The following is a 63,238-nucleotide window of genomic DNA, read 5'->3' on the forward strand; positions in this document are numbered from 1 at the left end:
ACCAGTCCGAGAGAAGCACGAAGGGAAAGCAAAAGTAGAAGAAGTGGATGCCATGGGAGTGAAGCGTGTCAGGCACGAAGAAGCCTCTCAAAAAGAAGAGAAAATGAAAGGAAAAGGCGAGTTTAACAAGTAGGCATCTAAGCCTTGACGTAAGATCGACATCGTGGATTTTTCACTATGTGAGTATGCTAAACCATATGACTTACTTCAGGATGTATTGAAGCAGGGCCCAAAGATAACTTGGCCCCAATTACTCCATCTTGCACCAAAGATGAGGAGGCAATGGACGAAGATGGTAAGTACAAGAAGATCAAGACCAAGGATAGCTCGGGCTATTTCTGGGAGGGACCTTGACGACATCCTACCAACCATGGATGCCCACATCAAGGGGCAACGTATCTCAAATGTCTACATAGATGAGGGCCCACCGCCTTGCTTTGTCTTCCATGATTAAAACCCCTAATCTAAAGCAGCCAGCACTTATAAAAAGGCACTGAGAGGTCACTATCAAGGGGGGTGCAATTTCATCAGAGGTTAGCACTTGGTTGTATTTTGGTGGGAGGGATTGGCAACATTTTCATCATGAGAGAGGGGACTTAGTGTAGGGACTTTCTTCGGGAACTTGCACTATGTAAAGAAGCTATGTCTACATCTCGAATCCAATGACCGACACACACACACACACACACACACACACACACACTCTCATGTTAGCAAGGTCTCAGTGTCTGTGATTCATCTCTAGAGAACGCACTAGTAAGCTCACTATCTCTCCCTCTATCTCTCTATCACCATGATTGCCACCTCGTCGGAAATAAGGTTGCTATAAATATTGCAAGAAAATAGTTTTTCCTTCACACCCCGAGGGTTTTCATCACTTGTCGTACTCTCTCTCTCTCTCTCTCTCTCTCTCTCTCTCTCTCTCTCTCTCTCGGTGTGTAAAGTCGATGATATTTTCAATCACCGTTGTCTGCGTCTTAGCCGCTCAAAGCTAGGTGGTGCCCCCTGTTCGCTTCACCGTGGTTGGCTTGCGGCGTGTATCCGCTCCTGGCGTTTTTGAGGTCGTCGGGGTCCGTATCGCGCTTTGCGCCCGTCAACGCACTGCACGCAGGCGTGTGTGTGTGTATCTTTGTGTGCACACACCGCACCTGCATGGGTGCGCGTGTGTGTGTTTGTTTGTGTGTTCACACACACGCGCGCTTTTTTGCAACGTGTGTGTGTGCGTGGACACATACACGTGGCAGTCCACCTGACCACGCAGGCCGCTGTGTGGCCACGTGGACTTGCCATGTGTACCTTTGGTGGCCGACGATACACGTGGCGTGCCATGTGGCCACGCGCACGGGTATGCAGGCAGTGCGCAGACCAAGTGGCCTGCCATGTGTACTGCCGCTGGTCAACAATACACGTGGCATGCCACGTGGTGCCTAATAGCCACGTGTATTGTCGACCAATAGCAGTACACGTGGCAGGCGTCATGGCCTGCGCGCTGCCTGCATCGCAGTACACGTGGCTACGTGGCACGTCACATGTATCGTCGGCTAAGGACTGTACACATGGCAAGTCCACGTGGACACGCGGTAGCCTGCGTGGCCCTACGTGTCCACGTGGACTGCTACACATGCGAGTGTATATGTGTAGCCGGCCGCCGCTGGCCACGCGTTGGCCAGGGGCGGACACACGCCCTCGCGTGGGGGTGTGTGGCCACCCATGGCCAACGCGCTGGCCAGGGGCGCGTGGCCGTCCATGCTGGCCATGGCCGCCCATGGCCAACGCCCGACCCCCTGCCTCCGCCTCCCCTGAATTAGTGCCCCTGTCCGCCCATCGCCAACGCGCAGGCCATGGGCGCTTGGCCCCGCGCTTGGTCGCCCATGGCCAATGCCCTGTCCCGCCCGCCTCCGCCCCCCTGCCCCGGTAGCGCCCCTGCCCGCCCCGCAGTACCGTCCCTATCCCCGTCTCCGCCTCCGCCCCAAGTAGCGGCCCTGCCAGCAAACCCCACCCCGCCCCGCCCCCCCTTACCCCACCTCCGCCCCCGGTAGCGGTAACGCACATGTCCCCCTCCCCTTCCTCGTCGCCCGCATGGCGGGGGAGGGGGGCGGGGTGTACTATCTCCTAAACGTCCCCGTTACCCGACTCCTCAACCCTTCGACTTCGACTTACAGCTTCTTGCCCCCCTCTTGTTAGCACACCCGATTGCTTATACATCTCACTTACACATAAACATTGAAAAAAAACTTAAAATAATTAAATTCACGTGATCACACAGTCACACAGTCACAAACAAATCTTTTGTAACAAATATTTTGTATTTTTTACATTAATTTTTTAAAATAATAAAATAATATTAAATTTAAATTTATAATGGCTATATTATTAGACGTGAGTATATAAACAATTTGTTAGTTTATACAATGTGATCTTGTACTTAATTATTTGCTTAGCATATTATTATGGCTTGCTCTTTATTTTTCCTAGGTAAAGAGTTTTCTTATCCTTTTTACAATGGTAAATTTATAATATCTGAATCATTTCTTTTAGAATTAATTTCTCCAATGCAATTTACAACTTTACATGCAGTCATCGAAGTGGTGATATTGAAATGAATTTACCTCTTGAGAGGACACTCAACAATTTGTGTGAATTCATCTATGTACTGGATGAATAGCTTTCACGTAAATACAAAGTCAACGTATCCCATCAAACATAATATGCAGGCTCACCTAGCATGACTCCATTGCCAGTGTGGATAGTTTGTCAAAGGTGCAATTCGGTCAAAAGGAGTTAATAGATCTATGTACCCCCCCTCGAGATTTGCTCTCAAATAGCCTCAAAAGGAGTACAAGACAAAAACTCTTACATGCTAAAAAGAAGGGCACATTGACAAAGCTTTCAATGCAAATATAACAAGTGGAACAAATTACATAGATTCCAAAGTCTTACAATGGTGATCTTGTTCTAGAATTTCCACCTACCATGGGAAAGTTGCACCATATGGATGCAATGGAGCATAAGTATGATCCTCATTTGTGGTCGAAGCCACAAACGTCCAATATTGTTTTTCCAAGTGTAGTGCGTCTTAGTCATTGCATAGGATCTCTCAAGTGCATGAATGAACAATGTGCCCGCTTGGTTAATTACCATATTCCCAATACAAGTCATTTCAACGGGTACATACAAAAGGCAACTACACCCGGACAATATTGTAAGATCCGAGATAAGAGCCTTACATGCCACTTTTGTAAGACAATTGCTTTATGTTTTGCAACATATGATTGTGTAGTATACTATGTCATGTCATCCGATGAAACTGCCACTAGAGTCATGATTCATCGTGGCACACATCGACATGATGTGCGCATCGGCACATCCAAAACACTAATGGACAACACCAAGGTGATGGTGCAAAGGATTTTGACTATTGATCCACACGCAGAAGCAAGGAAGGTTCAAATGTGTTTGGCAAAAGAAATTATGAGTACAACACTTCTTTGCAACAACACCATCGAAGGAATTTTAGGCGAGCAACAGCTATTTGCAGTTGCTGAGGAGTTGGGGCCATTCGTGCAAGATAATTGGTATGAGCATTTCCTAGATTCTTATTTCGATGCAAAACTCTATGGTAAATTATCTTTTATCTAAACAGTTTTAACATTGTTAGGTTTCGAAGGTCGGTATCTATTTTACGTAGAGGGGTTGACAAAGAATTTTTTGGCATTGATGCACTCCTAAAGCTGAAGCGAGACTGCACATATGACTTTTTCCATGGAAGTCGGTTTCCTGGTCAAGGTACGGAGGGGGAGAAATGTTATGTCTTCAAAATGTCCACAATTGGTCCAGCATCCGGTGTAGACCTGGTGAACCGAATGAGACAAGATCGGGATGGCGATCTTCGACGTGCGTGGATCCAATTTGATCACACCATACGTGTTAATGAATGGGTGACTATGGCCTATCATGTATATAATCCAAGGTACATGGCGCACCTTAACAGCTTTGTGGCTTGCCTTTGACTCTCTCTAAAACAATTTGTTTGCAGCATGCAGGACCTTTTGACTATTGCAACTTGTGAAATGAATCAGGAAGACATGGAAACACAATGTTTGTTTTGGGAGTGCCTCAATGATGTAATGATATCGTGTGGGTGTGACAAAGCTAATTTCTTTGGCTTCATGGCAGATGAAGCTCAAGCAAATTGGAATGTAGTTCGAATTGTTTTCAATGGTGGTGACAAGACCAATACAATGAGCGGTCGAGAGTGTTCTTGTCTTTTCCATTGAAAGCAAATCTTGAATCAACACACAATGAAGTATGTGGTGCAAGCTTCTCAACACACACACAAAGAAATGTGTGAGAAGTGGAGGCAAGCACCAACAAAAGAGGCTGCAGCATCAGCAGCAGCAGAGGCTCGTCTGATACGCCAATGGTGGCGTAACGATCATTGCATAGACCGTAACATTCCATACATGGATTCATGGCTTAGTTGGTGGGAAATTCGAATTGCACATTGGGGTGGCATTATGACATGCGTAAAAAGTAGCTCTGATGGACCAAACACTCTACGCACTAACCTTGTGGAGAGCAAGCACGGCAGCTGGCTAGCAGGGGAGGGTTTTCATAAATGCATTTCATTATATGATGCATGTACATCCGACCTTGCAAATTCCATCTTACAGAGCACAAAGGCCATTTCATACAACCATGGAAAACACATTGGGAAGGGTCCATCAATACAAAAGCTTGTGGAACGCCATGAAAAATGTCCCAGCCAAGTGCTAAGAGCAGTGAAGGCAGCTACTGAGGGCACTCCAATGTATAAACAACCAACTCCATTGACAGGAGATAAGGAGACATCGAGGCAAAAACGCAAGCCAAATGAGGTTATCAACGTGGAAGATGATGCATCGCATAGGCCTGAGTACAACTCGGTCACCAAAGATCGCAAGAAGTGTGGAAGACCACGTAAGATCAACTTTGCAGAAGAAGGGATATCACAAACCCCAAAACAAAGTATAGGTTCTGGTGGGCATGCAGTATGTAGTTGAGTGCAAGGTCAATGAGGCAATGTGGGCCATACACCGAACTCCACAAGGTAGTAGGGTCACATGTAGCTGCACGCCAAGAGGAGGACGCATGTGTGGATGCAATATTGCAGGTTCTAGCCTTGGTATACCGGCCCCATATTTTGAAGGATATCAAAAACATCCAAATGGTGTGGTGCGTCAATGGTTTTGGTTTTGTCCGGATCATGTCTTGCATTGCCATATAGTAGACCAGAACATTGAGTCGCAGCCTCAGCATCCACCACACACTTGGCCCGTGCATGTGGGCACCAACCTAAGGTGCAAATATTGCATAAAGGGGGGTATCAAGTGGAGCTCATCAAAGAAGGAATATCTAATGTAACACCGGTTGCTCCTGCAGAAAATATGACCAACTCTCCTTTCAAGTCAAAAGATACATCCACTGTTGAAGGAAGTGCAAGAGCCACAATGCGAGATGGTGTGCGTGTACAGTATCGGACTTCCATTTCTGAGGATGTTGCTCGCAAGATCAGTTTAGCACTAGCCCTGAGAGCGAAGGTCATAGAAGACATATGTGCAACAGATGGTGTTAATGAGGTCTTCAAAGTAGAGACCAAAAGTGAAGATGGTCATGTCGGGATGTACAAAGTGTGTATTTGCAACCAGCCATTGTGCACATGTCCATAATTCATGGAATGGGTATCAAAGCAAAAACCATATCTTGCATGTAAACATTTGTATTTTATTTATCTATGTGTGCTAGGGTTAAGCCAAAATGAGAACATGTTTATCCATCAACCAATCCTGGAAGCTGCTGATATCTTCAAGGCACTGAGCCGAATCCGGACCTATCCAAGCATGGATGCATAGCATTTGTCAATTCTCACTTTTTCTTAGTATGCTTCACAAAATGGACAATTGTACTAGTTTCTAATTTTATCTTATGATGGCCACATTTTGGTACATTCATTTGCAGTTTATTTTCAAATTTTGGGAAATGGTTGTTTATTTGTCAAATCATGAATAAAGTAATATAATATTTGCACAATGTCTATAAATTACCATTGCTTGAATCTATTTTTGTGAAAGCTTCCAGTAGCTTCCTTTGCCTCCTCTATTACTTTTCACGATGACCGACTATCTTGAGAATAAAACCAAGTCTATGTGGGATGCCATGGAAGCCATTCCCAACGGAGAGGCGTTGTATGGAGCCGATTGGTTTAGGGAGGCTCCAAAGGCAACAATCAATGTGTATCGCCTCTATCAATGCCGCAAGGAACTCAATATGCGGAGCTTACTCAGCTTGAACGAGAAGGGACAATTTGCTTTCCCTTGCTGGAAGAAGATTGTGCTCATCACAAAGGTGGATGAGGAGGAAATGATGCAGCAGCTAGGGAACGTGGTGGATCTTCTTTTGCCACTCGAAGGTAGCACATCTACTCCTAAAACCGGGCCTTCCAGAAGATGAACACTTCTTGCCTATGTAATGCAAGTGCAATAAAATGTAACGTCCTATTATTAATGGGTGTTCTTGTTTTAAGTACCCTTGTCTCTATTGTTTTTTAAACAATTTGTTTAGCTCGCATACGTTTGTCTATGTCTCAACCTCCCTAATAACTCTCTCTCTCTCTCTCTCTCTCTCTCTCTCTCTCTCTCTCTCTCTCTCTCTCTCTCTCTCTCTCTCTCAGAGATAGAGATATGAAAAAGACGAAAGAGTCGATAAGGAGGAAGAGAGAATCTTTTTAGGAATCTGCTCACCTGATTCCTAAAAAGCACTCACCAAAAATTGCTCGCCTGGAAATATCCCCCATAATCGATTGAGATTCTAGTTTTAGCATCTTGTATTGATAAACAATAAGTCTACTTATGAAAAGCTACAATGTTTCTTATCTTTAAAGAAATTTAATCTCACGGGGTGTTTTGGGAATTTTGGAAATTGAAGGGCATTTTGGGTATTTATGACAAAATATTGGGGGTGTTTTGGGAATTTTTGAAATTTGAGGGGTGTTTTGGGAATTTCCACAAATTAGAAGGGTATTTTGGTAATTTTCCCTTCTTTTAATGAGAACTAAGTCAAAGAGAGTGTTTTGTATGTTAGAGAGAGAGGAGAGAGATGGGAAAAAGACATTTTAAAATTCAATCACCCACCTCACTTTTGCGTTAAAATAGCCTATTTTCAAATACAAAATATACAAATGGTATTATTAAAAATCTGAGCATAGGCCTTTTTGCCCTCTCTTTTAGGCTTGGTCAAACTTGACTTAAGCTTTAAGAATTTCCTTAAACTACCAAATAAAGAGGCCCTCCAATACCCCATTCACTTCCTAATGATGCAAACAGATCCACCCATGTCACAGAAGTGGTCACTAGCGTAGAAGCCATCTATCCGAGATAGATTCACTCCTCCTACTCTACAATCAGAGCGAGAGGAAGAAAAACTGTCTAGGGGCCTCACAAAGCGTAAATGCTGCCAAACATCAGAAACCCTCAAAGTCATTCATAGATAATCCCAAGCTTCCAACTCAGCCCCGTGTACAGTAGCATGGCTACCTCCAATCCTTTCAGAGATGTCCTCCAGCATGTTGAAGTCTCCCCCAACACACCACTACTCTCCATGTGGCAGAGACTCTACAATATGATAAGACCAAAACTTTGCTCATGCACTTGACACATTGGATGCATATGTGTTTACGAGACCCATGAGGAAACATTGAACCTACATAGTAATCCATTGAGCCCTGCCTGATACAATAATACCTCTACCCACAATGGTCTACTTCCATGATTCCACAATAGTCATACATACCCCTCCCTAGATACCACTAGATCCAAATGCAGCTGACCAAAATGTCTCATGGCGACCGTGCAAAATTTGACCACATTATCTAATGCGACTCTCACAAAGATGATGCTCCTGAAGCATAAGGATATCAATCCCACCACCCACAAGGCATTGCTGAAGCTCCTTGCATAATAGACCCTTGCTAAAATTGGGCTCCTCCTAATCCCTGCACGTTCCATGAGACAATCCTCATGGAGTCAGTGAGAGAAAACCAATTTTGCAACATCAGCTAACCTCGCTATCTTTGAGGCCATCTTGGATGGTGAGTAATCCTCATATGAGCGACCCCGAGATAGGCGTGACTATAAAGACTATATAACCTAGGCCTAAGAAGGGCATGCCATCTGTCAGGCTAGGTCTCCTTTGTCCAAGAATCCTCATGTATATATACATAGCATGGTGGGCTCTACATGTCAGCAAAAAAGTGTACCACAATGTGTCTACATCTTGTTGTGTCCGGAGGTGTCACAGAGAACTTAGCCCCAACGACCAAGTCTTTAACCCCCAAGTATCCCATGTGGTGATAGAACTCAAGAGCTTGAGCCTGAAGCCAGTCCATCACGGAGCCCAGATTCCACTCACATTGGTCTCTGCCACACAGGGGGAAAGAGATACCAACCGTTGTGTCCAGGGTCTCTATCCCTCTTGATGCAAGAAATAGTACATGGACTCTGAAGCAAGCCGCCTCAAAGTCTAGTGAAGTGTCTCCAAGGAAATGTGTGAAGTTGTAGGCGGACAAGTCCCACCAGCAATGAATGTCAAAGCTCGTCATTCCTCGAGGGGCTGCAGAAATGGCAGACGTTTGCACCAGAAGAGGGGTCCATAAGAAGGTTTTCTCCTCTCTTGCCAGTTGGCTCGTGGCAAAATCGCTACCAAGAGAACTCCTAGCAGACGATGAAGGTTTTTCCCTTAAGTTGACTGAGGGGCAGGAGAGCAGGAGAGTACATGAGGAAGTAGGGGGGCTAGTGGTTGGAATGGCGAGGGGGGGGGTGTTGCGGGGCGGTTGGTGGCACAGGGGGAGGAGGGGCTATAGATGGTGCAGCTGAGGTGGAGGATGGAGTTGTGGCCTCATCCTGCTATAAGGGGTCGAAGAAATTCCTTATGGAAACCCACTTACGCTGGCCTGGTGTAGGATGACCACCAGGGGGGATGAACTAGCGTGGTGGTTCTTGGCGGCAAACGACCACGGACCGGTTCCCGTCCCTCCTTTGCGTAGAACCCCATATTAGTGAATTTGAAAATTTTTCAATTCCCACTTTCAACAAGAGCTTAATATTTGACCACATGATCAAATCTTACCCAAAGTTTTGAGAGCATGGCTTGGAAGGTCTTTTTAAGTACTACATTGTGGAAGGCTTTTATCTTAAAAAATAGTTTGAGATTTGTCCATATGACCAAATCTTCAAGACATTGGTGATTCCCAAATTGGCTTGAAAGTCTCAAACTCTCTAATATGGTGTTCCGGGCACCATGCTCGGAGGAGGAACGTGCATGAGCTCCTTGTGTCTTTGTCTGTTGTGTCTAGACAGCCCTAGGAAGCTCGGTTTGGGTCTGTGCCAAAGGTTGAGGCCACATCTGTGGATAGGCCTTTGCTATATTTCGTGACAAATAAAGCACTCATTTTGAAGACCTGAGCACTCCACATTCTAGTAGAGCCAACCACCACTCACCCGAGGTAGTAGAACGACATGCGAGAGGGTGTGGGTGTCACGAACCAAAACGCATACTGTAGGTATGCCAATTGCCTTGGAAACTACAAAAGATGCCGTGCGAGGTGTCTCCAAAACAATCCTAATATTTGAATCAATCCTAGAAAGGAGCAGGAGGTACTCTCTCCTCAGGCCTGGGAAGTAGACTGAGATGGGAAAGTCTGCCTTCTCAACTAGAACATTGGTAGCTAGATCAAATCCATGGTGCCACTGTCGAAAGTAATCTCTAATTGCTCGGATGGCCAAGGGGCTCATCACAGTGACCTTGGATGCCATCTTAAAAGACTCAAACTCGATTTGATAGTAGCCGTGCCCGAGAAGCTAAACATCGATGATCTTGCCCACCTCTGCTAAAAGGCAGACCTGGAGGAGATCTCGCACCTCCCCTTTGCTAGATATGGTGCCAATAATCTTACAGATAATAGAGGTGTCCTCGTGAAGGTTCACCACCTCTGCCTCTAACATCGCTTGCTCTGTCCGCAAAAGAGGAAGTCAGATGGTGGGTCCACATGGTCGGCTAAGGGGGCTTCCATCAAGTCCCTTTGTGGTGGAGCAGAGCCCTCCATCAGTGTCTACTGTTAAGACAACAAAGACAAATGGAGCAAGGCAAAGAAAAGATGATGAAGATGAAGCCATAGCCGAAGCCGAAAACACTACCCATAGCAAAGAGAGAAGGGGGGGGGGGGGGGGGGGGGGGAGCAGCTTAGGGATGTAATGGTCAACAAGGCTTGCTGGTAATGGGCAGTGCAGGCTGGTGGGCAAGGGCATCAGGGACGCAATGCAAGAGGCAGCAGGGAGGGAAAGGAATGCATGGCGAGCTGACTGGCGGTCGGGTAGGGAGTAGCAATGGTGAGTAGGTAAGCAATAGTGACCCTTAATGACTCTAGGGGTTTGTACTCTGAAAAATCTTCTTAGAGGTGATATGAGTGGAAAAATGACCTCCTGAAGTCCCACTGTGAGCTTCTACAATTAATTGCATTCTTCCTTGCATAGACACACACCTTCAAAGGACCCCATCAATGCCTAATCTGTACAAGGCTTCTCCTGTGATGGTGAACTTCAAACTCTTGAGTATTAATGTCTTCTTATTCACTTGGGACCAGTCCTCTAGAAATCTCTTAAACTGAAGGAAATCATAAATGTTATGCCACTTTGGATCTGATCTTTTTGCTATTGTATTTTGAAATAGCTCAACATCTACTAGATCATCTTGCATCGATGTTTTTGAGATACATTCTAATGATTCTTAATAGAAAATCAACAGTGTAGTGAGTCTTGCCTAGCTTGTGGGAAACCTTTAATTTAAACTCCATCAAGAATATCATCCATCTGATCAGTCTACCTTGAATAATCACTTTGTTCGTTAGAAATAGAAGAGCTTTATGATCAACATAAAAGTGGAACAATTTTCCCAGTAAATAATGTATGAATGTTTTTGCACTGAAAACCTTTCCAGGTGCTTATCGCTCTGTTGTAGAGTATCCTTGTTCATTTGAACAAAGCTAGTGAGTGGCAAAGTAGATTGGGTGGTCCATCTTCCCAGCAAGCTAGGCCAATATAACTCTCATCGCCATTCCAGATGCATCTAGATGTACATGAAAAATGACATCCCATTTGGGTTGATGCGAAGGATTGGCTTCATGCTAATTGCCTCCTTCAAGCACTAGAAACTTGCGCCACATTCCTAGGTCTAGATGAACTTCTTCCCTTTTGGGTTAGTTCATACAGTGCAAGGACCTTCGTTTGCAAACATATGAATGAATTGACAATAAAAGTTGACATACCCCAGGAATGAAGTAAGTTCAGAGACATTTGTCAGTGCTCTAGCTTGTTGAACACACTTAATTTTATCTTCAACCATTTCAATACCATTTCTAGAAACAACGTGTCCTAGAAGTTGGCCTTTCCATACCATGAAAATTGACTTGAATGGGTTCAAACAATTTGTTTTTCCTTGAATCTCTCTCAAACACCATTTTGAGAAATAGAAGATGCATTCTTCCAGATGAAAAGATTGTAAAATCATCCACAAAGATAGCTAGGAACTTGTGTAAAACTCATTGAAATTCTCTATCATACACTGTTGAGAAGTAGCTAGTGCATTGTAGAGTCCAAATGGAATTACTAGGTACATGAATTCTCCCCATTCAGTGATGAAGGTTTTCTCACTTGATCTTCTAGTGCGATTTTGAGTTGATTATAGCCACTATAGCTATCCATGAAGCTACACATTTTGTGGCCTCCTATCTCATCTAAGAGCATGTTTGTGAATGGTAGTGGGAATCAAGGTTGCATTTATTCCATCAAATAATGCAATTTATACCGAATAAATCGTCATTATTCGCATATTCTAGTATAATACATGGTATTTTTGAATAATTTCTATTCTTTCAATCGATATCGTATCGATCAATAGTCTTTTGATCGAAACAATAGCGATCGACACTATATCGTTCGATACCGATATCGATCAAAAGACTATCGATCGATACGGTAGTCCATTAAAAAAAAACGTCATTCTTTGATACGTTTTTTATCAAGATCTCTCTCTCTCTTTCTCTCTCTCTCTCTCTCTCTCTCTCTCTCTCTCTCTCTCTCTCTCTCTCTCTTGCAGCCATTTTTTGAGCAGGTCAACTTCGCAGATTGGTGAGCATCTTTTCTTTTCACGTTCGTTTTTTTATTGAAAATAATTTAAATTGTATTTTCACGTGATTATATAATTCCATGTGTCTCTGATATGCCTTGGGGCCTTCTTAGTCACATAACATTTTAAAATTTGGGGTATAGAAATTACTATGGGTGGTCTGATTTTATATCTTACTAGCTCTCATAGTAACCTAGAATTTTTTTAGAAAACATTGACTCTTGTTTTGATTTCCTTTGCAGCACTCTTACTTGAGTCAATGTTCTAGGACTTTAGATAACACCATACATTGTTTTGATATGCTTGTTGGCACTCATACTTAGGAGACCATTAGACACTTTTACTTTGTACGATGCTTCAGGTAAAATAAGCTCCAATGAAATGCGAGCTTACAAAAAATCATACTTCTTCCTGTATCTGAGCCTCGGTTCTTACAATGGAAGAAATTACTCCTAGACACGATCTGTGCGAATAAATTTTTTATCTAGTGAATGATTAAGCTCTACACTTTTCAATATACGTATTCATGGACCACATGATTCATAGATCTACATTGTCGATCTATATAATGAGAAAAGTGTAATCTTTAAACTACTCCTCGCATCATGATCTTCGATTCTTACAATGGGAGGAGTTTCTCGCAGACAAAATTTGTGGAAAAAAACCATTATTTGATGAGCTATTAATTTTTAAAGTGTGATCGTTCTCGGCGTCTGGATCGAACGTTTATCCTTTGCTCTTACAACGGGAATAAAACCCCTACATCTGGTGCTTAGGATTTGCGTAGATCCTTAGAATGAGACGGATATTACGTGAAACCACGTTTTACGTTGTTCTTTGTCATTTATAAAATAATGTGTATTTCTAATACTTTGTCACATTCCTATTGATAGCATCTCATACATGCGAGGTTTTTGATTCGAAAAATCATAACATATTTTTTTATGATATGAAAAAATCATAATTAGCATCATGCATAATTGTGTGGACGTTCTTGTGTATGTTAATCATAACTTACATTCATGTGGACCTGTGGTTTAGGGTTTAGGGTGATTGCTTCATGGTTGTGTTGCAAAAAATTACTAGAATGTGTTGCATTGCATGTCACTTATCTATTGATAAGGAGTTATGGTTTTTTGTTTCTTAGTTTTAGCTTCTACTCCCATCATGGGTACTATAGGCAAGATAACGAATGTTGAGCGCAAATATGTCGAAGAATTTGTATACACTCATCTTTATGGATTACAAAGTGCTCGCCTCCAAGAAGTCTTGCAAGAGTCTTCGTACAAATGATTTTTGGATGAGTTATGTAGTGCTACATAGGCAGCATTAGTTGAAAAATTTTGTAGTGCTTCAGGTGGGATTGAAGTCCTTACAAGTGGTCAATTGGACCACGATGTGAGTCGAATCATAGGGCAAGTTTTCAGAGTTGCAGAAACCCTTGACAAGCAAATTAAAGGGAAGACCACATGAAGGAAGTAGAGGGCCTTTATAGAAGCATGAAGCAACAGGGAAAGAGACCGCGGATAGAAGAGCCCAAGGATGTACCCAAAGTGCCTGCCGCTTTGGAAGTACCAATCTCTAGCAATGTCCCAATGCCACCCAACATGGGAAGTTTAAACCCATGCAACCTCGTCATCATGCACATGGCTTGCATTGAATTTCCATAAATTGCAAGCATTGGAGAAGGTAGATACGGCATGGTCACGAAGGTGAAAGTCAATCATGAGACCGTCACAGATGAATTTTATGCCGGCAAGCTAGTCAAGGGTGATGGCCAGAAGAGTGCCAATGACATAGTGCTTGCATGAGGCCACAATTATGAATATCACTCATAGTGGAATCATTCCTACTCTTGGATTGGTAAGTCACGCCACACGAGCTCCCACCCTCATTTTCAAGATGTGAAATGCTGGAAACCTCGAGCAATGGCTAGAGAGACTCCAAAAGGAAGGGAAGAATGTGTCCATGAGCAAGGGTTTCAAAGACGTCGAGGGTACTATTGAAGCCATCAAGCAGAATATATGGCCTATCATTAATGGATTGCTCCGAACCTTCATCTTTTTGCATGCGAATAACATCACTCACAATGATGTTCATGGAAGTAATAGCTTGCTGCATTTTGGTATCACTAGAGTTCATGTGGGCGTATGTGATTGGGGTAGTGCAACCTTGTTCCCCACAAAGAACACATTTCCGAAGTTGCAAGATCTTCTCCCATCGACAAGGGAAACCTGGAGCAAGCAATATTGGTGGGTGGCTCCCGAATGTATATCCAGAAATCCTCCACTCTACACGCGCATCCAAGATATCTACTCGCTTTGTAAATTCATTCAAGAACTCCTTAAATATCTACCTAAGGATGATGACACTAATTATAACGCTTAATTCCTCAGACGCTTTTAGGAAGTCCTGCGCACTTGTGTATCTCCCAATCCCACCCCACATGATCTCCTCAGCATGTTACAAGGCATTAAGTGTGTTGGTCGCACGCTCCCAGATAGTGTAGGCTTGAGGCCATCCAATGATTGAAATTATACCTTGTAATTTGAGAATGTGTCTATACTTTGCAATGAAACAATTTTGTCTTGTCTCATGTCCATTGTCTTGAAATTTCATGCTATTTTATTACGTTGGTGTTGTCAAAGTGATGAGAGAGATGTAAAATTTAAAATTGTGGATGTTGAACATTGATTATACCATCAATTGTAGATTTTTAATCAATGTGTACACTACAAGAGGTACTTCATATTAGCGATGCTCGCAGTGCGACGCTCAAAAGTGAAAACCCACGACGTCACTATGAGTGTCGCTAAGTTACAAGTAAACTAGCGACGCCCATAGCAACGCCTATAACGACGCCGACGACAGCGGTAAAAAAATAACCGAGAGCGTCCGAAAACTTAGATCTCAGATCTGAGTTTTTGGCACTCAAGCAAGCAAAAGTAACCCGCACTCTCCCTCTCTCTCTCTCTTTCTTCTCCACACACACACACACACACACACACACACACACACACACACACATACACACGAGGAGAGGAAGGAGAGCCAGGTATGATCCTTCCCTCTCCTCTCTCTCATGTTCCGTTCCCCTCTTTCTCTCTCTCTCTCTCTCTCTCTCACACACACACACACACACACACACACACACACACACAAATGTGTGTGTGTGTGTGTATGTGTGTGTGTGTGTGTGTGTGTGTGAGAGAGAGAGAGAGAGAGAGAGAGCACATGCTTAAACAAAAAAAACACACACACACACACACATGCATAAACAAAGAATGCATACACACACACATTGAGAGAGGAAAATAGAGAGAGAGAGAGAGAGAGAGAGAGAGAGAGAGAGAGAGAGAGAGAGAAGAAGAAGAAGAAGAAGAGAGTTATAACGTCATAGGAAACTATCCCAAGATACCTTAAAGATCTAGTCGACGAGGAGTTGAACTCAAGACTTGTTATTCAAGAGGGAAATGGCATAACCAATCTACCACACTTGGGTGATAGAAAGGTTATACCAATTTCCTCTTTTTATTGGCGCACACACACACCCACACACACACACCCGAGAAGAAGAGAGTTTTAACGTCGTAGGAAACTATCCCAAGAGACCTTAAAGATCTAGCTGACGAGAAGTTGAACTCAAGACCTGTTATTCAAGAGGGAAATGGCATAACCAATCTACCACACTTGGGTGATAGAAAGGTTATACCATTTTCCTCTTTTTATTGGCACACACACACACCCACACACACACACACACACACACACACACACACTCGAGAAGAAGAAACTTTTAACGTCGTAGGAAACTATCCCAAGAGACCTTAAAGATCTAGTCAACGAGGAGTTGAACTCAAGACCTGTTATTCAAGAGGGAAATGGCATAACCAATCTACCACACTTGGGTGATAGAAAGGTTATACCATTTTTTCTCCTTTTATCGTTTAAGATTATGTTAGATTTAGATTTACGTTATATTAAATTTAGGTTTATTTATGTTAGATTAAATTAGATTTATGTTTATTTTGAGTTAGATTTACGTTACATTAGTTTAGGTTTATTTACGCGCATTAGATTTAGATTTATGTTAGATTAGATTAAATTTAGGTTTATTTTGAGTTTAAGATTAAATTAGATCTAGATTTATGTTCAATGGACCATGCGGACCAACAATTCCACGACAGTCTAGCGGTGGTGGTTGTTGTGGCGAGGAGCACATCGTTCTTGGAGCTCATGTGTTGCAGAGCCCCTAGGACACACCAAGGAGTGTCCCTGCTTGTGAGACTGCTCACACTACACCGGAGATCAGATGCACAGAGGCGAGACCTGACTAGCTTGAAAGAGAGGAGTGGGCATGGATCGACGGGGTGGAGAGGTGAGATTATTAAACTCTTGCATTGAAGTATTTGTATATGTGAGGCCCATTCACATCTACGCAGCTAGTAGCCCCATTGGTATGTCTTTTACCCTTCAATGGAGCGAATCACCACATGTTCAATTAGGTTAGGTTTAAGATTAGATTTTGGATTGAGTTTTTATATTAGAGTTTACCTTCGAGATTACTGTAAAAAAATTAGAGTTAGACGAACGGTGAAAAGATCTACCGTGAAAAGATGTTAAGATGCTGTGAAATGCTACAACTAGAGAAGACGCATAGGGGTTTTGTCCACTACATGCACTATCATGTAGACGTGGGTGTGTAGATTTCTTGTACCCACAAATATAGGCATTGACCAATAAAGACGAGATTATAACTCGGTGGTTCTGATCTCCGTGCACCTCTAGACCGAGGTGTGCGGGGATTGGACATGACTAGAGAATGTGAGATAGTTTACAGTGTGAACAAAGAGAGAGAGAGAGAGAGAGAGAGAGAGAGAGAGAGAGAGAGAGAGAGAGAGAGAGAGAGAGAGATAAGACGAAGAATGCCAATAGAAGATTAAATTTTTTGTCCAGGTTATAACGTTTTTACCCTCATTATGAGTAGTGACGAGGATGTGGGGCCGTCCAACCGAAACACCTATCTCTCAACGAGGATCTTATGTCCTTGTAATCAATGCAAGCATGGTGTGCGACGGAGAAGACACGTTTCTTTGCGGCACGTTCGCAAATTTGGCGAGTTCGATCCATCTATTATAGATCGAGTTGTTGCTGATTATAACTCGTCGGACTCTTACGCTAGCCAACAGGTAGTAATCTTGCAACCCAATAGACGTGTTCGCTGGCGCTTTGGTCAAGCAACATATGTTGACGGGAGAACCCCGAACCCCGAACCCCGACGGCCTCTAAAACACCGGGGACCGAATGGCGCGCCTCGAGCCTGTCATGGTAAAGCAAACAGGGGGCACCACCTAGCTTCAGCGGCTAGGACACAAACAACACACCACCATAACAAAGTTTTCATCCAAGAGAGATGGATGCTTGGGAGTAATGATGAAAAGGAAAGGGAATGAGATCAAGTGAGAGAGAGAGAGAGAGTGTGAGGAAGGGGGTATAGCGGCTTAGTACTTAGGCATCACAAAAGGATGGCGAATCCGCACACCCTTCACATATACACAAGCTCACTTCAAAACACAAGACTAGGTGGCGATTCCGCACACCTCACATGGGCAAAACATTGCAAGAAAATATACTCACAAAACCTCAAGCTTTATTTAGAGAATTAGGCGATGAAATGGGGAGCATAGGGTAGGGGAATGAGAAGGGAGAGAGTGGTAGAGCACATGGCGGATAGGTGGGAGTTGATGGAGAAGACTCCCATGAGGATTATGGCCATCATCCTTCATTTAGTTGCCCTTCATCTTCCATAGCCAAGGGTGTAGAGGTCATACTCAAGACAAGCATGGTGATTGCGGTGATGGTGATGGTGTTGGTATGTGTGTGTGCACTAGGCACACACAGCGCATAGTGTGTTCTTTGGTGATGTTGTGTGTCTTTAGTGTGATGGTGACCCCTCTTTATATAGGGGAGGAGGGGGGAGAAATTCTAGAATTTAGAAATGAAGAAATCATTATCTACATAGGCCATGTGACTGTGGGCCCCACTTGTCTAGCTGTGTGTATATGTGCCAGAACAGCAGTCTCATGAGAGAGAGACTAAGAGAGAGAGATGGGTTGATGAAAAAAAGTGAGAGGTGACATGGAGAATAAAGTAATTACAAGAGGGGAGAGAGGGGAGTGTGTTCAGAGGTGAATCTGTGTGCACATGTGTGTGAACACAAGAAAAATCAGGTAACCACCGGGTGGGGATGGGTCTGTGGGCACCTTTTTCAGTGAAACTGAGTGTGTGTGAGTGTGGGGGAGGTTATTTAGCTACAAGACAAGAGACATGGCGCCCTTTAGAGAGAGAGGGGGGTATTTGGGTCATGGGATATGATAGGAGAGAGAAAGAGGGGGTGGGGTATACTATTTTGGAAGATAGGGTAAGTTGCATGTGAGTTAGGGTGCATTATTGGTGAGTTATAATGCATTATTGGTGAGAGGTGGGGTAGCTTGAGGGGAGAGAGAAAGGAGAAAGGACAAGGGGAAGAGAGAGGGGGTTGACCTTTTGAGTGGAGGAGAGGAAAAGGGACACCCGGCGGGGCAACAATGAAGAAAAAGGAGGCAAGGTGGGGATGGGCTATCCCGTAGGCATGAGGTGGCCTATTTTACCTTTCTTATATATTTACATAATCATACTTTATTTTTTTTCTTACTTTTTCCAATGCCTTTTATCACTCCCTCCCTAAGAGGGGGTTTTAATGGGGTGGGGACGAGAGAAGATGGGTATGGGAGCTTCGCTTGTGAAAAGCCCCCATCATTAGCCCTCCCCTTTTGGCTAGAGGCATTCATGTCTCTAGCTCATCTGTTTGATCATTATCGTCGGAGGTGGCGGCTGATGGTGTGTCCTCATCTGGAATGTCAATTGGTGGAGCCTGGTCAAATCGAAGAAAATAAGGTTTAAGTCGCCAACCATTTACCCTGGTTTTATGAAGTTTTCCATCAGCCTCCATAAGCTGGTAGCTTCCATTGGCATACTTTTTCCTAACGATGAAAGGACCTTCCCATCGGAGTAGGAGTTTCTTATCCTTGCGCGTGTCGAAGCGATTGTCGTAGTGGAGCACCAACATTCCTTTCTTCAATTGTTTTTTCCGGAGATGCTCGTTAAAGCTAAGCCGTCTATGCTCTGCTTGTGCTGCATAATAATTTATTGCTTCTTCTCTGTCCAGCTGCAGTCTTTCCAAGTTGATGATGTGATCTCTCAAATGCATGTTGGGCTGTTGAAGCTGGCTTGCCATTACTCTGAGACTTTGTAGTTGCACTTCAATGGGCAAGATTGCTTCCTTACCAAATACTAGATGATACGGTGTGAATCCCAAGGATGTACGAAATGAAGTTCTGTAGGCCCATAAAGCTGGTAGTAGATACTTATCCCAGTCTCCAGGATGATTGTTTACCTGCTTGGTAATAATTTTAGAAACCATTCCATTTACCTTTTCAACTAGGCCATTACATTGAGGGTAATATGGTGAAGAGTGCCTCCTTGTAATGCCCAGTTTCTGCATTAATTCTCCTACCAAGTCTGCTCTGAAACCTGGCCCTCTATCAAAGATGATCTCTAAAGGCGTGCCAAACCTACAGCATATGTGCTCGTAGATAAATTTAGCTACCTCTACCGCTGTGATTCTAGTGGTGGCTCTAGCCTCTGCCCATCTAGTCATGTAGTCGACCCCCATGATAATGTAGAATTTTCCTGAGTTGGCCCTAGGTAATGGCCCAATGGCATCGATACCCCATTTTTTCAAATGGGCCATATGAGAGAATAGGTGTCTGTGGTTCAGGCATAAGTGACCTAGTGCCAGCCTTTTGACACAACCTTACACGTTTTGCACCAGTGGTGTACATCACGGTTGAGGCTAGGCCATATGAAGCCTGCCTACAAGATTTTCCTACTTGTTATGTCTAGGGTAAAGTGACCACCACAAACCCCGTCGTGACAGCTAGCAATTACTCCCGTGATTTCCTGAGAGAGAGGGACCTTCCTGAGTATTTGGTCCTTACTCTTATAGTACAAACCGTCATTGATGAGTCGATACCTTGTGGCCTTCCGCGTCAGCCATTGCTTCTGTCCCTTTGTTAAATCTGATGGGCATTCCCCTGTTTCCAAAAAATGCATGATGTCAGGCAAGGCATCACTTCCTTGAAATAGAGGGAGCTTTAGTTTTATTGCTCCAACCACCACTTCCTGTAGTCTTTCACTTGCTAGGGCATCTGCTTCTTGGTTTTGAGCCCTTGGGATATGGTGTATTTGAACTTGTTCAAACTTACCCAACAAGGTTTTTACACCACTTAAGTGAGTCCTTAAACTAGGATTCTTGCATGTCCATGCTCCATTTACTTGCCTTACCAAAAGTAGAGCATCCCCAAATACATTAAGGCGTTGTACACCTTGTGAGACGCACCATTGTAGACCCTTGGTTAGTGCTACATACTCAGCTTCATTGTTAGAATGTGAATCTAACAATTGGCCCAACAAAAATACCTTTGTCCCTTTGTCATCAAAGACCACTATGCCTGCAGCTGCTTTGTCGGACGCTCGCTTGTAGGCTCCATCAAAGTAGAGAGAGTATGCTCCTTCTACCATCGGTGGTACTGGAGGTAATCGGACTTCTCCTTCCTTAGATTGCTTCTCCTTCCTTTCAAAGACTTGGTAGGTCATGAGTCCCCCCAAACTTGCCCTTGTCGTGCTTTCTACCTGTACCGTGTAGTCAAACTCTTGCATACGAACTAGCCATTTAGTAATTCTAGCAGACACATCCATGTGTTGTACAACATAGGGAAATATTTCATCCGTGGTTAGAATCACAAATTTCTTAGGCAGCAAATATGACCTAAACTTTGTAGTTGCAAATCTAAGAGCTAGGACTAAGTGTTCCACATGGGTGAAACCTTTCTCTCCTGCTGTCATCATTCGACTAGAGAAGTAGATTGGCCTCATGAAAGATGTCGTAGTATCCTTTTGGAGTAGCACAGCCCCCAATGAGTCATCACCAACACTTGAGGTGACATAGAATTTTTCATCCCACTTAGGTGGTGAGATAGTTGGCAGAGTGGCTAAGACCTCCTTTACCTTGTTGTAGTGATGTTCGCTTTCCTCGTCCCAAGTGAAAGTTGATCTTTGAGTGAGTTGTTGCAGTGGTAGAACAAGTTGTGATAGTAGATGTATGAATCTACTTAAGTACCTCACCTTCTGTAGAAAAGAGACCAGTTGATGTGCGGTCGTTGGTGAAGGTAGGACTATGAGTGCGGACACCTTACTTGGGTCGGCGTTGATACCTTTTGCTGAAATTTCATGGCCTAGTAGAATGACTTTACTCTCCCCAATGTGATATTTATCCACATTTAATTGCCCGCCTAGGCTCTGCAACCTGGCCAAACCTTCAGTTACCTTTTCTAAATGTGAAATACGGGAGCTATATATACAAAAATCATCAATGAACACTCTTATGGATGTTCCAAAGAACGGTTGAAAAACATATGTGACATATCTTTGGAATGTGGCAGGTGCATTTGTGAGACCAAATGGCATAACCCTGTATGCAAAACAACCCCATGGAGTGATAAAAGTGGTTTTTAGCTGATCTTCCAAGGCTATGCGTATTTGAAAGTATCCAGAATAACCATCACAGACGGTATAGCATTCAAAACCCGCTACTTCATTCAGAATTTCATCCAAGAAAGGGAGAGGAAAGTGGTCTCTCTTTGTAGCTGCATTTAGTGGTTTGTAGTCAACACAGACCCTCCACTTACCATTCTTTTTAGGCGTCACCACTACGGGTGACACCCATTCTGAGTTTTCTACAGGATAGATGAATCCCGCCTCCAGCAGTTTCCTTACCTCGACCAAGAGTGCCTTTTCTTGTATGACCCCCAGTCGTCGTAGCTTTTGCACAACTGGTTTTACCCCTTCCTTCAGCTTAATATGATGTTCCACCACTGTAATGCCTGTGATTCTTTCATAGTTGTCAATGAACAAGTTAGGAAATCCCATCAACATTTGCAAAAAACTATCTTTCTCCTCAAGTGTTAATTCCGTAGACAACATACCCTTCAACCTACTTCCTCTTAGGCCAGGTGATTTGCTCTCCTCTTCATTGGGTTGCCCTTTTGGTGATGGATCACCAGTTGTGCTTACCCTTTGTGGATCCTTCATAATGATACCCATCACATCAATGGAACTGTCACTTTCGTCGGTGGATGTGGTCTCCTCCTCTGAACTGAAAGATTCGTTAGTGGTTTCATCTGCCGATGTTTCCAGATTCATTTGCTTCTGCTTGCCAATCCTCATGTCGTAGTAGATTGTCTCCCCTTTCTTATCGGTCATGCGTAGAAGGCCAGTACCCCAGTCCTGTTTTGCCTTCATGGCCATCAACCATGGCCTTCCCAAAATTAGTGGATAGCCCTCCCCCTTAGTAGGCATTACAAAAACATCTACCTCTACCCCAGTGTTGAAAGCTTTGATTTTCACGGCACTTACCACACCCACACACTTTACTTTTGCGTTGTTTGCCATCTTTGCCTTGCATGGAGAAGGCCTGTCAACCTCGAGCCCTAATCGAAGCATCATAGCTTCGCTCATTACACAGATTTGTGCACCTCCATCAATGTAGGTGTTTCCAACCCTCTTTCCTTTTATGTTTACGTCGACAATTGGAAGGATGTCATCCATGTTGCATCCCGAAATTGCTCCGGCTACCTTTGTTTTGGAGCGTCTTGTACTTACCATTTTAGACCATTGTCGCCTTACTTTAGGTACAAGATGTAGCAGTTGTGGCCATGTAATCTTCGGTCCTTGCTCTGCCACATCCAATGTTAGATCATAGGGCTTAGAACTTTCCCCTAGCTGGAATTAGTCGGTGATGCCCAATTTCCGTCGTGGCCTGGATGGCCTCTTGCTAGTTTCTCCTCTCATGCTTCTCTCATCATCTGATTGTGTAGCCTTCTCCCTCCTAGCTCTTTTCACAGTCATGGCCTCAAGTGGTTCTAAAAAGGTTACCTTCTCCTTACCCTTGTCCCTCTCCTTTGCTCTGGGTGGATCCACTACTATGACTTTTCCTTTCTCTTCTAGCCTTATGATGTTTACAGGGCGATCAGGTGGTGGGGCTGGTGGAAGAGGTGGAATGGATGCTTGTAGTGGTGTCTGGGGTGGACGTAGAATTTGTGTTGGTGGGGTTGGTGCTCGGGGTGGGGGTGTTCTTTCTCTAGGGGGTGACAATTGGTTCCTCCTACCTCCTCTATTCTAGTTTTGTCGTGGTTTGGGACAGTAGTACATACCGTGACCGTCTTCTCCGCAGTTGTAGCAATGATACTCCCTGTTTTGTCGTCGTGCTCTTCCAGGGTCTTGATCTCTTTCTTGACTCCTCCCTTGTTGTATTAAGTGGACATACAAATTCTGCAGTTGGTCAGTAATATGGGCCAACATATCTTGTTGGTCGACATCTCTTACCCCAAGAGCCGGTGGTGGTGGTGGAATGGTGGTTGTCGTAGTTGCTGGTCGACATGATGTTGTTGTTTCTGTTGACTCGGTTTCTTTGGCTTTCATTCGCAGCTTCTTGTCCTTAAGGCGAGCAATCTCAACGGCTAACTCGTACGTAGCCGGGAATCTACCTTTCACCTTCTCCTTGAGAAGCGGCCATAAGCCATGCGTGAACCGATCTTTTTTTAGGAAATCGGGTGCAGCTTCCCCCCTTGCGAGTGACTCAACCCACCGTTCCCACAAATCCACAAATTTGGACTCATAGGTGGCATATTCTAAAAGACCCTCCTGCTTCAAGTCTCTCAACTTGTCCCACAACTTTTCTGAAGTGGTACCTCCCCCAAAGCGCCTCTTAAAAGCGGTTTTTAAGGGTTCCCAGTCATCCTTGGTTGCTTGTGGAAGTGCATTGTACCATGATCTAGCTTCTAGCTTCATGAGATGCTTAAAGATTCTAACCCGGGATTCATCCGTATCTTTGTTGCTCACTACACATGCTACTTCAAAGTCATCTAGGAAGTCTGTTACCAAATCCTCCCCCTTCTTTCCTTTAAATGTTGGAAATGCTACACTTGCCATGATTACTGAGAGAGAGCTAGAAAGACACACTGCTTAACTTGCAAAAGTTTTTTTCTTCTTTACAAGGAGGCGTGTATACCCTCTTATACTAGGACATAGATTAAAACTTCAAACGGTACATTGCCTTGTACCAAAGGTAAGACAAATGGCTGATCTGATGCCAGAACCTCAAAAAACCGCTCCCCACCCAGCATGGTGTCAATGACGTGCTAGTAGTGAGCCTTCAAGTCCAGTATTACCTTGATTGAGCGTACACGTGTTGGTATGTGTGATCTGTCTTGAGGTAGGTTGCACTGATTCATGTGAAGCTTAGAGGTGCTTAGTCACTGTCCACGCTTGTGGGAGAGGGTGGTGTTCTTTCCTGAAACAAACTCAGTAGATCCCTAGTTTCTCTAGTGAGAGTGTGAGCCAATGCTTCCGTTATTTGTGCTGCAGCATCAGGTGCGACTTGAAAACTGACTGTGATAATTACCTCGGTGACTTGAGTTACCCGATTCTCAAAGTAGAATAGTGTTGATTCTCTATTGTGTAGAGCTCCTTCCATTTTGTTGTTGTGGGTTGGTTGTAGGTTGCGGACATGGTTTCGACCTTCTCCTTCTTCTTCTTGGCACTTGGCCTATGTATATCCACTGGGTTTGGCGTGTTGGTTGACTCTCCCACTGCAAATCGATTACCGTTACGCCTGGCACTCGAGCTTCGATGGAGATGCGGAGTTCGTCTAGTTGTGCTTGGAGCTCTTCTTCTTCTGTCGTCCAATTAGCAAATCCTGCTAGCCATTCATCCATTCACAATATTTTAAGGGTTTCAGTCTTGTAAACTAAAGGGTTTCATGGAAAGATCCTCAGTGGGGGCACCAAATGACGGGAGCAAAGCGAACCCCGAACCCCGACGGCCTCTAAAACACCGGGGACCGAATGGCGCGTCTCGAGCCTGTCATGGTAAAGCAAACAGGGGGCACCACCTAGCTTCAGCGGCTAGGACGCAAACAACACACCACCATAACAAAGTTTTCATCCAAGAGAGATGGATGCTTGGGAGTAATGATGAAAAGGAAAGGGAATGAGATCAAGTGAGAGAGAGAGAGAGAGTGTGAGGGAGGGGGTATAGCGGCTTAGTACTTAGGCATCACAAAAGGATGGCGAATCCGCACACCCTTCACATATACACAAGCTCACTTCAAAACACAAGACTAGGTGGCGATTCCGCACACCTCACATGGGCAAAACATTGCAAGAAAATATACTCACAAAACCTCAAGCTTTATTTAGAGAATTAGGCGATGAAATGGGGAGCATAGGGTAGGGGAATGAGAAGGGAGAGAGTGGTAGAGCACATGGCGGATAGGTGGGAGTTGATGGCGAAGACTCGCACGAGGATTATGGCCATCATCCTTCATTTAGTTGCCCTTCATCTTCCATAGCCAAGGGTGTAGAGGTCATACTCAAGACAAGCATGGTGATTGCGGTGATGGTGATGGTGTGGGTGTGTGTGTGTGCACTAGGCACACACAGCGCATAGTGTGTTCTTTGGTGATGTTGTGTGTCTTTAGTGTGATGGTGACCCCTCTTTATATAGGGGAGGAGGGGGGAGAAATTCTAGGATTTAGAAATGAAGAAATCATTATCTACATAGGCCATCTGACTGTGGGCCCCACTTGTTTGGCTGTGTGTATATGTGCCAGAACAGCAGTCTCATGAGAGAGAGACTAAGAGAGAGAAATGGGTTGATGAAAAAAAGTGAGAGGTGACATGGAGAATAAAGTAATTACAAGAGGGGAGAGAGGGGAGTGTGTTCAGAGGTGAATTTGTGTGCACATGTGTGTGAACACAAGAAAAATCAGGTAACCACCGGGTGGGGATGGGTCTGTGGGCACCTTTTTCAGTGAAACTGAGTGTGTGTGAGTGTGGGGGAGGTTATTTAGCTACAAGACAAGAGACATGGCGCCCTTTAGAGAGAGAGGGGGGTATTTGGGTCATGGGATATGATAGGAGAGAGAAAGAGGGGGTGGGGTATACTATTTTGGAAGATAGGGTAAGTTGCATGTGAGTTAGGGTGCATTATTGGTGAGTTATAATGCATTATTGGTGAGAGGTGGGGTAGCTTGAGGGGAGAGAGAAAGGAGAAAAGACAAGGGGAAGAGAGAGGGGGTTGACCTTTTGAGTGGAGGAGAGGAAAAGTGACACCCGGCGGGGCAACAGTGAAGAAAAAGGAGGCAAGGTGGGGATGGGCTATCCCGCAGGCATGAGGTGGCCTATTTTACCTTTCTTATATATTTACATAATCATACTTTATTTTTTTCTTACTTTTTCCAATGCCTTTTATCACTCCCTCCCTAAGAGGGGGTTTTCATGGGGTGGGGACGAGAGAAGATGGGTATGGGAGCTTGGCTTGTGAAAAGCCCCCATCAATGTGAGGCCACAATATGTAGCCTCTGACAGCTCGGGGGATGATCATGCAGACCACATCCCCAACACGGCAATGTTTGAGCCCGAGATCGATGAAATGATCGAGATGATCATGGATTCAGAAAGGCTTATCTATTATGATATGAAAAGTGAAGCCGATACGCCATTGTATGATGGAGCACGTGTGTTTAGATTGAAGGCGCTCTAGTGGTGGTGGCAGCGGTTGTTGTGGGGATGCTGCTGCCGATGCTTCGACACCACCTTGTGTTCGATGAAGCTGCCTTTACCCTCCCCTTCTTTTCCCGCTCTGACACCAACCACGACATCGCCATTTACACCAGGTTTTGTGTGGCTGACGGCCGTTCCTAGCGGCTACAAACCACTAGCTACTCCTCCAGGAATCACTTCAGTCGACACTCCTCGCTTCGGGGCCCAGACTCCAGTGGAGACACCTGACGTCCGTACCCCTGTCACACACCGCTAGAGACCCCTGTCGGGACACCCAGGTTCACGCGTCACCGGCGAGAGGGCTTGCCTAACTCCGTCGACTTTAACGGTGGCATCATCTCGGATGATGAAGGCAAGAAGGTGATCTCGCGCATGCGCAGTCTTTGCTCTCAGGTATTTAGACACTACATGTTAAACACCTGGAGTGAAGTACCAAGTGATTTAAAAGATAGAAGCATCAACATGATTCATGACGAGTTTCCTGTTCCAACAGGGGTTGACCGCTTCAATGAAGACGTGATGAAGGTTCGAATGCACGAATTCTACAAGTACAAGCGTTGCAAAGTGCAAAAAGCAATTAAGAATGGGTGGAATAGACCAGATTGGCTGGCCAAAGAAGATTGGAAGAATGCGAAAAAAGCAGCGCGCGAGAATCCCAACAAGTGGAAGCAACAAAAGGAGGCAGCCAGAGCGCGAGTAGAGGTAGGGAGCTCGCACTACTTGGGGAGCGGCGGGTGGGCATCATTTGAGGCCAATTTTGTAAGTGTTTTCACATTGCTCTTTAGGTTTGATAGTTTAGGGTTTAGGGGTTTTTAAATTCTAACATAATGGATTCTTTGTATGTTTTGACAGTGGTCGATGTGACAGGACGTGACCCCACACCATACGAACACGAGTACGCAGGCAGGAAGGACTTAAACGCCCTGATGGACATTCTGAGTTCTCACGGAGGCATGGTTAGTATTAGGGTTTACTCTTTTCTATTTGTTGTATTGTTTTATAAACATCGCTATATGTTTATACTTATTGAAAGCTGTCTCATAGTTTTTTTGCAGAATCTGATAGATACGTCGCTTGGACGTCTGATTAGACGGTGTCAGTTTAGCCGTAGCTAGATAGAATTAGTTTCCTTTTGTCATAGAATATGTATCATGAGATGACATTTATACGTCTTTTTGAAAACCATGTATATTGTTTCAATAATGACAATGGGGTTGTAACTATTACATTTGCAAAGTTTAACAATTAAGTGATTTTGCCTATGATGTGTACAATTGTCATTGATTTACTTTCATCAATTTACTTTTGTCAGTTTTGTATCTTTATTCCGCAAACAATATTATGGATGATGGAGTTAATGGTTATATTGTCTTGTGGGTGACTATTTTGGGTCTATATCTAAGCTTGCACTTTCTTTCAAAAGTGAATCAATTAATGAAACATTCAATATGGTTGATGGTTCATGCCCTGCCACCAAATTTTTTTCCTCTCGAGCGTCGCTATATAAGGTTCTACAGCGTCGCTATAAACGTTGCTATAGGTGGCCTGTAGAGACGTCGCTATGATCGTCGCTATAGGCGTCACTATATAGCGATGACTATAGCGATGCATAGAGCGACGATTATAGCGACGTTCCTGTATCGACGCTCTTAGCGATGATCTTAGCGACGCTGGGGAGTATAAAAACCCAATGTATTTTCATCGCTAACAGTGTCAAGAGTGCACACAACCTCTTGTAGTGGTATCTATCGTTTCAATCTTTTATTATCGTGTGATTTGACAGGAAATGGAAGCCCCATACGCTCCTCCCAATGTCGATGGTACATGAGCTCGGCCTCTCTGCATTCTTTGTCGAGGCCACGGAGCCCGAGGGTTTGGAGGATGAACCAATGAAATTGGAGGATGTACGCAAGTGTTGTCCCTCCTTTTTTGTGAAAGATGTACTGTTAAGGAGGTCAGGTGGTGCCAAGGCAACGACGCCATTAAAAATCTCAGATTTGCAAAGGGCTCACGAGTGTGTTGCTTCTATGCTTCATCCAAAAGAAGCACAGTCTACCTAATAATAATCAAGTTGCCATGTAATTCATCTAGCAAGTCTTCGTTCAAGATATAAGAAAGAAGCACGTCCTTTGGATAGACCGTCCTTTCAACGTTGGTGTCAGACTTGGAAGAGCTAAAGAAAGGGCACAAGCACATCGTGGGGAGGTAGATCCACCTACACGAAAGAGGCCAGTGGTGCTCCTACCAGAAGAGCATGAACAAATTGTTAATATCGTGTCTCAGGGGCTACACTAGCCGCCAAGGAGAGAGCCTTCTCTCGCTACAAGAGAAGTTGGTAGCCAAAGAAGTAGAAGTAGTGGTTTTATCCAAAAAACTTGCCAGATACGAAGCGCGATATGGTCCTCTCTCTCCCTTGACTGAGAAGGCAGGACTAAGTCATGAGACAGATATTCAAGAAATGGTGGATATTCTTGAGGAACCATTGAATGCAGATCTTGAAGAAGCAGTGGATGTCACAGTAAGACATTGTAGACTATAGTTGAAAATTTTAATGGCAAATTATCTCATCCTTTTTTGAAATGGCATTGTATTCTCTCTATGTTTATGGCAATGAATTCTTTTTGGAGCTGCTAATTGATGACTTCGTTGAGAATTTGGTTTGTAGATGTCATTTTGTTTAAGATGTTCAAAGGTGTGCATGTTGCTCTTAATTCAAAAAAGTGAGATATATAGCTCAATAGTGAGCTACAGTGAGATAGAGTAGATACATTATCATGAAAAGATGTTTACATTTTGCCATCTATCACACACACCAGGTCATCAACCTCTTCATTATCTGAACATTTTGAAGCCACTTCCCACTCCATCTCATCGTCGCTACACCTCTATTAAGCACTTTTTCATGAGTCTGAAGCACTCCAAAGTGTACTTCGACGCCCGTGTGGCTACCTTCGTGGGTGCATGAATGAGAAGCATGTTACAAAAGACGTACGCAAGGTCTAAAGCATGAGCAGGACTTAAGCGATTTTTGCAATTTGAGTGCACAAAATCATAAAAAGACCAATTGCGCTCACAGCTACCACTGGATGTCGCGATCGAAAGCACCCTGGTTGCCACATGTTGTAACTCAACTATATCTCCTTCATATTCTTTCCACCATAATGGGCTTGAAAACCTTTTTATGCTATTAAGAACCCAGGGATCTCCGAAAGTTCCTTCCTTGTCGACATAATCCACCCTCTGCTGGAATGCATCCATGCCATCGTCGCCTGGCAACAACTGCGAGTAGAAATTTCTAAAGTGTCTCATTACCTCTTTGTTGGAAGCTTGTCTGTTCATCTAAAACTTTGGATCCAAGACAAATGCACCATGCAATGGTGTGTGCATTTGAGCCCATCATTTCTCCACAAATTGCACAATCTCTGTTCTCTCGCTTGCATTGTAGTGGTTGTATTCTTTGGTTTGATGCAGCGCCTATGTGCTCTCTCCCTTGCACTGTGGTGGTTGTATTCTTTGGTTTGACTTAGAACCGTAGACATGATCCAATAAACCTTATCAATGACAAACTTATCTGTGTCGACAACCCTTAGTAGTTCCACATAGGGCTTACTAACGTCAACAAGTTTGTCGATGTTCCGCTAAAAGAGAGAAGATTGCACCAAGGACACACATTTTGAGTTTTCACAGTGGCTTGGATACTTGCTGAGCCAAGCCTCCCAACGGCAATCTGCAATAATTTCTGTAAGAGCCGCTTGCACTTCAATGAGATTATTCAAAACATAGTATGCTGTAGCTAATCGCGTGGCATAGAAAATTTGAAGTGCTTTATTCGGAGACTTGGATCGAAATAAAGCATATGTAAACTGATGTTCTCGTATAAACTTGACTACGTGATTGGAATCAATAAGGACCTGTTTTATGAATGATAAACTGCCGATATCTATTAGGAGTAAATTTAGGGTGTGTGCTGCACATCCAAGCCATGTAATTTTTGAGTACTTTTCCATAATGGATAGACCCACTAATTTTTAGTTGGAAGCATTATCTATAACAATAACTATCACATTCTTCGGTCCACCCAGTCCAGTGATAGCTTGCTCATAAACCTTTGTCAAGTAGAGAGATGTCTTCTCTTTCATTGAGGTATCAATGACCTCCAGAAACATTGCACCTTTGGGACAAATTACCATGACATTAATCAATGGTTTTTTCTGACAACTCGTCCATCCGTCGAGCGCTATGGTACAACCAAACACTGGAAAAAAGTCAAGCATCGTTCGCTCAAGAATCGCTTTTGTACTGCTCTTGACTTTGTCCACATACTCTATTTGCATTTTATTATAATCAGGATAGATGAATCCTTTTTTTGCAGTTGAAATTAGTGCATCTTTGAAAATAGGATTCTTAGGACATTAAATGGGATTCCACAATCCATGAAGGCTTGTGTCCACTTTAGATCCAATTTGAGCATATCCTATTGAGCGAATGTTGCATGTAGAGTCCTAGGCGTAGCGGCTCTGCTGGATGTCCCGGGACTTGCATCCATCCCTCCCATGGCACCATTTGGAAAAGTGTAAGGACTTTGAGGTGTTCAGGTTGTTCCCATTGAAGGTCATTGGCTAGCTCGCACGTCCTCTTGATCTACACTAGATGACCCACATGTCATACCCTTCTATCTCTTAGGAAGAAGTCATGCATGTTTGCATCTCTTTCCACACCCAGCAAAATGGACCCATATGTCTTTAGGAGGTTCTCTACATTCTTTCACATTGGGGCTAGTGCCGAATAAATGTTCCTTGATGCGAGTTGCATTGCCGTGCCACTTATGCCCACAATGTTTGCATTCCACAAACGAAACTGTTTTGCCTTTCTCTATTTCCTCCACACATGTCCACTCTTTTTCTTGCACCATGCTTTCTGAATTCAACAAAATATATCCTACAATCAATAGATACAGTATGATTATAATTTTTTACCATAATCACATAATGAGAAAGATAAAAGGTTACAGATATGATTTGCTAAATTAAAATGATGAATGAATAGTGTTAAGATAATACTTTAGGGAAAATCACCAATGGATATGACATTCGTGGCTACTAGGACGTAAAGAGTGTTTGCTCAAGACAACCTAGATGAGCGTTGGAGTCATTTCGTATTCCACTATCTATGTCTCTTGGAGGAAGGAGCTACTGCTCAAACACAACCAATCGACCCTAAAATAAATGAGGTCTCTAATTTCTATATCAACATAGAGGTAAGAGCATGAGCTCGATAACATCCATGTGACTCCTAAGTATTATGCATGACTAATATTCACTAGGAGGTAAGAGCTTTCGCTCGATCACAACCTAGTGAATTCTATAGGTGATCCACCATATTCACTTAGAGGTAAGAGAATAAGCTGTATAACAACCAAGTGAATCCTACTTCACACCTTAAACCTCACTTAGAAGTAAGATAATCATCTCATAACAACCAAGAGGCACCAAGTGGACCTAATATATGTCTATATATATGGAAGTAAGAACATTTGTTCATGACAACCAAAAGACCCTACATGTATGTGTATATCTTATCCATACTTAGAAGTCAGAGACCCTGCTCAAACAACCAAGTATAGAAGTATTACAATTTAAATAACCTTTGGTAACCTTTTAATTGCTCTATTCTAAAACAAATAGAGGTAAGAGTATAGCCTCCAATGTTTAGAATTATACATTTGCATTAAGACACTATAGCTAAAAAAATAGCCTCTAATGCTTAGAATTATTTATATATATATTCTAAAGAAATAGAGCTAAGAGTATAGCCTCTAATGTTTAGAATTATATATTCCCACTAAGACACTATAGCTAAAAAGATAGCCTCTAGTGCTTAATTAGCATTATTTATTTATACTAAAACATAGAGCTAAAGAAGAACTTCTATTGCTTAGAATTATAGATGATTCAAATCTATCCATTTGTTTTTTTTTTAATGTTTTAACATTAAAAATAATATATTTTTAAAAAAATCAAAGGATTTTTTAAGTTGACAATTCAGCCTTTCTATATCGGGGGTAACCGACACTTTGGTGAAAGGAATTGTGCCCAAAACACGCAAATCTAGACTTTTTATACTATGTCAGAATCGATCGATACTGTTTCAATCGATAGTAATTTGATCGATATGTAAGCAATAAAATGTTATTTTGAATAAAGCTGACATGGTAGTGAATAATACGGACGAATAAATCTACTAGGCCTTTGGGTTGTCAGTGACTCTAATTTGCATAATCATGTATGGCTCCAACAATCCTGAGCCAAGGTCTTCTCAATAGCATCCCATATGCCCCTTGTACATACATTACTAGAAGGCTGGTTTTAAACTTTTCTATTCCCACTCTAATCTGCAGCTCCCACCATCTACTTACAACAATCCCAAGTTGACTTGTATTCTTATGTTGTACATTACCACAAACTCTTGGAACCACCCTGCCTTAAAAGTTTCCTCGACCATGTGTGTTCTATCTCGAGCATTATCCTCCTACTGTCCTTGGTGGTTGCCTCTTCCTTGACCACCTCCATGATGTGTACCCCATTCTCTTCCTCTTCCTTGACCACCTCCATGACCTATACCCCATCTTCTTCCTCTTCCTCTATTGTTAAAGAGGACCTATTTAAAATTATTTATGCCCTAGATAGAGGAGTCTTCCTCAAGTTCTTTTTCTTCCACAATTAGTAAGACACCAAATCTATAAATGTGGGAATTGATTTTGTCTCCCTTCTTGGTAGGTATCTATTTAATTCTCTCATGAACAATATACTTTTCCAAGTTCATTGTCTTTTGAAAGCCTATCTTGAGTTTATGGGTAATGGTGTTAGCATTTACATGGTAAGGGTTGGTGTACATTGTTGGCCTTGTTTTGGAAATGTTGACGTGATGCTGGTATAGCCGTAGACGTATCTCTGACTCAAGATTGGCCAAATGTGAAAAAGTGGGAGATTGTCCCAATTTTTGAGGGTTTCTACACTTGATCTTCCCCTTGTGTGGACCACTTCTCTTGTGATTGGAAATTTCAAGGCTTTGGCCACGAGATCTTCTATGATTCTTACCTCAATATTCTCCATGTTGTCATCCAATAGTGTTGGTGTGCCATTTTTCTTAATAGCAAAAAGGAGATCATGAGGCAGGCAACTCAAAGTATGGTTGTGGACCCACTCTTTGAAATGTCTTCTTTATTTCATTCTCGTTGCAAAGTCTTCACACTCCTTTGGCATGCTTGAAAGATTTACCGATACGGTCTTTAAATCCTTGAGCAATCCTCAAAATATAATTGTGGTGTGGTCCCTTAAGTACTCCTTGTCAAGCTAGCATGATATCACTCACCTTATGGAAACTTACTGTTGTTGGTAGGGTTTCACTTCCTCTTGTTGCTATGGTTTCAAATCTACCAATGTATCCTTGAGGGTTTTCTTCTTGGGAGTTCCCTCTTTTCTAGCCTTGCTTTCCACAGTGCTTCACAATCAATAAGGGTGGAAAGTTTCAAAGAAAAGAAGAGTTGTAGAGGATGGAAAAGTGAAGTTCTTACCATGCATATGAAAAGCTTAACATGCATCACGATGGACATTGCTTATTCCTTGATTTTGGAGACACGATTTAAAAAAAAAAGATAAAAGTGTATGTTCTTTTGAATGCTTTATGCACATAAAAATAGAAAGCTTTACTTTTTTTTTCTACCTCTACTTGGTGAGACAGTATTTAACAATTTCCAAGTTTTTTTGTGAATTCATAGAAAGTCAATTGCATCTGCAACCTCTTGCCTTGAAGTGTTACCTTATGTAGTTTCTCTTGGACCTCTTACAACGCGCTAAGAGTGTCTATGAGGTAATAAAGTTTGAGTTTTCTAACTCTAGTATAGTCATGTCCTCCTCTTTGACTTGGTTTCCTTCTTTCAAAGCTTTGGCTTTTTGTTTTCATATGTTCCAAATCCTGCTCTATAGTTTTGCAATGATTTGACTGTCACAACCTTGACACTTTCTTATAGTAGAGCATCTTCTAAGGCCTTTATTTGTGTATCTATGACTGCCAATCTAAACTCCCTTTGATGTGCTCCATAAGCCTTATCTTCAATAGAAGGTCTTGCTCTTGCCACATGTGATCAAACATCCATTTGATGAAGATGTGGCATATTAGATCTAATCATCTAAGGTGGACTAATAGGTTAGCCTATCTTTGGTGTTGGCTAGAAAGGACTAAGCAATCTAGGTGGCGGTTGTTCAATAAAAGACCATAAAATCTAATAAATCTTTGAGGTCTTATATGTCTAGATTCCCCTTGTTTGCCTCTTCTCTCTGTATTTGCTAGGTCTCAATGGCTTGGGTATCGAGAGCCCAATCTTGCTGACTTTCTATAAGGGGAGGAGATTGCAATCTTGAAGATGAGTGAAACAATAAATCATGGGGTTGTTCCTCTTCCTTTGCTCTTTGTCTTCCCTCTTCCTCTTCTCTTTGTTTTTTAATCTTTTGCGGCTATAGCCATTGTTCTTCTTCCAACTTTTTCCTAGCTCTAGCCTCAATAGTATCTTTTCTCTCTTATTTTGATTATTTGCGGACCTTTTCTCCCTCTTTCCATGTTTTTTTCCTTTGATCTCTAAGTTGCCTCTTGTCTCCTTATATAGCTCGTCTTGTGCCTTGGCCTCATCTTCTTTACTGTGTGCTTGTGTAACCACATTAGGTATCTTCTTCTTGGCAAATTTTGTTGCTCTCTTCTTGTCAATGTCCCGTGTTTGGATTCTCTCAAAGTAATCTTTTTCTCGATCAAGCCTTTCCTTTTTCTAAGCAATCATCTCGACTCTCTTGGGCTTTCTTTTCTTCGATACTATGCAGAATGTGTCCATTTTCTTCTTAGTCTGTCTTTCTTAATTTTCCTACAAGTACCTCTTTTTGTCTTCATCGTCTGTTGACAACTTCACTCCTCTTGGTTATCTTACAATTAGGAATTTTCATTGTTGCTTCCTACTCCCTTCACACAATTGATCATGTAGTGGCGTTAGTTGGACATGGCATTGATAAAAATGGTATCGACTATTTGCTAGCGTAGAACTTCTCGGGTACTTAGTTGGGGGGAGAGAGAGAGAGAGAGAGAGAGAGAGAGAGAGAGAGACTGAATTACTTAAAATTTTGTAGGTTTTCTCACTATCAAATTTTCAATTTAGAGGTAAATTTGAAAAATTGTAGGTGGAGTACACTAAACCCGAGTATTGACAGTCACATGGCTATGGTAGACTACTTGGCAATGGTGGAACTTGCAACCCCCATTGTGACCGAGAGTATGAGCCACAAGTTTGGCAAAGTTCCACAAGATTTTGCAAGTGCATTGCCAAGTGAGAATAGCCTATTGCACAAGTTTGACAAAGTTCCACAAGATTTTGTAAGAGAATTGCCAAGTGAGAATAGCCTACGAGGAGGAGGACAACAATTTCTAACGCTACATGTGTAGGTAGGCGGAGGCTAATACAATAGGTTTCAACTTTCAAGTTTGAACGAGCCTTGAACGAGCCTTGGGAAGGAGACTGTAGATCTAGATCACATCTAAATAACCAAAACAAAATCAGCATACATCACATCCACAATTAAGGGAAGAGGGCATCATGAGACGGCGAGGATGGCGCATGATTCAAAGCTCGTGGAAAAGCAAACGGTATGGCAGACGAGCCATTAAATGATAGCTAATGCGGTTCAGCAGCGTGTCTGATGAAACACACATTCTTCTCTTCTCTAGCCTATATAAGTACGGTAGGCACATCGCGTATTCAAAGATTTGAGAGTGCACGCACACGCAGGCCCTTAGACACTGGCAGAGGCAGTCCCCCTTCTCTCTCTATCTCACTCACGAACACACGGAAATGGTGATGGAAGCTGCAGTTTTGCATGAAGGTGGTGCTGAAATTGGCAGTAGACTGAAGCGCGTTTGCGTGTTCTGTGGAGCTTACAGCGGCAGCCGCAATGTCTACCAGGACGCCACCATTGAGCTCGGCAAGGAGCTGGTCTCTCTCTCTCTCTCTCTCTCTCTCTCTCTCTCTCTCTCTTTTTCAACGTTGTGTTCGATCCCTGGGTTTTACAGGTTAAGCGTGACCTCCACCTGGTTTATGGCGGCGCCAACGTTGGCCTCATGGGCATGATCTCTGAAGTGGTGCACCACGGCGGGCAGAAAGTGATAGGGTAATTAATTCCCAACGTTGTGATCATCATCAGTTTCATCAGTTTTAGCTGCTGCAATTGTGCGTATCGTAATCAGTCTGGTTGCAAACCTTGCAGAATCATACCCAAATCGCTCGTCAGCATCGTGGTAAATATTTATCCCGGTCTGTGGTGCAGCTTGTTATATCGCCAAAGCATGCCATTCCTTGCTTTCTCCCTAGACTGCAATAAGCTCTGAGTAATCAATAATTACATTGCAGTAGACATGGGTTTGATTGGTGCGGCTTGCGTATATGACACTGTAGCCAATGTTTACTATGGCTTTGATACATTAATTTGCAGAAGATGGAGGGGGGTATTGAGCCAGTGGGTGAAGTTGTTGAAGTGGATGACATGCACCAGCGCAAAGCAGAAATGGGACGGCTTGCTGATGCATTCATTGCACTACCAGGTAAACTACAAGGTAAATGACAAAGTGCTCTTTACCCATGCATATTCATTTGCTGTATTTGCTATGATACAGGTGGGTTTGGTACATGGGAAGAAGTTCTTGAACAAATCACCTGGTTTCAGCTGGGAATCCACAACAAGCCGGTATAATACGGCTGCTCATTTGAAAGTCATTTGCTAATTTTTCCCATCAAATTAGAGAGATGAACGTTAAATGTAATAATTGGCTTTTATTCTGTGTCTGACATGAAGCTGCTCATTTGAAAGTCATTTGCTAATTTTTCCCATCAAATTAGAGAGATGAACGTTAAATGTAATAATTGGCTTTTATTCTGTGTCTGACATGAAGGTTGGACTTCTCAATGTGAATGGATATTACGACAGTCTATTGTCTTTTCTTGATGGTGCGGTCAGAGAAGGATTTATGACTCCGGCTTGTAGGGACATTGTCGTTGTTGCATCCAATGCACGTGATTTACTGAGCCAATTGGAGCATGTGGCTATCCATTCGAGGCTTCTATCCCAATCCGCACGACCAATGCGTCGTCTACATCATGATATAATACGAGCACCGTGCAATGGCACAGTGGTTGCACTGCATTGATATGCCATACAAGCCTACTAACAAGAGAAGAAGAGTTTGATCGATCAGCAGCGATGGCATGGCATACATGCTCATTCAAATGATCACAGTTATATATGTTATGTAAGGCGCACGAACAAAACTGTGTTTTGAGCTTCTGATCTGCAGTAATCGTTTGCAGGAGCATCAAGGCTAGCTGTAGTATGTAAAAGATACCATCAGAAACTGCAAATTGACCCATTTTGCATGAAGACAAATGAATGCTATTGTATTATGCCATCAGAAACTGCAAATTGACCCATTTTGCATGAAGACAAATGAATGCTATTGTATTATAATGGACAAGATGACCTAAATTTTTTCCTTCTGGGCATCATTTGAGCTTTATTACTTGCATGCTTTGTTGTATCTATACCATATCATGCCTTGATTATGCGCGGTCTTAATTAATCACGCGATATGTGGGGAAGAGGGTGACAATTGAAAGTTATATGCAATCATTAAGCAGTATTTGCGATATTGTGCAAAGACTACTCCCACAATGCAAGGTCTCCATTCCTTAAAAAAATTATCAAGAACTTGTTAAATCCTCGCAACTAATGGAAAAATGCCATGTAGTTGAGGCTCTCATTTTGTATTAATCAATGAAAATAATCTTCTTGCTCGCTGTCTTGCCATCAATCAATGTTCTCTTTACTCTCTATTTAACTAATTTTTTTAAGCTTATTATTTTTAAATCATTTAATCTCATCATTTGATTTTATTATTACTTTAATTCCTATTATCGTTAAATTTATATGCTAATTGAAACTCCCCAACAGTCTCAAATTTATTAATTCTTTAATCATTTTTTTTATAACAAACTTGAAAATGTTTTTTCTATTCTAGAGTTTATTGAATTTTAACACTAGCTTGGTAAAAGAACACTTTTTTTTTGTTTTGGTCGTTAGATAGTTACTTTTAACAATGTGATCTTAACCAAGCATTGCCATATCTTAGATCCTCCGTGAGGCTAGTCTCCCAAGTCATGCGAAATAAACAATACATATCAGAGTGGTCATTAATTAGTTGATCCTTGAAAGGCTTTATAAATACTATATATTGGTTCAAATTCTACGTTGTTGCATGTAAAACTTTTAACAAATCTCTCTTTTCTTCTCCTCCTTATTGCAATAGTTTCGCCTAAAAGTAGTGTGCTTCATAATATCATTCATTTCATTGATTTTGGGAGCACATGTACATAAGTGCTATTGTTCTTTGGGAGTCTCTTACTTTCCACAAAAATTGGAGGGAGAATATAACAAGTGCTATTGTTGTTTGGGAGTCCCTTACTTAATCTAGCTGTCTCATGGTTGACTGCAAGAACTTGGGTGTCCATAAATTGCAAGTGTTTCCCGAATAAATGGTAGAAGATCAGAACGTACCACAGGTCATGCTATGTGAGGAGATAAGAGTTGAGGTTAGATGAAAATGGCAAGGGAAAAGACCAGGAAGGCTTTTCTTGTAGATAAGATCCCTTGTGCAGAGCTCATTGTGCTAGTTCCATGACCCCACAAAAAGCACTTCATCAAGCAAAACTTTTGTGTATATAGTTGGCAAATAGAACGGTTCGAGTTGTGGCTCGAAACATTTCTAGTAGATGTGTCAATGATTTAGTTTGTCAAGAATTATTCCTCCAACAAGGAACATCTTGAAATATAGTCCATGCACTAGTACTCTGTCCAACTTACTATATTGGTGCACAATAACTATTGCCACTGCTCGAGGGGTAAGGTCTAATGAGTGGCAACGTCTGCTCGAGGGGCAAGGTCTAATGAGTGGCAACGTCTAGAAAACAACCCATTTCTACATCATAGATGACAGTTAATAACACCTTGTTTTTGTAGCAATGCTTATTCTTGAATGATGCATGGTTGAATGAGAGTTGTTTGAGTGTGAAACTTCATTAGTGGGTGTGCTCAATTTAGGGAAAATATAACTCTTCTATTTTGTTACCATGTTATCTTCTATTTAGGCAAAGAGTTGGATGGCAAAGAGATAACGTGGAGTCTCTATAGTTTTGGCCATGGCAAGGGAAAAGCATGATTGGGAAAGGGGTTTTCTATAAGAAGGGCACTCACTCATGAGCAATTTAAGGTGAATTGGACCTCCTTTTATTGGAACTACAAACAAGTCCAAAACAATCCTTGCACAATACCAATGCACTATGATATACGTTTTTTTCTTGTGAGTTTATATTTTTTGTATCCAAACCTAATGGAGGGGCTGCATCAATGAGAGGAAATGGGTCTATGAGGGTATTATATGAGTTTTAAGGAATTGTGATGATCATGGATGGGCACTCGCTTATGAGCAAATGAAGATGAATTGGATCCCCTTTCAATGGAACTACAAACAAGTCCAAAGCACACAATCCTTCAATATATGAATGGGTAGTCATTTACTAATATCAAAGCAATATAATGTATGTTGTTTTTGTGAGTTCGTAATTTTTGTACGTAAACTTGATGGAGGGAGTGCATCAATGAGAGATGTTGGGAAATGGGCTTATGAGGATATTATGCCTTCGAAGGTATTGTGATGACAGCAAGGATGCACATAATGGGGATACCTCAAAAGCTAAAAGGGTTGTGGATCAATATATGCAGGAAGCATGTTGATCTACTTGTACCACTTTGTGAAGGAGATGAACTTTTCTATGATTTCAAAACAATTCATGTTGAAGGTGTTGATTTCTATGAGATGTATCTGGCATAATAACTAATATCTAATTCTCTTCAATGATTTTCTCATGTTGAATTGATCATTTAATATAGGGAAGTACCAGGGGAGAAAAAGTTAGAATATTGGTTTAGCTTATAGATCGGCCATAGTAGGGATCCGAAGGAGCGAAAATAGGGATCCAAAGGGGGAGCCATCTGCGAAAGAGAAATGTGCAACAATGGGTTTAAAAGACCCTAAGGTTCACCCCATTAAGACTTCCAAAATGCTAAGGTTTCAATTTTTAATGTAAAGTCCAATGGTCAAACTTTAGGGATATTGGATTCTTTGTAAATGCACAAAAAATTATTCTTAGATCCGTACATAGGAGGGGGTGAGCCCTTTTAGTAGGGGATGAGAGAAAAACGTGCACGCGTGCGCGGCGCGCGCACACACACACACACACACACATGCAAGCCCCTTTACACAAAGGGTATAGTGGACACATGTCGGGTCTCTAGCCTTGATAAATTTAGTTAAGAGTAAATTTAGTTAGTTCATGTAAAAACACTCGATAAAAAAACCAATAAGAATTAAGCTTTTAGAAGACTATTGGATAGTCTCCCAAGGGGTCCAATGAGTATTCAACAGCCCAATGGTTTGCCTGCTTCTTATTGGTTAGAAGACAAAAGGACACAATGAAAGTACAGTTGCATTATTTAATTACCCAAAACTTTCACAAAAGGGAAAAGGGGGACACATGTCAGAAGGCTATCACTTATGCTTCTCAATTTTCATTGGTTAAGCTTTGTAGGGTCCAATGGGGTGTCGGTATGAGTATTTTGCAAGAGGAGTTAACCAAGAGAGAGGGGGTTGAATTTGACAAGACATTATCACACACACACTCACACAATCTCTAGTGTGAAGCAAAAAGACTCTCTCTCTCTCTCTCTCCTTCTCAAGCTTTAATGGAAATCTCATCACCTACTCCAAGCTTGTGAGAAGGAAGGCTTACACCAACAACTCTTGGCTTTGTGATGCAAATCCAACCAAGAGTCAAATTCAATGTATGCTCATCTTCTCTACCATGCTAATTACTAAGCTATGTTAAGCTATTATGAGTGATTAGGGGAGCAGATAAATTTCTTTCTCATAAGATTACTCCTTCCTCTCGATATACTCTCATATCCCGTTAGCTCTCACCATCTTCAAAGGTGGGTGAGGTCTTGGATTTGAGACCGTGAGGGAATTAATGTTGTGTTTTAAAAGTGTTTGCTCATGCTTGAAACTTCCATCTTCATTTGCACTAGCTAGTTATTGAATTAATACGAAGAATTGTATTGTAAAATGTCACCTTTGATGAGGGAAACCTATAATACAAAGCCTTTTGGAGGGGGAATTGGTTCCATATAAATCCGGTCCTCAATTGTTGTCAATAGCTTAATTTCTTTCTCTTTTGGAGTATTGTTCATGCTTATCTAACTAGGTGTTATGCTTTTTGTTGCTCTCTCCATCCAAGCACTCTTGCTATGCTCATTAGGAATATATTCTAATGAAATGCTCACTATGTCTATGCGATTTTCTGCTACACACAAGTTACTAGACCATCAAATGTGACATCGGTATCAGAGCACAAGGTTTCTCTTTTATAGTTTAAGAGGGGAGGTCTTCAAGCTAGCTATATATGGTTGATATTATTAATTGCAATTGAGTAAGTAGAATAGGGATTTTTCAGCCTTGCAGTGCACTTATATTTGTGCAGATAATTGGGGCATCACTATCGAGCTATGGTCTTAATAGTGGAGTCTTACGTGGCTTGCCTACGGTTTAACCACTTTTAAGCTATTAGAAGATTGACAGAAGTTGGTACTATTTTGGTGTTGAAAGACCCTCTCTTCTATTCCTTGCAATCAATGATATTCTAGCCACGGGTACAATAGCTTGAGTGGTTGACAATAGTAAAGAGTGAAATTAATGTTGATAACTTTGATTTTGCTAATGAGCAGGCTATTGATGATGCCCCTATGCTTGTTAATTACCTTGTTTTTATACTTCACCAAGCCATGGGCAATCCATCCCTCCTAAGTGAAGTGCAATGTCAGCTTCGTGCTCATGGGATTCTCCAAACTCCCCACCATGACGAGAGAGTACCTAGGAAGTCTCCTTGCAAGACTTCCAAAATATGCCTCTCTCTGATTCGGGAAGAAGAGGATGCGTACGAAGGGCTAAAAAATCTACTACTTGATGATGCCTCTCCTTATCAAAGGAGAACTCAAGAGTCCCCACCAAAAGAAGGAGAAAGAAGTGAGTCTCTTGTCACCACGGTGGAGATGGCTCCACTAAGACAACGGGAAAAATGCTCTCCATTACCTCCTAAATGGAGAAGACCATCGCACATTTTTCCACACCATAATTCAAAGAGGGATGACAACAAATAAGAGACGAAAATGCGAGAAAGAGGTCACCTTCTCCATCTTCTTCATCCTCTTCCTCTTATTATGAGAAAAGTGATGGTGCAGACAAGGAGGAACAACGCAAGAAAAAGGCGAGAAAGAGGTGACTCTCTTCTCCATTTTCCTCAAATTCTTCATCTTCTGAAGAAAGCAATGGTGCAACTTTCGAACCATAAAAAAGAAGAGGCCATAGGAAATCCAATGCCGCGTGGAAGAGTGTTGGAATTAGGGTTGCAGAGAAACACACACAGCTTGGAGAAGACGAAGGAAGATCAAGGCACACAATAGAGAGTGTGTTACTTAGTGTGCAATGGAAAGATAGATAGCCCTAGAGTGATGGGCATATATACAATGTACGGGGGAGAAAACCTCCTAAAGTGGGGAAAAATGCCCCGGCAGTCCTAGTGTGTTCACACACATCACTACCACATGTATATGGTAACAAATCCCCCCTGGAGTGATGTGGTGAACAAGAGCTGGCACATGAGTAAAGGGAAGTGCCATGCCCTGAGAACAGGATTAGTCCACAAAGGGGAGTAAGCCCAAAGCTTTGCGGAAAGCTTCAAACTTCTCACGAGACAATGCCTTTGTGAAAAGATCTGCAAGGTTGTCTTGTGTTGGCACATAAGCCAAGCTGATCTCTCCTGCTGAGAGCCTCTCCCTGATATAGTGGTAATGCACTTCAATGTGCTTTGTGCGAGCATGAAAAACTGGGTTCCTCGCAACTGTCAATACGCTCTGGCTTTCAGTGTAGATAGTGTTGGCAGTGTCCTCTCCAACACCCAAATCAACCATAAGGCGTCTGAGCCATACACACTCAACCGTAGCTGTGAAGACTGCCCTATACTTAGCCTCACAACTCGAAGTGGCCACAGTAGGTTGCTTCTTGCTCAACCATGATATACATGAACTGCCAAGCATGAAACAAAAACCACTTGTGAACACTCGCGTGTCAAAACAACCAACCCAATTTGAGTCCGAAAAAGCATGTAAGTCTGGCGGCAATGATCCCCCCTTGGGATAAAACAAGCCAAGATGTAAAGTGCCACTAAGGTAGTGGAAAATCCTCTTGATAGCTTGCCAATGCTTAGACCCTGGGCTATGCATAAATCTGCTGACCTGTGAGACTGCAAACTGAATATCCGGCCTCGTGTTGCATACATAAATGAGGCAGCCAACAACAATTTGGTAAAGAGTGACATCATCAGGATCACCAGCATCATGTAGACTCAACTTCAAACCTGTTTCCATGGGAGTGGCAATAGGTTTGCAATCCTCAAGTCCAAACTTACATAGCAATGTCTCTATGTAACTTTTCTGACACAAGGCAATACCACCATCACACTGCTTAAACTGTATACCAACTAATGATCCAACAGCCCCAAATCTTTCATCTTGAAAGTAGCATTCAAATCAGCCTTAAATTCAACAATATGTCTCTCATTTGGTCCAATGATCAACAAATCATTAACATAAAGAACCACAATGAGAAGTACATCACCCTCACGCTTTACATACAATGTGCTTTTTGTTGGATTGTTACGAAAGCCTTGTTTTACCAAATGAGTGTCAGCTTTCTCATACCAAGCATGAGGAGATTGCTTCAACCCATACAAAGCCTTGTTACATTTGCACACTTTGTCCTCTTGTCCTTTTATGACAAAACCGCGAGGCTGCATTACATAAACTTCCTCAAATATGTCACCATTCAAGAAAGCAGTAACAATGTCTGATTGATGTACATCCCAACCAAAATGAGCTGCCAATGCACATAGAAAACGCACAGTAGTCATACGACAAGTGGGAGCAAAAGTCTCTTCATAATCTATGTCTTTTTGCTGTGCATAACCCTTTGCAACAAGTCGAGCCTTATGGCGATCGATCTCACCATCCGGCTTGCGTTTCAACTTGTAAACCCACTTCGTACTGAAGCGGTTCGGGGCGGGCAACAAGAAGAGAAACCTCTAGACACCCTACAAGGCTCCCGTGCTGTTCAATGGGGCTGGGGCACAACACAACACAAACCAAAACAACAAACCCCCAGCCAAATCCCAACTACACAAGGGGCACCACCTCGCGCAAAAGAGGAGAATCGTTAGAGCAACCCACAAACAAGCAAGGAATTTACACTAACCCTAACACCAATGGAACACTCTCACACACTAAAACACGAGAGAGAGAGAGAGAGAGAGAGAGAGAGAGAGAGAGAGAGAGGTGATAGGACTTTTCATAGTGGATTAGTGTTAGTAGAGTTAGTATTTTTATTAATTTACAAATGGAATTGGATATTTACAATGGGAGTATCCATGTAGGATACAAATAAGGAAGAAAAACTCTTAAGAGGTAAGAAAAGGTGGATTTCTTACAAGGTTGATGTTCCAAGTGTCTTGAGTAGGGCCAATTTTGACGCTTGTTGACGGTCCACTAGCTTTGACGATACATTTTTTCTCCACTCTTGACCTTCCTTGAGAGACAAGGTAATTGAAGCTGAGTAATCAACCACCATGATGCTGTCTTTTAAGAGAAGAGGATGAATTTTGTGGTTTTTTGATAGATATGGGTAATTTGGAGGAGAAAAAATGAGACTAAGTGGTCAATTTTGGAATGGAATTGTGTGTGGGAGGTATGAGTTTACCATGGTTTCTCTTATTCTTCAAGGTTGAGGAAAAGGTGAGTAGGGTGCAGAGAGGAGTGGTGAGAGAGGTGGGGATGATGAGTGGAGAAGTGTGTGTGAAAGAGGAAAATGATAAAGTGGAAGAGAGTGTGTGGCTGCATAGCATGGGAAAACTGGGGTCCACTAATAAAATCATAGCTCAGCTCGTAGCTCAAAAAAATATGAAAAAATTTGAGGCAAAAGTTCAGCCCACGAGCTACAACTTTTGTTTGTATTACCTTTTCAAATTCGGAGAGAAAGTGAACTTTAAAAATTCAGCAAAACCGATCGTTTTTTTCCACTGCACAAGGTCCTTGTGGGATCCTTCTTTGGATGATTCTTTTGAATACCTCCAAGAGTGAGCCCTCTATAGTGCATGTATGCATGCCACCTACCCTTGACCTTATTTGGTAGGTCTATAATTGAAGATATTGTTGAGATCATGATATAAGTGAATAGTACAACTAAGAAAATCAAATATTGAGGGGTCTAAAAAATATGTACATGTAAAATATAAATAACATAGGTGGAAAAAATATAAAGGGGTCAAAAGAAATCTCTCTCATTATGAGGCTACCATAAAAAGATAAATATTTTTGGTGTTCTAATTTTTTTAGAAAAAAAAACAAAATAGATGTAGGAAGGGAAAAATCACAATAGTGAAAAAATATACACATAAATAAAACTAGTTTGTTTGGATTTTTGTTGGGGTGGAGTTACACTAAATATAAGAGAAGCTTACATGAAAATATTTCTATATGGAATAAAGAGTATGAAAAATGGTAAGAAAAATTGTGGTAATGGTGAGGCAATGTACAGAGCATAAATAACACACACCTATGTAGAAATATTTAAATAAATACCAAAATAATTATGAAAAAATCTTTATATTTAGGCCATATATACAATGAAATATTTACACACAAAGAGGCCATAATATACTTTTATTTTTTTATTTTTTTATTTTTTTGGCTCAACTAGCCCAGTGACTAGCTAGCTGAGGGTTTTTAAGAAGATATGGAAAAAGCCCCCTAACTCACACACGCCTATGTACAGTGAAATGGTAGGGATAGCCATAGCATTTGGGTGAATTTTGTAGGGTGGAGTAACTTACTATGGCAATTACAAAGAGCCGGAAAACGGCTATCATTAGCCCTCCCCCAGGATGATGGTATATTCATGTACCATCATAGAGCATCTTTTCCAAAGAGAGTGCTTCAGAGTCCTTGACGAGATCTTCATTGTTTGGCCCCTCAGAATTTTGGCTGGAGTTACACTCATGCTTCATGTAACAATAATTACATGAGATAGCGGCCTTTGGATAGATCTTTGGTAGATCCTTTGGTAGATGGCGACTCAAATAGGGCTTCAAGCGATACCCGTTTACCTTCCTGGAGTGCTCTTTACCATTCAAGTCCATAAGCTGATAGTAACTAGAATTGAAAGCCTTCTTGACTATGTATGGCCCTTGCCATCTAGTTTCAAACTTGGCATCAAAACGATTGTCAAGTCGATTGTCATACCTTAGCACAAGATCTCCTTCATTGATGCCTTTGTCCTTCAGTTTCTTGTCAAGCTTTTCCTTTATCTGTGTGGCTTTCCTCTTATAGAACTCGTATGCTGCTTCTCTTTTCCACTCAAGCTCAGCTAAGGTAAGAAGTCGATCTATCCATACCTCTTGATCATCTTGTGCTCCTTTGCCATGAAGTTGCATTGTTGGAATGTTGAGCTCGATAGGCTGCAAAGCCTCTTGACCATAGACCAAGTGAAATGGTGTGAACTCTGTGGCTTCCCTATATGTGGTTCGATATGCCCACAAGGCACCATCCAAGAAGTCATCCCACAACTTTGTCTTGTTTTTCACCATCTTTCTAATGATGCCTGCAATGACACATTAGCTTTTTCTACCAAACCATTTGATTGGGGATAGTAGGGTGTACTGTGACGATGTAGAATGCGAAGTTCTTCACAGACTTCTGTGAGAAATCACTTTCTAAATCCTGGACCATTATCAGAAACAATCTCCAAAGGTGTGCCAAATCTGCAACAAATGTGATTGTACACAAACTTGCTAACTGTCCTCTCATTCACTCTTGCCACACTTTGAGCTTCCACCCACCTAGTCATATAGTCTACAGCCACTAGAATGTAGAGTTTACCATTTTTTATCCTAGGCAGAGGACTCATAGCATCAATGCCCCACTTTTCAAAGGGTCCATTTGCAAGCACGATTTGCCTTGGACCATAAATCAATCTTCTATTCCCATCTACCTGACAATTGTGACAACTTTTACACCAGTGTTGGACATCCACATGCAAGCTTGGCCAAACATACCCCGCAAGCAAAATCTTCTTCACAGTTGATTCTTGGGCAAAATGACCACCATATGCCTCTTCATGCAAACCTTTTAAAATGGCTGGAATTTCCTCGATAGTTGGTACTCTTCTGCACACTTGATCCTTCCCTCTTTGATAGAGGGAGCCTTCTAGGAAGAGATACATGCTTGCCTTCTTCATGAGTCTCCTCTTCTGAGCTTTTGTGAAGTCTGGTGGAAACTCACCCTCCAAAATGTAGCCAATGTTGGGAGCCAATGACTCCAATCCCTGGTACCTCGGTTGCTTCACAGCAGCCGCCACCATGATGACCTGCACTTCTTTCTTTACACATGCAACGACTTGTTGTGCAAGTAAATCAGCATCTTCATTTTTTTTCCTAGGAATATGATATAATTGCACCTCCTCAAATTGATTAAATAGCCTACGAATGGCATGAACTTTTGTCCTTAAGCTTTCATTCTTGCGTGCCCAAATGCCTAAAATCTGTTTAACAATGAGAAGTGCATCTCCTTTTACCATGAGACGTTGTATCCCTTGGCCAATGCACATCTTCAAACCATGAAGTAGAGTGTCATATTCTGCTTCATTGTTGCTAGCTGAACTTGGTAGATTGAACTTCTCTTTCATGACCACCTCTCCACTTGGGTTGAGCAACACTAGCCCTCCCCCTGCTTTTCTAGTGGCTCGACGAAAAGCTCCATCAAAGAACAAGGTAAAAACATTAGGAATACTTTTTGGTGGTGGCAATGGTAGGGTCTTTACTTGAGGCACCTTAATTTCCTTCTCATGTACCCTATAAGTGAGAATCCCGGCCAATTGTGCACGCACACTATCTTCTACCTTGAAAGAGTATTGGAACTCTTGCAACTCCATAATCCACTTTGAGATCCTAGTACTAAGATTCATTTGAGATGACACCCAAGGGAACAAATTTTCTGCAATGAGAATTACAAAAGGTTTTGGTAGCAGGTAAACTTTCTCACCGCAAACATGAGAGAAAGCATCATGAGTTCTGCTTCTGTGTAGTCTCTCTCCAAAGCATTCATGACCCTACTAGCAAAGTAGATGGGTCGCATCCTTGTACTGTGGGAATCTTGTTGTAGCAACACAACACCAATTGTTTCCCTTCCAACACTAGAGCTAACAAAGAATGTGTACTCCCAACAAGGAGGTATGAGTGTTGGTAGCTCTGACAAAATGACTTTAATGTTACAAAAATACTCTTCAAGCTCATCAGACCATGCAAATTCTACTTGTTGTGTCAACTTTTGCAAAGGATGAAGCAACTCCGAGGCTAAGTGAATGAAGCGTGACATATACTTCACCTTCTGAATGAAAGAGATGACCTCCTTAAAACTCTTCGGTGATGGGAGCTCAATAAAAGCCTTTGCCTTTGAAGGATCCACCTCAATGCCTTTATAGGAAACCTTGTGACCGAGCAAGATCACTTCATCCTCACCTATATGGCACTTGTCGGGGTTGAGTTGACCTCCCATGTCGTAGAGCTTCTTTAAACCTTCTTCTACCCTTTGTAGATGCAATGATTTTGAGCTATAAATACAGAAATCATCAATGAACACCCTAATTGACTTTCCAAAGAATGCTTGAAACACCATATTCATGAAACGTTGGAATGTTGCAGGAGCATTTGTCAGACCAAATGGCATGACTCTAAAAGCATAACAATCCCAAGGAGTGATAAAGGTTGTTTTCAATTGATCCTCCAATGCAATCCCTATTTGAAAGTAACCTGAGTAACCATCGCACACAGTGTACTTCTCATGACCAGCTACCTCATTTAGTATCTCATCCTGGAATGGTAGGGGAAAGTGATCTCTTTTTGTTGCCTCATTGAGGGGACGATAATCCACACACACCCTCCACTTGCCATTTTTCTTAGGAGTGACAACAACAGGAGAGACCCACTCTGAATTCTCCACTGGATAAATGAAACCTACTGCTAGAAGCTTTCTTACCTCCTTAAGTAGAGCCTGTTCCTTTATAACTCCTAGCCTTTGTAGCTTCTGAGCTTTAGGTGTGGCCTCAGGCTTTAACTCAATCTTGTGTTGAACAACATCTACCCCACGCACGTCGGTGTAGTCTTTAGCAAAAAGCCTAGGAAACTTCCTTAGCACACATTTGAACTCCTCTCTTTCATCCTTTGTAAGTGTTGTTGATAGCATACCTCCCAGCATCCCTTCATCTTGAACACCTTCGTTCTCTTGAGGACCTACCTCCTCCAAGCCTTGACAAGAGGTCTCTTGGTTGCTTGGCTTAAACCTTACCCCCATGACTTCGATGGAAGACTCCTCTTCAGTAATGTTGCCGCTACTTTCTTCTTCTGAAGTGCTATCGGTCCAACCTTCTTCCGTCTCACTTTGAGATGATTCTTCATGGAGCTCCTCTTGGCGTTGCTCCTTCATGTCAAAGACAACCTTCTTATGATTGTCGTTCCTGCAAAGCTCGCATTTTCATTAGCCATGGTCTCCCTAGGATAAATGGGTAACCATTTCCCTTGGTCGTCATAACATAAAAATCCACCGCTTTCTTAATGCCAAAGGCCTCTACAAAGACATTTTTACAAATGCCTACACACCTAGCCTTGCTATTGTTTGCCATCTTGACTTTGATTTCAGGTGTCTCCTGGATGTGCATGCCTAGTCTTTGCATGAGTCCCTCTGTCATGATGCAAATTTGTGTACCCCCATCCACTAGACCTTTCCTAACCAATCTTCCTTTGATGTAACAGTCTAGCACCGGTGTAATGTCCTCATTCATTTCAGCTTGTGCAATTTTTACAACAGGCACACTCTCTTTTACCTTTCTCCTAGTGCTAACTGCCCTTGTTAAATCCTTCCTAACTTGTGGACATAATGCAAGAAATTGAGGCCATGAAATATCAGGACCCTTACCTCTCATGTCTTCCAACAAGTTGTACGGAGCCATACCATGTCCAAGAGGGAAGTCTTGGAGGTTGATACGACGTCGAGTCCTCTTGGTTTCCTTGGTCTCCTTTTCCTTTTTGCCTTGTCCATGGTCACTCTGTGATGTGACTCCTTCTTTCTCTTTACCTTTCCCTCGGCCACGATTAATGCCATTGGCTTCCATGTCAACCTCATTTGAATTTGTCACCTCTACCACATGCACATTTGGATCTGGCAAAGGTGGAACTCCTTCTACTCCTTGTGGAGGTGGTCTTGGTCCATTTGGCCTTTGTAGAAGCCTTGGTTGTTGACCAGCTCCTTCTCCTGCATTCATCACTGGGTAATTCAAGTTAGGTCTCCCTGGCTCTCCACGGGGCCAAGGACAATTATACATCCCATGTCCAGACTCTCCGCAATTCCAACATTGCAAGACTCTCCTAGTTCGTGGCTCTCTCTCTTCTGACTTCTTTGCTTGTCCCTTTGGACCTACAGCTTGTGCAAGGTGAATTGACAGGCTGCTTAAAGATTCATTTAACTTCTCAATCACTTCAGCCGTTACCTCAAGAAGCTCCCTAGATGTTGATGCTTGTGACTTACCTTTGGGTCTAAGACCTTCTATTGGAACCTCTCCCCTTAAGCACTTGAGTTTCCTATAATTCTCAGCAGCCCTAGTTTCCGCTGCATCAAAAGTAGCAGGTGCACCCGCCTCAACTTTTACCTTAAGGTCAGGAAAGAGTCTGGCTATGAACCTCTCCTTCTTTAAAAATTCTGCACCATCACCAAGGTTAGCAACATTTCGTATCCATAGAGCCCAAAGACGTAGAAACTCTTGCTTGTACAAGTAGTAGTCATCTAAGTATTTTTGCTTATGAGAAACAATGTCTTGCCATAGTTTTTGAGTGTTTTGGGGATCAAAGAAGTATCTCTTAAAACGATTCAAAACTTTTGTGTAATTCTCCTTAACTTCCTCAGGCAAAGAGTCAAACCAAGTACTAGCATCTTTCCTAAGGACCACCTCAAACATTTCTACACGTTCTTGATCGGTTACTATCCTCTTGATACGACAAGACATCTTGAAATTTGCTAAAAATAATTCTGCATACTCTCCAGGCTCTCCAAAGAAAAGAGGATATCCAGACATTTGGCGTTGGCTCTCCATTATTATGAAAGATTACAACACGAGTTACAATAAGGGATACAATAGAGATTTAGAACCACTCGCTTGCAAATGAAAAAGTAAGAAAATACCACTCTAGGTTTTCTTCTTCAGCTATCCAAGCTTCAATGAGGTCTCGATTTGTTTGATCAAAACAAAAAGGTAGACTATTGATGAGCTCTAAGAAGGGTTGAAATTCTTCAAAGCTAAGGCGATAAATAGAAATCTCTAGAACTTCATTTTCTGGATCCAAAAGAGCAACCACGTCCCAAGTGATAAATTGCACTTGCTCTACAATTCCCAACGCACAAGCGGTTTGTATAAAAACTAGATCTTCATGCTCGTCAAAGGCCGCGAGAAAGTAGCAATTGACTAGGAGCTCCTTTCCTTCGAGTTCCACACAGTCGGAGTGAGGCAACCTTCTCACAATTTCATAAAGAACATCCTCATCAAGTCCAATCAAGTTTGCAAGATTTAAAGACTCCACCCGTGCTACAAAATTCCTGGACAAAAACTCCTTAGGATTATGGTTAAATCATTCAAAAGCATAAAGAGATTTACAATGTCTCTATGAACAAAGTGTCATAGAAAGTAGAGAAGGATGAGAATTTATACAAATTTGCAATCTTCTCTATGCTCTCTTTATTAAGACAAGCTCTGAATAGCTCCCTATCTCCTTTGTTGAAAGCGAAAGGAAGACTATTAATAAGACGCAAATGAGGGAAAAATTCACCAAATGTGAGTCTATGAAGCATGAACTCTGGCCGCAAGTTTCCTGAAGAGTCTTCCTCAATGGTGAAATGCACTCGCCAAACGCCAAATTTCACTCTATTTACCAATCTTAGGGCACACACTAGTTGGATGAATGCGCGGTCTTCCTTAGTGCCCAACAACAAGAGGAAAATGGAATCCACGCGTAGGACCTTCCGTCTTAACTTCACCACCCTCTTGTTATGAGGGAGACGCCTTACTACTTGCTCCTGCAACTCAATTGGTAATAGAGCTAGATCTCTAAGGATTGAACTTTCACTGCACACACATTCCCAGTCAGAACAAATGATCGTTTTTTTGTTTCTTGTAACAACTTGGACAAAGAAAAAACAAACATACACACTATTTTGCCGGGCTGCGCTTCATTTTAAAATAAAATGAACACATGTACATCAAAAGAAGTGTGGTAGTTGATGAGAGGTAGAATGACAGGGTTTGGTGATGCAAGAATTTCTCCTACTCTTTGGGCACCAAACATGAACACCATTCGTTGTTGAAAATGGATCTTTCTACTAATTGCAACGTTTATTCTAATGTGTGGAGTAAAATGAAAGGGAAAAACCTCTATTCCTGGGCCATTATCCATGGCCTATGCATGTCCTAATGCTTAAAATAACACAAAAATATAGACGTCCAAGCTAATATCGTACGTAATGAGAGGCAAAATAAAAAGATTTACCGAAGTGTTTATCTCGGCTAACCTAAGAGGACCTAAAATTCTGCGAATTACTCGCTGAAATTGCAACTTAGTACTAACAATTATGTGTACCTTTTGCCTTGCAATGGGAATGAAGGGATCATACAAATTCTCGTGATTCATGCAAGCTACTTGATTATGCTAAAGGTTGAGCCTTCACAAAACATACACAAGCCTGTTCCTCAGTGGGGGCACCAATTTGAAGCGGTCCGGGGCGGGCAACAAGAAGAGCAACCTCTAGAAACCCTTCAAGGCTCCCGTGCTGCTCAATGGGGCTGGGGCACAACACAACACAAACCAAAATAACAAACCCCCAGCCAAATCCCAACTACACAAGGGGCACCACCTAGTTTAAGAGCGAACTAGGACGCAAAAGAGGAGAATCGTTAGAGCAACCCACAAACAAGCAAGGAATTTACACTAACCCTAACACCAATTGAACACTCTCACACACTAAAACACGAGAGAGAGAGAGAGAGAGAGAGAGAGAGAGAGAGAGAGAGAGAGAGAGAGAGAGGTGATAGGACTTTTCATAGTGGGTTAGAATTAGTAGAGTTAGTACTTTTATTAATTTACAAATGGAATTGGATATTTACAATGGGAGTATCCATGTAGGATACAAATAAGGAAGAAAAACTCTTAAGAGGTAAGAAAAGGTGGATTTCTTACAAGGTTGATGCTCCAAGTGTCTTGAGTAGGGACAATTTTGACGCTTGTTGACGGTCCACTAGCTTTGACGGTACATTTTTTCTCCACTCTTGACCTTCCTTGAGAGACAAGGTAATTGAAGCTGAGTAATCAACCACCATGATGCTGTCTTTTAAGAGAAGAGGCTGAATTTTGTGGTTTTTTGATAGATATGGGTAATTTGGAGGAGGAACAATGAGACTAGGTGGTCAATTTTGGAATGGAATTGTGTGTGGGAGGTATGAGTTCACCATGGTTTCTCTTATTCTTCAAGGTTGAGGAGAAGGTGAGTAGGGTGCAGAGAGGAGTGGTGAGAGAGATGGGGATGATGAGTGGAGAAGTGTGTGTGAAAGAGGAAAATGATAAAGTGGAAGAGAGAGTGTGGCCGCATAGCATGGGAAAACTGGGGTCCACTAATAAAATCATAGCTCACAGCTCGTAGCTCAAAAAAATATGAAAAAATTTGAGGCAAAAGTTCAGCCCACGAGCTACAACTTTTGTTTGTATCACCTTTTCAAATTCGGAGAGCAAGTGAACTTTAAAAATTCAGCAAAACCGACCGTTTTTTTCCACTGCACAAGGTCCTTGTGGGGTCCTTCTTTGGATGATTCTTTTGAATACCTCCAAGAGTGAGCCCTCCATAGTGCATGTATGCATGCCACCTACCCTTGACCTTATTTGGTAGGTCTATAATTGAAGATATTGTTGAGATCATGATATAAGTGAATAGTACAACTAAGAAAATCAAATATTGAGGGGTCTAAAAAATATGTACATATCAAATATAAATAATATAGGTGGAAAAAATATAAAGGGGTCAAAAGAAATCTCTCTCATTATGAGGCTACCATAAAAAGATAAATATTTTTGGTGTTCTAATTTTTTTAGAAAAAAAAAAATAGATGTAGGAAGTGAAAAATCACAATAGTGAAAAAATATACACATAAATAAAACTAGTTTTTTTGGATTTTTGTTGGGGTGGAGTTACACTAAATATAAGAGAAGCTTACATGAAAATATTTCTATATGGAATAAAGAGTATGAAAAATGGTAAGAAAAATTGTGGTAATGGTGAGGCAATGTACAGAGCATAAATAACACACACCTAGGTAGAAATATTTAAATAAATACCAAAATAATTATGAAAAAATCTTTATATTTAGGCCATATATGCAATGAAATATTTACACACAAAGAGGCCATAATATACTTTTATTTTTTTATTTTTTTATTTTTTTGGCTCAACTAGCCCAGTGACTAGCTAGCTGAGGGTTTTTAAGAAGATATGGGAAAAGCCCCCTAACTCACACACGCCTATGTACAGTGAAATGGTAGGGATAGCCATAGCGTTTGGGTGAATTTGGTAGGGTGGAGTAACTTACTATGGCAATTACAGAGAGCCGAAAAACGGCTATCAGTACCAATGGCCATTTTGCTAGGAGGCAAATCACATAAAGTCCATGTGTCATTTTCTATGAGTGCATCATATTCTGATTGCATGGCAGCCATCCAATTTTTTGAATTCTATGCTTCATCAAAAGACAGAGGCTCCTCAACATCATGTAAGCTAGACACAGCCAAAGCATAACAATCTGATGCATAAGATGCATGGCGAGAGCCTGAACGAGTACGATTAGACAAAGGTGCATCCAATTTATTGCAAAGTGTGCACCAGCCATTTTGGCATACCTCTAGCCTGCTCATTTTCAGCCCTTTCCTCATCAAGTACATCATGTACATCTGCATCAGTAATAGGCTGATCTAAAACATTTTCAGAAACCCCCATAGGCTGTACATTTGCCTCATTGGAACTTAAATTCATATTTCCACCACTGAAAAGAGGCAACAAAGTGTCATAAATGTCATGTGAGCTTACATTACTGTCTCTAGTACATGACAACAAGGGCTGAACAGAATCTTCCACAAACACTACATCCCGAGAAAGTAGAATATGTTTTTTTTGCGGATGATACAACCTGTAACCTTTGCTTTCAGCACTATAACCAACAAAAATACATTTGATAGCCTTATCATCCAATTTTTTGCGCTGCACTTGTGGCACCAAAGCATATGCCAAACAACCAAAAACACGCATGTGCTCAATAGAAGGTTTTCTATCATGCCATGCTTCATATGGAGTAATAGACTGCAAAGCTTTCGTAGGACACCTGTTAAGTACATAAGTGGCACACATGATGGCCTCAAGCCAAAAAGAATGCGGCAAAGCTTGACTTTTGACCATACATCGTGCCATTTCCGTTAGTGACCTGTTTTTCCTCTCAGCAACACCATTTTGCTGAGGTGTATAAGGCACTGTACATTGGTGTTTTATCCCACGACTAGCCAGAAATGCATTAAATTCATGAGACATATACTCCCCCCCTCGATCGGAACGGAGGGTGCCCATAGTACATTTTGAGACATTTTCAGCCATAGCCAAAAATTGTTTGAAGCACATAAAAACTTCGGACTTCGCTTTAAGCGGAAATACCTAATGCATGCCTGGAGTAATCATCAATGAAAGTCACGAAGTACAGGTAATTGCCCAAGGACGGAGTTTGCATGGGCCCACAAACAACATCATGCACAAGTTGCAACTTGCATGTGGCCCGAACTGAACCATCCTTTGGAAACTTAGAACGCTGCATCTTACTTAAAATACAACATTCACAAACATGTTTGACAGGTGCTTCAAGAGGTGGCAAAGAAGCAACCATATCATATTTCTGCAAACGCAGCAAAATGGAAAAATTCAAATGACCAAAACGTGCATGCCAAAGTTTTGCATCTGAAATAGCCCTTGAATCTGCAACAACATTTGTAAAATTTTGTCCACACTTGTCATACAAAGTGAGCTTATACAGCCCACGGCACAAAAGCCCAGATGCAACAATTTCATCACCGAAACTGAGATCATGAACTGTACATCTGTCATCCACAAATTTGACTACAAGTCCAAGTCTAGCAAGTGCAGATACAAACAAGAGATTCTTCTTGATCCCAGGTACATAAAGTGCATCAACAAGTGTGAAGGAACTGCCATTAGCAGCAGTGAGCACAATCTTTCCAACTCCCTGAACTGGATAAGAGGCGTTGTTGGCACAAGTGACTGAATTCCCATGAGGGACAGACTCCAGAGAGGTAAAAAATTCACGATGTGAGGTAATGTGCTTTGTAGCACCACTGTCGAAATACCACACATATGAATCTGCAGCAACTGACAAGCATGCATCATGGACAACAGGATTGTAAGTGCACTCTACGCTAAAAGCCCATTCTGCATCAACATCAGCATTACAGTCTCCTTTCAAAGAAGACTCAACAATGGCTGCATTTGCAGTGGAACCACCCTCTTTCTTCTTAGCCTCTTTGGCCTTCAACTTAGGACACGACTTGATCAAGTGATCATTGGCTTTACAATAATGGCAACGCATCTTCTCTTTGCCCTTATCACCAGAATTGCCAGACGAAGTGCTGCCAGCAGAAGCATTAGGAACAGAATTTTTGCCGCTCGCAGGAGAACCATAAGAAGTGGCTGCATTACTGTTACCACCCTTTCTTTGAGAAGCAATAAAAGCCTGTTCAACTGCACGCTGCCTAGTCCTGTTTTTTCTAGAAAGTGACTCTTGCAACAGCAATGTGCATAATGCATCAAACTTGACAACTTCAGGATTTCCTTGGGTCATGAGTCTCCAAATACTAGCAAAAGTCTGGTAGGAATCTGGTAAGGCATCAAGAACAGTCTGCACAAGGGAACTGTCCGAAATGACTTCACCTGCAGAAATGATTTGCTCATTGATATCCTTGACACTAGCAAGGAAAGTGTCCATATCATCTTCCTCATGCATAATCTTCGACTCCAGCTCTTTACGCAGCAAAGCAATTTTAGCCTCATTGCGGCTTGCATAAAGACCTGCTAGAATATCCCAAGCCTGTTTTGCAGATTTTGCTGAACGGATGTGAGGAACAATGGTGCGCTTCACAGACAACACAATCAATGCATGAGCCTCCGCATCCTTAACATCCCAACGAGCTTGTTCTACCGTAGGCAAAACAACTCTAACCTGCAATCCTTGCAGCAAGACCTGCAACATCCTCAACATCGCCTACATCCTCAGAACCAAGACGTACATCAATGCCCTGCACAATGTTCCATACACCCTTTGACACAAGAACATGTTGCATCATATAAGCCCACATAGGATAGTTGTCCCCATCCAACCTGTCCTCAGTAGCAAACATCTTGAACACATCTGTGTTGTTGTTGTCAGCCATGGTAAATGCTGCACCTGATGTGAAAACTGCCCAAAAATAGGAGAAACGAAGCGGGAACAACCTGTGCTATATAGCACAAACCATAGAAGACTATAATGCACCTGTTATGCAGAAAAAGGCACTGACAGAAATTCTGCACAAAATGAAGAAATAGCCTGTGCAGTACTGCCTGTAGTGGAAACGGAGGCCGATATGAGCCCAAATCAAAATTTTGAGCAGACCAAGCTCTGTGAGTTCTCCCAAAGTATTTGTCGACCTGCGAATGCTTGCCAAAGCTCACTGAAATAGGAGAAAGTGAGCAGGCGTGTGCTGGAGCAGCTGGCGACTAAGCCCGGGAGGACGTGACCTGCTCTGATACCAATTGCTGGAATTAGGGTTGCAGAGAAACACACACAGCTTGGAGAAGACGAAGGAATCTCAAGGCACACGATAGAGAGTGTGTTACTTAGTGTGCAGTGGAAAGATAGATAGCCCTAGAGTGATGGGCGTATATACAATGCACAGGGGAAAAAACCTCCTAAAGAGGGAAAAAATGCCCCGGCGGTCCTAGTGTGTTCACACACATCACTACCACATGTATATGGTAACAAAGAGATCATCCAAGTTCAAGAAGTTCAAAGAGGGAGGAAAGAGTATATCTTTCCTTAACTTATGATGGCACCTTTGGTGCTACGGACAAAGTCTTGGCTTTCATCCAGCAATTTGATGCAACGTTTGGAGATGAGGGCTTCACAGAGTTCTCTAAGCTACACCATGTAGCTATGCACTTTCAAAAGTCCATCAGGATGGTGGTCTAATCTATAGGCAAACGGTGAAGCTCTGCTTTAAAAGATTCCATTATGAAGCAGTTTTTGACTACCAATGCCAAAGACGAAGTACTCACCGAATGGCGAAGCTTGAAGCTTTCTCCCTACGATTCCATTCACAAATATGTAGACAAGTTTTGGGACTTATATCTCAAATCCACTGTCTTCAAAAAGATGGATTTTGGAGAGCAAAAACAACAATTTTGTGCGGGCTTAACTGAAGAAATGGCGGAGTATGTTAACTTTTAAAGGCCATGCACCTTATTTGTGGTCATACACCATACTGTGGTGGCTTCACGAATAAATTTCCAAACATGGGCTAAGAGAAATCCTAAGACCACGGAAAACAAGGGTTCTAATGAGCCTAAGGGGAAGGATAATGTCCAAAAGTCTCCTAAGGAAAATTTCAATGACCACAAAGCTAAGGAGAAGGGAGTTTACAAAGGCAAAAACAAACTCTCTCCTGAAGAGCTTGAGCGTTGTCGCAAGGACAACCATTGTTTCCAATGCGACAAGCAAGGGCATGTGTACCGTGCTTGCTTCGAAAAGAACACCCGCCATGAGCCTCTTAGAGCTACCTTGGTTGAAATCCAAGAAGAGGAAGCTCGCCACAAAGAATCCTCTATGCCATGCTTGGGAAAAGGTTAGAAAACATGACGCTATTATTCTCTTTGACCCTGGTTCTACTCACAATTTCATATCCAAGAGTTGGCCACCAAGCTAGGAATCCAAGCCTATGAGATGGAAGATATCCTAACCGCCAATGTTGCTTTCAAGGGGCAAGAAACTTCAATCACTCCCTTAATCGGGAAATTGAGGCTCCATGTCCAAAGCTATGTGGACAAAGAGGACTTCTTTATCTTTCTTTTCAAGCATGAGGATGTAATCCTAGGGGCACTATAGTTCGATCGTATGGCTGCCAATGTTAAATTCCTTGAAAGAAAAATATACTTTAGGTTTAGGGAAAAAGATATGTACATAGATGCTAAGGAGTTAGGTAACACCATACCCATTGTACATATGCAAGCTTTTAATAAGTCAATAAAGAGCTCATTTTTTGTGTACATGATTTTTGTTAAAGATTCTCAAAATGAACCTAATGCTTTAACAAAAGCAAATATAAACAAACACAAAGAATTAGAGTTATCCAATTTTCTCAAGGGCTTTCATGCTGTTTTTATTGACGACATCCCTTGTGAATTTCTCTAAACAAAGCAATGATGACCATGCAATTGAACTTCTTCTAGGAAGTTCATCGCCTAACAAACCTCCTTATGGAGTTTGTCAAGCTCAACAAGAGGAGATTATGCGGCAAGTGCATGAGTTAGTTGAGAAAGGCATGGTTAGGCCTAGCTCATCTCCAATTTGTTCATGCGTGCTAATAGTGCAAAAGAAAGACGACACATATCGTATATGTCGACTATAGAACACTAAATAGGATCACTATCAAAAACACGTTTCCCGTTCCACGGGTAGAAGACCTAGTTGATAAGCTACAAGGGTCAACTTACTTTAGTATAATTGACCTAAAAAGTGGCTACCATCAAATAAGGATAGTTGATCAAGACATTGTAAAGACCCCATTTTGTACTACGTTTGGTCTTTATGAATATATAGTCATGCCTTTTGTCTTGACCGATGCACCAACCACATTCAATCGCTTGATAGAGAAGCTATTTAGGCCTCACTGAACCTTTACTGGAGTGTTCTTCGATGATATTATTATCTCCTCTAATTCATTAGACAAACACAAGCAACACCTCTAGGTAATATTTCAAGTTCTATGAGAGAATAAACTTTATATTAATCGAAAGAAAATTGAGTTTTTCTTACAAGAGATTCAGTATTTAGGTCACATTATCTCTCAAGATGGCATCCAAATGGATCCATCAAAGCTAGAGGTAATAAAAAGATGGCTTAATCCAAGAAATCTTCATGAAGTAAGAAGCTTTATAGGTATGTGTGCATACTATAGACGCTTCATAGAATAGTTCTCACTAATAACAAGACCATTACATGACCTAACAAAAAAAAACATTAGGTATACATGGTCTACCAAGGAGAACAATGCTTTCAAAAAGCTTAAAGAAAAGCTTATCTCTCAACCTGTGCCTAGATCTCTCAAAGCCATTTAAGGTCCAATGTGACGCTTGTGGTGATTGCCTTGGAGCTGTTTTTCTCCAAGAAGGGCATGCCATAGCCTATGAAAGCCGAAGGCTTGACCTTGTTGAGCAAGATTTAAGCATATATGAAAAGGAACTCCTCAAAGTTCTACATGCCTTAGATCCATGGAAGCACTATTTACTTGGGACTCCTTTCATTCTGCGGACGGATCACCAAAGCCTTCAGTACTTCATGACGTAGGCCAAGCTCTCCAACAAACAAATGAGGTGGGCAAATTTCCTTTTGCAATTTCATTTTCATATTGCTCACATTGCTAGCAAGCACAATCAAGTAGTCGATGCACTCTCAAGACGACCGAGAGTGAATGCGGTTTCCATAGCAACTCACAATGATCTATCTTCTATGATAGATGAGTATGCTATTGATCCCGATTTTAGAGATATGATTTCAGCCCTTGCACTAGGAAAGAAAGAGGAACCATTTACTTTACAAGATGGTTATCTTCTCTATGGCAATAGACTATGCGTTACTAACTCACTACGTGAGAAAGTAATGTATGAATCACATGCTCCTCCTTATGCAGGGCATAGAGGGATTCAGTCTACCCTAAAAGGGATCGAAACATATTTCTATTGGCCTTCCATGAAAGAAAACATACAAGAGTATGTTTCTAAATGTGTGGTATGCCAAAAGACGAAGTTTGATAGAGGGAAGCAACTTGTATTGCTTTAACCTTTTCCAATCCCTAATTCACCATGGGAGAGCATATCCATGGATTTTATCTTTGGATTGCCTAAGTCCATCCATGGGAATACGAGAATATGAACGGTAGTAAACAGGTTCAACAAACAAGCTCATCTTATACCTGTCAAAAAGACTATACAAGCCCATCAAATGGCAACCCTCTTCATATCACAAATCTTCAAGTACCATGGCTTGCCAATGTCCATAGTGTCGGATAGAGATCCTAGAATGACCAGTAATTTCTAGAAGGGTCTCTTCGAGAATTTAGCGACAAAACTAAACTTCTCTTTGGCTTATCACCCGCAAACGGATGGCCAAAGTGAAATAGCTAACCTAAGAATTCTTGATCTACTAAAAGCCTATGTAACGGAAGTAGATCAAAGGTCCCAATGGGAGAAGTACTTACCCTTAGTGGAGTATGCCTACAACAACAGTGTACATACTTCCACGGTAAAAGCACCTTTCAAGGTAACTGAGGGAAGATCCAAAAGTCCCTTGCTACTTAAAGGACACGGGAAGATCTTTGCTGCGGATGAGTATAGTCGAGACCTACAAAAGATTAAGGATGCTATCTCTATCTCACAACAAAGGCAAAAGGCTGATGCTGTTGATAAGCATAGAAGAGTCCAAGCCTTAAAGAAAATGATTGGGTATTGCTTAAATTTCCCAAGGCTCGATTAAGGCACACCACGGGCAAGAATCCTACGGGACACCAAAAATACTATGCTAAGTTAGAAAAAGGTACTATGGTCCCT

At 42.0% G+C, this 63,238-nt stretch overlaps 1 protein-coding gene and 1 pseudogene across 1 annotated transcript; one reads left to right on the forward strand and one right to left on the reverse strand.

The window, feature by feature from the left end:
* Nucleotides 1-29,816: 29,816 nt before the first annotated feature.
* On the reverse strand, nucleotides 29,817-31,129 carry LOC147462626 (uncharacterized; annotated as a pseudogene).
* A 5,631-nt stretch (nucleotides 31,130-36,760) lies between these two features.
* Nucleotides 36,761-38,468, forward strand: LOC147462627 (putative cytokinin riboside 5'-monophosphate phosphoribohydrolase LOG6). Its single transcript, XM_086526842.1, has 6 exons — nucleotides 36,761-36,969; nucleotides 37,047-37,144; nucleotides 37,241-37,271; nucleotides 37,466-37,574; nucleotides 37,647-37,717; nucleotides 37,923-38,468. The coding sequence occupies exons 1-6, from the start codon at nucleotides 36,829-36,831 to the stop codon at nucleotides 38,175-38,177; spliced, it is 705 nt and encodes a 234-aa protein (XP_086382968.1). The 5' UTR covers nucleotides 36,761-36,828; the 3' UTR covers nucleotides 38,178-38,468.
* Nucleotides 38,469-63,238: the final 24,770 nt, after the last annotated feature.

The sequence above is a fragment of the Adiantum capillus-veneris genome, chromosome 2, assembly GCF_014529385.1.
Source record: "Adiantum capillus-veneris isolate H3 chromosome 2, ASM1452938v2, whole genome shotgun sequence".
Lineage (NCBI taxonomy): Eukaryota > Viridiplantae > Streptophyta > Polypodiopsida > Polypodiales > Pteridaceae > Adiantum > Adiantum capillus-veneris.

What these genes read in the sequence shown, in the direction of transcription:
- LOC147462627 (XM_086526842.1), top strand. Translation starts at nt 36,829, where the DNA reads ATGGTGATGGAAGCTGCAGTTTTGCATGAAGGTGGTGCTGAAATTGGC. An exon ending in TTGAGCTCGGCAAGGAGCTG is followed by an intron (nt 36,970 to 37,046) that starts GTCTCTCTCTCT and finishes TGGGTTTTACAG; the next exon opens with GTTAAGCGTGACCTCCACCT. An exon ending in TGGGAATCCACAACAAGCCG is followed by an intron (nt 37,718 to 37,922) that starts GTATAATACGGC and finishes TCTGACATGAAG; the next exon opens with GTTGGACTTCTCAATGTGAA.